Source organism: Pseudopodoces humilis, chromosome 22, assembly GCF_049639895.1.
Source record: "Pseudopodoces humilis isolate 2021_Gansu_Grassland_sample_001 chromosome 22, ASM4963989v1, whole genome shotgun sequence".
Taxonomy (NCBI): domain Eukaryota; kingdom Metazoa; phylum Chordata; class Aves; order Passeriformes; family Paridae; genus Pseudopodoces; species Pseudopodoces humilis.
Window position 1 is genome coordinate 5,153,601 of NC_142221.1, and position 67,306 is coordinate 5,220,906.

Sequence of the window (67,306 nt, forward strand, 5' to 3'; positions counted from 1 at the left end):
ATGGACCAGCAGGGATATTTGGCCATGGAACAGTGACAGGAAACTCTTGTAGAATCCTGGAACAGCTCAATGAAACTTCAGCTCCTTCCCTTGCAAGTTACTTCCAGGATAATAATATTGTCACTGAGTAGCACACCCAGACCCCCTCAGGTGAAATGGGGTTAATGAAAGATGAAGGGAGGTCTGTGAGCAGCGACAGAGTGAAGGGGCAGGTGCCCTCTGAATGGGCACAGGATGGTTCAGTGGCTCTGGCTCCTCTTGCTGCTGCCCAGAAGGATCTGTCCCCACACAGCCTCTAATCAGCAGGAAGTTTGGATTTAATTTTATATTTATTTTTTTTTATCTTTTCTTCCTTCCCCACCCTGTGCCCTGGAGCTGTCAGCCCCTCTCACCAGGCAAGACAGGCCTTGTTGAATGCACATGTATTTATTGTACCACTTTCAGCACAAGGTCTAACACTGAAGCACAGGAGTGTCATTACAGTCTGTACAGCACCCTCTGGAACACAGACAACATGGACATGCAGCCCTGCAGGCTCTGCAGCAGATCCCTGCAGGGCTGCTGCAGTGGGGAATAAAGACAGCTTGGAACAATGAGGATCTCAACAGTGGCTCATTCTCTGACCTCCCCTAGGCTCTGGCTGGGTCTAAACAAGCATCCCATGAACAGGATTGTAAAATTAACATGCTGAATCAATTACAAACAATTTTTAAAGAAGTTGCTTTATGCAACAAACATTTGATTAAAAAAAAAAAAAATAACATGAAGGCCACATTTTCTTCTCAAATTCTCCTGTCCTACCCCCTTGTAAGTCAAGGAGCAGCCTTTCCCTCCCTCCCTTCTTCGTGAGGAGCTCAGGAGGTCCGAGCTCCATGCAGAGTCTGGCACCACTAAGGCCAGACCTGGTGCTGTAGCATCACCCACACCATGAGCACAGTTTGGCTCCTCAGGCCCTGGGAGGCAGCTCTGCCTGCTCTGCCTCCATTAAGCTGCACTCAAAGGCTTGCAAAGATTAAACTCTTGCCTTGCTGCAAGAACAAAAAACATGTTAGAAAAGCCCTGCTGAAAAAAGTGGGTTTTGGCCTTTTTTTCCCTCATTCCTGTCTCTGGTGCATTGGTGACAGTAGATCTGGGAGCAAATTCACTAAGTGAGCCACTACTGTACACACAAAGGACATCTGCAATGACCTCAGCACACAGGTGGGGGCTTGTTTGCAGAAAGAGCTCATTCCTAAAAAGCTGCTTCACCATCCTGGGCCCTGCTCAGCCAGGCTCTCCCCAGCCCCAGGTGACCCCTCTGAAGGGGCTCTGGGGCCCTCAGTGTGAACAAAGGACTCCTCCTCAACTTCACCCCCCTCAGCTCCTCACCAGCTGAAGGGAGAGAGACACAGGCTTGTGGCAGGGTAAGTCTGAGGAAGGCTTTGGGAAGGAGGACTTGCCTTCCAGCTTTGTTATCCAAAAATGTGCTGAACATAGGAGCTCAAACACAAGGAGAAAATAAAATTCTGCAGGACCATGAAGGTGTGGCTTTGGGAGTGAAAGGAGAAGGGAATAGCTTCTTTCCAAATTTCTTAGTTCTTAGTTGATTGCAACTGAATTTGCAAGAATTTGACAAAGAGCAAAACTAGGAATTTGTGACAACACCACCAGCAAAAAACCACAGGGAGACCTCGTGGCTTTACTCAGACTCAAAAACAGGTTTTTCTGGTTGCAACACTGCCCGCTGGAAACATAAATAATGTCTCTTTACACATTTGAATTAAAAAGAGAAGTGCCAAAAGCAAAACCTGCAAAGGAGCAGAGCTCAGTGCACTGGGGACAAGCTGGGAGTGCCGGTTTGGTGTAAGGAAAGGGAGGGGGCTTAGGTCAGGACAACCCTGTGACTGTGGCTGCAGCGTCGGACCACGGCTTCAGCCAGAGGTGAGGTGCAGAGCTTTGTCCCAGTCTCTCCCAGCACCAGCCCGTGCTCAGAGCCAAGTGAAAGGAGGAGGAGGAAGCCTGCCTGCCCCGGGACTGGTGGGGGAGCTGCACACACCTTGAGTCCCAGACAACAGAGGATGTTTGACCCCCCAGGATTCCCAGCCTCCCGTCCCCCACAGAGGTACCTGTGCCGTCCCTGCCCTGCCCCGTCAGCACAGATCACACTGCTCGTGTCTCTGCTTCAATCTTCTGCTCCCCATGGAGGTTCTCCAGTTCCTGCACCTGGGCCACGTTCTGTCTGATGGCAATCTCAGGGCCCCCTCCGTACAGGGTGCTTAAATAAACCCACGTCTCCTCGGAGATCTGCCCGTAGTCAGCACCTGGAAGGAACAACAGCACTGACTGCATGCAGCAGCAGGGGAAGGTCAGGGCACCACAACGCCAGGATTTCACCCCCAAACAGCTCCCCCAACAGGCCCATGCCAGAGGAGGAGACACCCATGGTCCCTCCACAAAGTCCCTGCAGTGCCACCTCCTGCTGGAAGCACCAGTGTGTTCTCCATTAATCCGTGGTCACGAGCACCACATCTACACATCTTTTAAATCCCTCCAGGGGTGGCGACTCCACCACTGCCCTGGGCAGCCTGTTCCAAACCCTGACAGCCCTTTCCATATAAAAATTTTTCATAATAGCCAATCTAAACCTTGCCAGGCACAACCTGAGGCTGTTTTAACTTTGGGAGCTGGACCACAACAGATGCTGAGTGAAGACCACATCAAAAGCAACACAAAGTCAAAGCTCCAGCATAAACAGGAATGGTGGAAGGGGCCTGGGAAGCAGCAAGGCAGGAGCTGGGGATCTGCAGAACCAGTCACAGCAGCCATCTGGTCATGCAGGAGCTGCCACTGGAGAACTGGCTCACTCAGGGCAGGGGCTGGGCAGAGAACCGTCATCCTCTGCAACCCATCTCGCTCTGTGACTTCATTACGCACAGCCAAATCCAGTGGAACAGTCTCCTTTACCTTTTTGGAGCACCATAGGCAGCAAGCACCAGCCTTACCCTGCTTGACTTGCACGTGGCCACCTGGTTTTGTGAGGGCAATCTTGGTGTTGTCAATTGGTCCAGGGGGCTCTGCAGGAGAACAAACATGTCAAAAAACATCTGATTTCCTTGCTGCCTTGAGATTCAGATGCTTTCCTAACTTCTGTCATTTTTGTCCTGCCCTGGAGACCTGCAGGAAGGTGGTGCCTGAACCCTGCCCAGCCTTGTCAACCCAGCCAGAGGCAGTGCTCAGCAAATGGATTCATTTCCATTCCCCATTTCCCCCAACAGCCCCCCAGTGTCTGATCCTTACCGTTATCCTTGCCCTTGACAAAGGCCTCCCACTCCCGGAACCACTGCATGCTGATACAGTAGATGACACTTGGAGACTCCTCTGCCTGGAAAGCCTTGTTCAGCTGGGAGGGCAGCAACAGAGATACAGGAAGGACTTAGTCACTCCTGAGATCTTGGGGGGCCCCTTCCATTAACTGTAAGGCAGCCTTGCCATTCTCCAGAGGAACCCCGTGTCATTTCTTCCTCACAGCCTGTTGCTGCTCACCAGGGCAGGCACAAGCTAAGGATGGTTTCACACTTTGTCTGCACAGCATTCTCATGCCCCAGCTGCCTCTCTGCACTGGGGAACCCCCAGGCCAATCTCCTGGCCATGCTGTAGATCACGTTGTGGATAACAGGCAGGAGTTTTCAGGTCTCCATTTCCCAGCCCTGCCCTTTGCCTTGCTCCCAGATGCTTCCCATGCCAACCTTGATGAAGGTGTCGATTTCGATCCTCCTGCGCTTGGCGAGGGCTTCGATCTCCACTTGGCAAATGGAGCACACGTACAGATGGTTCACTGCAGGGCCACCCCCAAACCTGGGCACAGGGAGAGGAAGGGAATGGAGAACTGCAGCAGAATGGAAACTCTTTCCAGCCCTGCATCCTACAGACAGGGATTTTTACACTACTCCAGACACTGGTGAGGGAGGTGCATCTGCAGCTGAGGGCAGAGTTGCCTTTACTCAGCCACACTTGTTCTTCTGGCTTATCTCTTGCTGTCCTCTTGGGACAGGCACTGATACAGCTCATCCTGGCTTAGATCAGGACACTTTACAAATACTGGGAGAAAGAATGGGATGGCCATATTCACCTGTTGTAGAGATATTCCCACACGTTTTGGGGCAGAATCACAACTAGGTCATCAATGTAATGGTATTTATTAGGTGGGATCCCTGTGGAGGAAAGGCAAGTGGAAGAGTTAATCAGGGATCTCATTATTACTGTGTACAACAGACACAAATAAAAAGGCAGATTTTCCTTTCTGAGAACTCTGATTCCAGAATCTGCATCCTTTGCTAATGGAAGACAGTCATAAGTTCATTAACTGTGGAGGTTTCTCAATCCACAGCCCCAAATTCTAATCAAGTGCTTCATTTCCAATTTGGAAGAGAGATTTACAAACATTCAGTGCTCCCCAGCTTGGCTGAAGAAACAGCAGCAGAGTCAGATGTGCTATCAGCTCCCTTCTCCAAACAAACCCTGAGGGCCACCCCTGCTGACAGGGTAACACAGATAAACCCTGCCCTATCTGCTTTCTACAGGTTTGTTTTTAAAAACAGAGAACTGAAAACTGTTGTTTGCCAGCACTAAACATCCCCCCCAGGCCTCCAACCAGCAGCACAATGGGTAATTGTCTCATCCCTCCCTGAGCAGGCTGGAGTTTCTGCCAAAGAGGATCCCACTGCAGCTTCCCTGTATCAGGATGGCAGCTGGAGCTTTTTCCTGCATTAATGCACCAGGAAGCATCAAAGGTGCTGCTCCAAGGTCCAGCAGCCTTACCTCCATGGGAGCACAGAAAGGTGTGGTTGGTGATGGGCCCAGGCTCAGCAAAGGTGTTGAATTTATTGAGCCACTCTCGAGAGATGTAGAACTGGAGCAAACTGTGCTCCTTCATGCTGGCCAGGGACACGACCTTCTGACGCTCTCGCACAGCCTCCTCACTGCTTTTCCTGGAGCAGGGAAAGGAGAACTGCATTTGGAAATGCATTTCCAGGTGTTCTGTACCCAGAAAGGGGCTGAGGGCACAGCTCACCTGTAGAACAGCACATAGGCTTCTGCATTCTGCACCACAGTCTCGTGGACCTCGGTGACATACTGGTCATCAAACTCGTACCACTGGCCATTGATCACATTCTGGCAGTAGGCAATGTAGTGGCCACCTGGAACAGAAAGCACAGCACTGCTGGGATCTGCAGTGCAGACAGAAGGCAGGCCTGGGATAATGTCAGCAGCACAAACAGGATTAGCTACTGGCACAGAACAGAGAGAGATAAAAAAAAAGGATAATTCCTGTTCAGGCAAGCTTTGCTGGAGCAGCAGAGCCTGGCACCGTCACCCTGATTTGCCTTCCTTGGAAGAGCCTCTCAGCAAGACTAAACAGTGGGAAAGAGTTTGAGCCAAGCCTGTGGGGAGGCTGAAAGAGCTGCAGGGGATCTGTCAGAAGCTGCTCAGTTCACTTTCCAAAGGGCAGAGGCTGCTCAGGCTGAGAATGGAGGGGGTCTTATGCCACCCTTTGGCCTAGCAGAGCTGTTAGCTATCCTGAGCACAATCCTCCCCTCCTGTTCCTCTCCCACAGAAGGACTTACTGCCAGCCGTGCCGTGGTGACAGATGACTGACAGGAGGTCGTAGGTGGTGATCTGGGACACGCACTCCTTGGCAAGGAAAGGTCGCAGATCCAGCCCTTCCAAGGGGAAGGAGACGTGGCTGTTGATCTTGAAGGAATACATCACCTCGTGCCGGAACCGTTTCAAGTGGATGCAAAGGATCTAAAAGACCAAGGACAGAGGACACCAAAGGGCAGTTTTGCCATGGGAGCTCTTGGAGCACAGCACATCTCTGAGTCTGATCTTTGCAGGAGTTCTTTGCCTGTTTCTCATGAATCCTGCTGACTCATCAGCTTAGACCGAGAAAATTTCTTCTGATCTAAATACAGGACTTTGCCACCAAAAAAACAGCTGGTTCTAGTCTACTTCTGGCCTCCTGACCTCCTCAGTGGCTGCTAGAAGAGAATTAGGGAACAAGGTGCTTTTACCCACCTCTGGGAGCCGGAGGACTTTGCAGTACTTTACTCCATTCCGCAGCCTGAGGGAGGAAAAGAAACGAGCTCTGAGGACTCTCTACAGCAAAGGCATAGCTGGGTCTTGCTCACGTTGGAATCCAAGACAAATCCTGAATTCCAGCAGAATTGTCCAGGCAGAGAACACAGGAAAATATCTGACAGCAGTACACAGAAGTAAAATTCCAGAAATAAAACTGCAGACATGCAACATAATACAGATAAAGCAAACTTACTTCTTACACCGTTCACAGCTGTACATGTTGTCCCCTGTAGAGAGAGAAGAGAGCCATTATGCAGCTGCTCAGAGCATACAAGGCTACATTTCCAGACAGTGCATAGAAAGCAGATTAAGAGCCTTTTGGGCAGGCCAGGATGAGAAGAAATCAAAACAATTCCTCTCAATAAGTGTAGGCAAGAAAGGGATGCAGTGAATTAGCAGGAAGGATGAGAAAGTGAAGAAACTGAGGAGCCACAGCACTCAACCAACCAACAGCTCTGCCTGCTCCTCACTGAGGACACTCTCACCCAGATTTCCCATCCCTGAGCAGGTAGAAAAGTTCCCTCCTGCTCAGAGATGCTGAGCTGCCAACTTTTGGCACTGCCAGTCTCTACTGACACACCAAGGCAGGATTTCTAGGAGATTTAATCTGCCTTCAGAATGCATATGGAATGCTCCTCCATGCTGTCAGATCCCGCTGAGAAAACTCACCCTTCAACTCATCTGCTGCAAAAAAGGCAGCAAGACAATCCTCCAGTGTCACCACAGGACCCCAAAACCAGCTAGGGATACAGGACACCACAAATCTGCAGAGGAAGAGGGGTTAAAAGTTATAAATAAAATAGCTGAATCCTTTGGCACACAAAACCCCAAGTGGATGATAAATTTCCTTCTAGCTGTAGGTCCTAAGCTCATCCCACATCCCAGGGGAGCAGGGAAAGCACAACTGCTTTCAGCTGATGTTCCTACTCAAACTGGAAATGATTTGGAAAACTACACCAGGAATTATTTGCTCTGGAGTGCAATTCTGAGGCAGCAGCGAGGGATGATTGGCTGCACAAGAGCTCTCAAGGTGTGTGAGAGATTTAGAGGAGCAATAACAACTGGTCCACACAAAAAGGCTCCAAGCCCTGTGAGGTACCACATACTGTCCTCCAAGGAATGGCTCCAATTGACATCCCAGTGTTAACACCACTGGTTAGGGGCAGCACTTCCAGCACTGCAGGGCAAATCCTAGAAAACAGGGGTCCTGCAGAGGGAACACACCTCCGGATGTACTCCATGATGAAAGCAATCCAGCCTTGTGAGGCATAGTTGTCCCCACATGCCCCTGTCTTGGCTGGCACGTTTTGGTAGATGGCAGAGTGCAGCTTGGCCAAGTCCTCTTTCCCTGGGATTGGGAGTGACAGGTCCTGGAACGTCTCCACTGTTGTAGAAACCTGGAAATATGCAAGAGGAAGAGGTCTGGGTTTCCTGTGTGTGTAATGGAGCTGGCACCTGACCTTCATCACCTTTTATCACTGCTTGCATTTAAGCTAGAAACATTAGGCTAGAAACCTGAGCCGGCAGCAGGAGCAACTCCCTGTGGCTAATTATTCTTCCCTGCTGTCAGCACTGACTTCTGTCATGACTTTTGTAGCACTGGACTCAGTTTTCTAATGTGAATGTGATACTGCTGGGTCAGCTCAGTAACACGGATCAGCAAACACAGAAACACATCTCCTTGGCATGGCAGATTCTCACGCCTCCCCTGCCATCACCTATCACCATGTTAGCAGGCACTGCATCCCACAGGGTTTGGACAGAGCAGCACCATTCCCTGGGAAGAGATCTACAAGCACAAAGCCTGTGCTGGGTGACTGGGAGGGCCCAGGACACTCACTCTGTCGCAGGTGAGGCACTGCACCAGGCTGAGGATGGAGCCATCAAAGATGTCAGAAATCACACTGCGGTAACGGAGCTCTTTCTTCTTTTTCCCAGAAGCCTGCATCTGGGCTGGAAAACAAGGAATGGCCCTCTCAGTCTCACATGTCCACAGAGTCACACAAACACGTAAGAATGTGGGACAAGCATTGTCCTGATGTTCAGACCCCATTCCAGGGACATGGTGAGGCAAGTTGTGAAGAGACATGGAGGACTCTGCTGCTGTGCGTGGTACAAGGGAGAGGCAGCCAACTGAACCAACACTAGTGGCTCCCAGGAGGCAGAAATTGTTCTACTGGAACTCCTGTTCCCAGCCTTTTACCTGTTTAGAAGCCCAGCCCTGCCACAGACAGTCCCTGGTTTTCTGAAGTCTTGTGACATTTTGCTCCAGGCTTTGCATTTCACTTCCTCTCCCCCCCAACCTGCCTCTGTACTTTGTCCTTTTTTTTCCCCTCTGACATTTACCACGTGTTTCCCAAGTGTCTTGCACTAGAGAGGACTCTCCACAGCAGGGACTGGCCAAATGCAAGGTTTTGTTTAACAACAAACCCTGTCCCCACACACACGTGCAGGCAAACAGAGTGGTTTTCATGCAGCCAGAACATCTGCGGCTGTGCTGACCTCAGCCAAGGGGCTGAAGAAAGAATGTCCTCATGGAGCAGCTGGAGGGACAGTGGTACAAGCACAAGCCATTGTGTTTGCAGACTATGCAGCATTGAGGGATTTTGATTTGCAATTTGCTCTGGGATGAAGGGACCAGTTTGATAACAACATAAGCCAGGCTCCATTCAGCAGCCTGACAGTGCTTCCAGCACTGCAGGGACATCTGCAGCCCTAATTCCTGTGGGCCCAAGATGTCCAAGGAAGCTCTGTCAGGAACAGCATCTTACAGTTCTCTGGCCCACATGCCATGAAATTCAAGTCTGGCAGACAAATGTTTATCTCCACACTCCCCTAAATGGGACAGAGCCTGTGCCTGGGACTTCAGAGCCATTCAATTAATGACAAACACAGCACACAGACACAAACATGGATCATTTCAGGCTCCAGTAGCAGAATGTCCCCTGATGTCCAGGAGAACCAGCACTTCTTACATCTGTTAATCAAGAATCATGACGGATTCATTCTCTCCCGTCCTCTACATACTTCCCCCTTTGCCTCCCAGCAATCCCTTTTTGCAATACCTTTCTTGAGTATGTAGGAAGGTCCAAGCCTGGCAGGACTGGAGCGGGGAGGACTGCTGGAGAGCTTGGAGTGCATTTCATGATGGACTGGACTGCAAGGGCGCGAGGAGCAGCGCACATAGGCATCATTGTCAGGTTCTGTTTGGGAAAATGGGGAGGGAAAAGGGCACTGGTGAAAAACCCAGTTATGAAAGGCAACTCCACTGTAATCTGTGTCAGCCTAGCTCAGTGTTCCAGCACAGAATCTTTCCCAAAGGCACAGTTCAGTGTCCATTAACTGTTCTGCTTGCACAGGCTGACAGACACAGCTCCCTCAGTTGCGGGTGAGAATGCATACGGAGCTGTACCTAACAGCTAATAATTACATACTAAAAAACCCCCCAAAAAACCTGCCATTTTTTCACACTTATGACTAATTAGTTTTTGCAGCTTGCTCCTGTAGCCCTAATCCACACAGACAGCATTGCTGCCTTCAGTGCCAGCTGGCAGAGTAAGACTCTTACATAAAGAAGCGTTGAAAGATCGGGTATGTTCAGCTTGAGGTGACTCCACACTGCTGCTCTTTTTTCTGAGACACAGAAATGCTCAAACTGTGCCTCTCCCTTTTCTCTCCCTAAAGTTCACAGTCCAACATTAGCAAATACCTTCTGCCATGACTTCTCCACAGTTAATATTTCCCCAGGCCAGTGTATCAAATAGAGACATACACATACCAAACCTTTTCTTAAAAAGCATCAATACAGTGTTTGCAGGCTTGGCAGAGGCAGCTGTCACTGCTGTGCCTTTACTCAGCTCACAGCCTGGCTAAGCACCTCTCTGGCTCACCAAGTACACTTCCTTACAGAAGCAACTGTGCACAAAGGCAGGGACTGAGGAAAACCTTGGATGCAAAATCTTTTGAAACACAGAGAAGGAACAGGCACATTATGTGTTTGCCACTGCACTACACCACAGCGCCTGTGGAGGATGGTAACGTATCTTCCTGGAAATATCCCCACTGGAAGAGGGGTATACCTGGTGTCCTACATGGGCTGGCAGGACAGGGAGCTGGCAGCATCTCAGGTGAGGCTCTGCCATCGACTGACATCATTGTAGTATCAACATCTGCATCCTCATCCACCTGCTCTGAGTTGCTGCGCCGATGGCCGCAGGAGAACTTTCTGTCCTTCATCCTCTCTTTCTCTGAGATCCCTCTCCCTGCTTCATCCTGGATCAGCAGCTCTGTCTCTGCCAGGGAGCTGCTGCCCACGCTCCCTGAGGTCCGACTCTGGCCCTCTCCTTCACCCCTGTCACTGCTGGAGTCACAGGAGAGGAACTCATCCTCTGAAGGGCTTCTGTCACCCTCCCGCTTGTCCTCCTGGTCACTGGTGTCCAAATCCCTCGTTTCTGCAACAATGGGTTCCTTCAATTCTTCATGGAGCTGATCCATCAGGCATCGCAGGAACTCCTGGGTGTCCTGAAAAACAAGATTCCATGTCAGTATCCAGCCAGGAATAGGGCATATGAGAGGGACAAAAGAGGAGATTGCTCCATTCACAGCTGATTCCAAGAGTGCCCACAAAGGTGAGCCTGCTCTGTGGCACACACAGACCCAGCTAAAGCAGGGCCATCAAAGGGCCTGTTACAGAAATGCTTTAACCCCTACATAATTAAAGGCCTAATTTTTTTTTATCAGAATATCTTCAGCTGAAAGACTTTGAAAAGCCAGAGAACAGCTGTAGAAGGCAAACCATGAGTGCATTTATCAGGGGTTTGCCACAGATAACAGGGAAAAAGCAAGGAGAAACCAGATGAAAACAGCAGGCCCTGGAGAACAGACTCCTACCCACAAACATCTTAGGAACACTGACTTCTGCTCATGGCAAGCCACCTCTTAGAGAGGGCAGATTAAAATTTTTAATAAACAGGGAGAGGAAACAGAAACCCAAAGCTATACAGTCTAGGTGCAAGCTCCTACATTCATAATACATGGTAAAGGAGCTGATACATTGGCTTCAAAGGAGCTGATGGAAAGCAACCTGGTATTTTGACAACTGCAGGAAGTTAATTACTACGTTTCAGTTGTTTTATGAAGTTTGGCTTTCAGCCTGTCCTGCCCACCTTTCAAATTTATCTCCTCAGATCGGAGTTTTCCAATCCAACGTATTTCACATCAAAGACAAATATAGGAGTTCTTTCATTAATCATTATTTTTATTCTTTGTTTTGATTTCTTGTCACTATCACAGTTTTGATGCATTGTCACTTCTCTAGTAAATTTTCCAACCATAGTTCACTGTTTACATTTTGTTATAAAGAACAAAGAGAAGAGCCATGCTGATAAAGACTTCAAAGGAAAAGGATACTTCCTTTAAGACTTAGTTTTGCTGTAATTCCCCAAAAAAAGAATATAGAACATTCATATCTTTGACTTTTTAGTGCAGATTTATCCAGGTTCCTCAGCTCTGACATGAATAAATAATACCAAACTCCTATAGAGCAGATATCAATAGATCTCAAAGCTGTTTATAAAGGATTTGACCACCATAATTTCAGAAGTGAGCAAGCTGACATGAGAAAATGAACCGATTTGGTACCAATAAGACAGAAACAAGCCTGGAAAAGTCTCCAGATCTCCCAAATCCCCCTCAAATGCTCTGTCAGATCACTGACATTGACACAGAAAGGCCATGACCCCCGAGATCAAGCTCTTTTTTCTGAACACAAGCACCACCACTGCAAGAATTAAATTCCCACCACCTTTGGAATAATGGCATGGGGTTTTCAGGCCTCACCTGCTGTGCATAGCCTCGGAACATGGGATTGACAAGCTTGATTCCATGGGATAGACTGCTTGGAACAACATAACTCGGGCTGTTTAGACATGGAAAGAAGAAAAAGTCAGTTTGCTTATCAGGCCTGGAGCCAGTTTGTCTAACAGGCCATAACAGAGGGTGTGATGTGCAGTTAAAGAGGACAAAAGATTATGCACCTGCAAAGCCTGGGCAGAGATTTCTGCATGAGCTGGGTGACAAACACACCAAGAGACAGTGTGGAAAGCGGAAAATTCTTTCCAGAGCAGAGTTTAGCAATTAGTTACTTTGTTTAATTTTCCAGCACCTTGTCTGTCTCAAAATCTGGCCAGGCTGACCACCCAGTAAATGAGGTAAATCTAATCAATGTTAAAATGACATGATATTTCTTCAAAGCCAGCCTCCTCCTCCACAAAGACACAGTTCACCTTGCTCCATATCTTACTTATTCCTTGTTAATAGTGAACTTGAGGCAAACATACAATGCCATTTAAATTCCTGTTTTGATGAGGTTTAATTTATTGCACAGAGAAGACATCTTTAGATTTACACAGAGCTACATAATTTTGCACTGTCTTTTGAACTGGTCTAGAATTTGGACCGATAGCAAACATTTTCCAAAATGTCACCTGCATTTTCCACTCCATTCGGTAAAAACCTCTGAATCACTTTTTCTATCCAAATCATCAATTGCCCTGCTAATCAAGAGCAGTGCAATTTAAGTGCTGGTCACTGAAGTCCATGTAAAATACTTGGAGAGAGCCCCAGGTATTCCCTTACTCCATCATTTTTTCTTCACTGCCAACAGGGGAACTCTATTTTTAAAAAACTCTTCCTTTTAAAAACTGTAAATTAGAAATAATTTCTTTTCACAGACATCAATGTGCCCATTTCATCACCAGCAGGACATGGGACTTCCTGGGTCTCAGGGAATCCTCACATCCCCATCCACACAGAGGGGGAAATCACAGCCTCAGACAATGCACTTGTCCCTGAGGATCAGATTTCCTCTCTGCTGGTGCCAGACCTCAGAACTAACACACCTCTGAAAACTGGCCAGGTTAGATCAGGGGTCACCACGCACCGTTTCTTGTGCCAAACCTCAGACACCAATTTCTGGTAACTTTTGCACAGAGCAGGTTTCTTATCCGTACGGACCAGTCCACCACATTCCAGGAAAAACTGTGTGAGAGGTGGGCTACAACAGAAGGAAGAAGAGAAGAATTCAGCCCACAGAAATTTCTCCTCTGTTTCTATTTATTTATCAAAACTTCATGCAGGCCTTATCAAAAGCATGCTTGAGGTACTGATTTTAAACCAAAGGAAGAAGTGATTCTAGATACAGATGTGACTCCTCACTTGGACCAAATGAAAAAGGCTGATCTGAACCTGTTCTCAGTACAGAAAAGATCCTGGAATTAATTTTCAGCAGGATGGCTAGAGAATATTTTAGGATATAGGTTATTAGAATGATATCAGTGAGGAGAATAAAGAGACATGATGTGGCATTACTGGGATAAATATCTGTTACATCAGAAATTACGAAGTTTTGCTTCAAACATTCATCTAAACATGAGTCTTGTACATAGCTACGAGCTGGATTGTCCCTCAATTTCCTACTGTAACACCTCTGTTGCCCTAAAAAAACACTATTTTTTTCTGTTCCCAGCCTGGCTAATCTCTTTGCAAGACTCATGAAGGTTTCCGATCAGAGATGACATTTTTGGTATTTAGTGAAGCCAGTTAAGACAACACTGAAAGCCCTAATGCCTACCAGTTTGACAGAGCCTGAAGTGCTGCATTCATGTAGCAGGAGTTCCCAAGATTTTTCATTCCCGTAAGGCCTAAAGCACAAACAAGAGAGGGATGAATCATTTTACAGATGTGATGCTTCCTATATTCCTCCCTAGGGAGAGGGAATTCAGCCCTTTCTAGGCAGTCTCCACATTCTGCTGCCAGGAACCCTCTCAGTGCAAGTCCTACAGACTGCAGAATTGCCCTGCCAGTGCTTTCATCAACTCAGTGCAAAGTTACCTCTTGGTTTCAAATCATCATCCTCTGATTCAGATTCACCTTCATCAGCCACTGCAATTGGAACAGCTTTCAGAGGATGAGCAGGCAAAGGAGAATCCTAGATTAAAGACAGAGAAATAAGTACCAGTCACAGGCCTGCTTTGAAAGATATTATCTTACATAAATCAAGCCAGCCTTCAAGAAAAGTAGAAGGAGAAGGAAGAACAGGTTGTACTGTCCATCCTTCTCACTGAGGCAGCAGCGAGTGGAAATAGTGCCATTACTGCCTCCAGCACACATGATAAGAGACATCATGAGTGAGCAGCAGTGTCAAAAGTACATGGTGTTTCTGGTCTGACAGCTGAAATTTCCATGGGCCATGCATTGGAAATGAAAATGTGACAGACAGGTACTTCTCACATGCAGATAACCCACTGGAAAGGTTAAAAATAAAGTCAGAATGGATATTCAAGTCACAGAATCATAGCATCATAGAATGGTTTGGGTTGGAAGAAACCGCAAAGATCATCTAGTTCCCACCCCTAAGTCATTCATCTTTTTGCTGGGAGACTCTAAGTCAGGGCTATTGGTCCTCTGGCTACAGGCAGCCACTCTCAGTGAAGGTATCCCCATCACAGCAAATGCTGTACCACGGCAGAAATCACTTGGCTAATTTTACACCAGGTGAACAAAGCCTTGCCAAGCACTGAGGCCTGCCCTGTGCGACACAGACCCACCGGCTCAGGGAACTTGATGGGGGGTGAGGGCGGCTGAGCTGCCAGGCGCTGCTCCAGGAACACCTCCTTCTCACAGGCATAGCACCACACACGGAACGTGGTCAGGTTCACTGTCAGGTTGTGCTTCTTGGCCTGGAAATTAAAAATGAAACAACAAATCTCCTCTGGCAGCTGGCTTGAGCTGCAGCACAGGACTACCAGAATATGGGAAAATCCAATTCTGTCTGTTTAAATGTAGGGAACAGAGAAAAACTCACCTGTGCATGAAGTGTGCTGTGGTCAGCAAAGGACTCCCCACAACCAACATAAGGACAACCAATCTAGAGAGGGGAAAGAGCCAAAGCACAATGGGCTTAAACATCTAGTTAGACTCTTTAGAGAACAGTGACAACAGCAGCAGCAACTTTAGGATTTTCTTGCCAGTTTTCTAACCTGTTTTTTATTCAGGGCCCAGAACAAGATGGAAATTTAGAATTGATGGAAATTTAGAAGTGATTTAAGAAAGAAAACCTGGAACCAAGTTTGTACCACGGAAAAGTCTCTGTTCCAAGGCCATTGCTCCAACAGGGATTTCACCTGAGCAGCCTCAAGCCTGGGCATTCCAGTGTAAAAATAAACAGTCCCTGCCTGCCTGCATGTCCCATGGCATTCCCTCCCTCTTAACTTCCAAGGTGTCACCCTGCAGCTCCTCCACAGGAGGCCACAGGTGCCAGCAGAGGCAACACCCAGCCAACAACCAACACTAGGCAATTTATTCATTCCTACCGGGAATAGCAAGGACAATCCCCTACAAGGAGTGAACTGTTACATCTTGTCAGATTGTGACAGTGTTACCCTTTCACCTAGAGAGTCTCCTCCTTGGAATCCATCAAAAAACATAGTGTAGTTCTACTGTGAACCCCTTTGTTCCCCACCCTTTTTTCAGTATAAATGCTACTCGAGTGAAACCACCACATCATGCACACAAACAAGCCATTTTTACCTGAAGACAAGCCCAGAGGTTTGGTCCCACAGCTCCACAAGACTGGCAAGTCCCCTGCATATTCATGAGAAAAGAAGGTTTGTTTGCTTGGTTGGTTTTAAAGTAACCAAATCCTTGAAGAGTGAGAAATTTCTTTATGAAACATCCCAAAATTCAGCTCATAGTATTTCATTTCTAAACACCACAATTCCAATCAAATACACAACTGAACTGCTTTAGCTAAGTGACACATTCAAGCAGGACAAAATGACTATGATAAATTTGTGGGGTCACAAAGGGTGATTTTATGTGGGTACATCAGTGGGGGAAGGAGAGTTTCTTTCTGGAGATAGGCAGTGTTTTCTTCAAAAGCAAACATGCAAAATCATGCACAACAGCTAAAAGGGAAAGGACTGTGAGCCACAACCCTGTACCTTGGATTTGAGCAGCAGATCGTCCCTGGTCACCTCTCCTATGGAATCCAGGTGAGGACACATGTCCCTTGTATCCCCCATTTTCACCAGCACTCATGTGAGGAGGGTTTCCTAGGACAAAAAAGGATGGCTCCTTTCAGTACATGTCAGATTTGCTCCCATGACTGTAAAAAGATATCTTGAAATATTAGAGTTCCGTATCTTTAAGGTTCAAAGACTGAAACAAATATAAACCCTGAGCCCCAAAAGCTGGCACAGTCTGTCCCCACTGCTGAGTGGCTGTATTGTGGTACTACAGGGAAGGCACAAAGCCATGGGGAGGAGACTGAAACAAATAAAGCTAATGGTCCATATCATGGAATGTGCCTTCAGAAATGCTGGGAGGCACTGGCACACAGGCACAGCTTCAGCTGCAAAGATACAAATCTAATTAGCTCATTTGCATGACACTCTGATGAAAAGTGAAAGGTGGTGCAGCCTATGACACTGGTACTTAGCCTGTGGTATCTGTGAGCTCCATGCACCCCACTGTGCTGATCTGAACCTAACATTTCGTTGTTACACCACTTCATCAGACATTAAAATTATGATTGGTTCTAAATGAAGCTGGGCAAGAGGGAAATAGACTTAAGTGAACTGTAACACTGATAAGCAGGCTTCAGTCTCTGAGGAATTTACCATTTCATGGGTAGATTTTTAACAGTATGAGCCACATAACTTGAAGTCTCTACAAAGCATAACAACACACTGTTCCACCCAGCTCATACATCCAAGCACCACAAGAACAGATGATTTCATAGCTTATGAACACAATAAACACTTTCATGGTGGTCCATGGCTATGTAAAAGACTTTAAACATGTCTCAGTAACATGCAGCCAGTAAGAAAAAATGAAAAGAGTTTGTGCTTCTTAAGCATGGTTTAAATAACCTTTCTCATGGCTGTTAAAAAAATAGAAGAGAAGATAAGTGATATTAATAGCACAGACAAGGATCCAAAATATTACAGTTGGCTGGAAATGAAGCAGATGTGAAGAGCTCACATCATTGCAACAAAGAAGTGGAAAAATCTGATGAACTTGATGTTAAGGACCCCAGCAGCAGCATGGTTGCTACTCTGGGTTTTTTTCACATTTTGAGGACATTTGAAACATTCTCAGTGTTACATGGTCTGAATCACTGACAGAAGGGAGAAAAGAAAAAAATAATTATAAACAAGTAGGCCATATCAGTAACACTTATCTTGGGAGTGGAAAAGCTTGCCTAACACCTTGTCTTGGCAGAAGATAAACCTCAAAGATAATTTTACATTTTCCCAGCACTCTTTAGAACTGAATAAACTGATGGGAGGAGCAAAGGGAGAAGAAATCATATGTGCATGGTAGAAGACACCGCAGGGGTTCTGACCTGGATCTCATAACCCGTGAAGAGAAGCTTAACAAACAACAGAGCAATTTCATACAGCTTCACAGAGAAGTAACACAGCACCATGTAACACATGTTGATTTAAAAGACAAATGACAAGAGCACAGTAGCTTTGACTAACACATAAAACTGGGACATTTCAGGCTCTGAGTTCCTCCACCAAAACAGACCCCTTTCTCCAAATGTATCAGCTGGTCCAATTAAAAAAAAATAAATATCAATGCTACATTTGCTATGTCACCATCCTTGATTTCTTATCTCTCTCCCAGATGTTCCCCAGAAAATCTAATTAACAAAATACTATTTTAAATTTTATTTCAGACCCTGTATCTTCACCAGTTTAAGCTAACTGGGAACTGTTTTTGAAGCACTCTTTGTTAAGAAGACTTCTGGAGGTGGATGATTTTAGTGCATTTTATGGGACCACCCCTCTCCTCAAAATTAAAACCATGCCTTTAGACTTTCCAGTTCTGGGGTGCTGATCTTCCTACACAAGGCTTCCCTTTCTAAACAATGCAGGGAAAACCTAATTTTTGCCTCTCAGCCCTGACCACACACACCTGAAAAAGGTTCACGACTGTTCAGAAGGAAATATTCAACTTCTGCCTTCCCACAACTCTGCCCTAAGAGCTTCAGCTGGCACACACAGCTCTAATTCTGCCCAGGAAACCAGAAATTTCATAAAAGCAGTGCCAGAGAGCTGAACTGTGCTTGTCAAAATGTACCATGTATGATGGGAAAAGAAGTTACCCTAAAACAAGTCCTGCATCCTGTCTTTCTCAAGCACCACTGAGGGAGAACAGTACACGAACATGTCAGAACAATTCCTCTGTAACTGCAACCTACTTTCAGTCGCTTCAACTGCTGCCAAACCCAACCTCTCTGCCTTCTACAGGAACACATTTCTAGCTCTTCGTTGGTTGTTTTTCTTCCTTAAAACAACTGTGTGTTTTGGTACAAAAGCTAGAGCCAGCTGTCAAGAGTTTCAGATCCATGCAGGCTGACATTCTTCAGAGCAACTGCATAAATAAAAGAAATCTTTGCTCCGTTCATCTGCAAAACAACTACCAGGTTTGGTCTTGCATAACCTACCAAGAACAAGAAGTATCTGCAGTTGTGCGCAGAGACATTTTATACTTGAGGTACTGAAGAAATAAATATTAAGCAAAGTGCCCTAATGACAAGGCAGAAGCAGAGAGCAGGTGCTCCTGGCTCACAGCTGCACCACGTATGGGAAAAGCAGGTTCATGTGCAACACGCAAAGGAGAGCAGGTCTGAACACTGATTTATTATGGAAGGTCACAACACAACGACTCACCTAGAGATTTAGCTTTCAGGCAAAAAAACCCTTTGCTCGCTATGTCACTCAAGTGCAGCAGACCCCCAAAATTCAAGTCCACTCCCGACAGACGCTACAGCTGCCGGACACGAGGGGGGATGAACAGAAACGACCTAAAGCCACACGGTCCCGCTCCCGGTATGGGCACCAGGCCCTGGGGGTGCAGGGCCGCCCCAGCGCCGGGGCACGGCAGGATCCGGGCCGGAGCGCCCGCGGCCGCCGCTGCTGCATCATCCCCGGCACGGCCCGGCCGCCCTCCCTCCGCACAGCCCCGCGGCCACGGCCCCGCCGCCCCGGCCCACGGCCCTCGCTCACCTGCGGGATGCCCGGGGCGTCGCCGCCCCCGCCCCAGGCCGGGCCGCCGGGAAGGGCCGCGGGCCCCGAGCAGAGCGGGGAAGCGGCGGAGGAGCGGCGGGTGCCGCGCAGGCCGGGGGAGGAGCGGGGGCCGGGCCCGGCGGGGCGGGGCGGGGCGGGGAGGGAGCGAGCGGAGGAGGCGGTGGTGGCACTGACCCCGCGGGGGCCCGAGGGCTCCCCGAGCAGTCGGGGCTCTGCTCCCAGGGCGGGTGCTGGAGGGGCGAACCCCGGCTCGTTCGGCCGGGGACCCAGCAGTGCGGCTCGGTTCCTCGGTCAGCGGGGAGCAGCTGAGTGAAGGAGCCACGTCCCGCTCTAAGGGCTGGGCTGTAAACCCGGGTGTGGGACCGATGCTCCCTACGGCGCCTTCTCTCCACGGCGTCCCTTACAGGCACCGGCCAGCGGCGGAGGCTGCGCTGCCGGGACTGCGAAAAATGGAACTGCCCTCGTGACATACACGAGATCTTCTCAGAAAAGACAGTGCGTGGCCCGGCGGGGCGGGGGGGGGCTCGAGGGCTCCCAGCCCCGTCAGGGAGGGCACGGAGCGCTCCCGGCCCCGCTCTCCGGGACGGCGGCTCTCGCCTGGCCGAGGTGCGGGCAGAGGGGCGGTGCCGCCCGGCTTCGTCGCGCGGTTGTGGCGTCATCGCCGCGCGCCGCAGCAGCGGGAGGGAAGCGGCGCTGTGGTGGCCGCGGCTCCGCAGCCGGAGCGATGCCGGGCCAGAAGTCCTTCCGCCGGCGCAGGGAGGACGAGGAGGAGGAGGAGGAGGACGAGCAGCTCGCCGAGGAGGTCAGGTGGGTCGGGCGCCGGGGGGAAGCCCGGTCGGGCCCAGCGGGAAGCCGAACCGCGGCCGGTTCCTGCGGCGGTCGGGGGTGGGGACGGGACGGGAGCCCGGGTCTGGTTTAGTCCAGCAGTGCAGTGTCCGGGTGTCACGACATCGTGCCACGTCATATCGTCACCTACTGCTGTGCTGTGAGCCGTGACGTCACGTGTTGAACCACCGTGTTGTAGCGTGACGTCACAGCGGCACATGATCCCAGAAGTTACGGATTCCTCGCAGTTTGGAGAGAAGCACTTGAAATATCAATTCACCATCAACTTTCTTCAGACTCACTCACGCCTGGATGTATTTTGGCTCGTCCTTCCCAAATTGGCTTCTTTTTCATGCCTTTCAGTGTTTTGTGCTGCCTTCCTCAGCTGAGGGAAAGCATCAGAAAGGAACAAATCCAGCAGGTGTCTTGCTTTTAGTTTCTTTCTGATTGCTCTAATGCATGGAATTGCTTAAATAAATAGAAAATACCAATTTAACTTGAAACTTGAAAAGTGGATGATGATATGCAGAGGTTTAGGGCAAAGTTGAATAGAAAATTCTATGTTAACTGCAGAAAATAAAATGAGTTAATTAAAACCAAAGCATCAAGTACTAAGTCAAATGTATTTTTTTCTTTAGGTTAAAACTTGAGGAAGCCAAAGAAGTTCAGAGCCTCAGAAAGCGGCCCAATGGGGTGAGGTAAGGGATGTGGCGCTGGGAGGGGAAATTGTGTTTTGCCCAGGGGTGTGATGTGACAGTCAATTTCTCTCTTGTCATCTGTCTCCTTCCTGTACAAACCGTTATGTTAGACACTGCCAAAATGATAATCCTGACAGAAGAGTTTCTACTTTAAAGCCTGAGGATGGAAAAGACAGGGAGTCTTGGAGAAGATAAAGCAATGCAGTATTGTTGGTACAGTGTTTCCTTCTGCTGAATTTTATCTTCTTTCTTTATTTGCCTGACCAGTGCTGTAGCTCTGCTGGTGGGAGAGAAGTTGCAAGAAGAAGCCACACTTGTGGTAAGTGCTGGATAATTCCATCACCTCAGGGCTCAGATGTGATGGTGTGAGAACACTGTGTGAGTCCAGCCTGGGGCAGGACTGGTGTCACAGCTCAATTCCTAAATGTTTCCTGTGGTTTTATCCAGATTTTAAAGACTAGCATTAAACTACAGGGAAGCTTCAGGATTTGTTTTATTTCTTGTTTTACAGGATGACCCATTTAAGATAAAATCTGGGGGAATGGTGGACATGAAGAAGCTGAAAGAAAGAGGCAAGGACAGGTAAGTGCATGTGAGCTCTGAAAATCTCTCCCTAGACTAGAATTTAATGACAACTGGTAATTAATTAACCAGAGGTTGTGTCACTTACAAGACAGTGACACATTTAAAGATGTTTCATATAATGCAGTTTGGCCACTTTTCTTTAACTTGTTAGATTACTTTTTAAAAACCCACCACACACACCTCTTCTAAAAAACCCAAACAAAAACCCCCACCAAAACCTGTAAACATTGTGATTTCCACTTAGGATTAATGAAGAAGAAGATCTGAACTTGGGAACTTCCTTCTCAGCAGAAACCAACAGGCGGGATGAGGATGCTGACATGTGAGTTGTGCTGTGTTGTGTGTCTGGTATTGAATCAGACTGGGTGGCCCCTCACCATTTATTTTTTTATGTCATGGATTCTGAATAGTCTCAGGACATCTTCCCAGTTCTCCCTGAAAGTTTCTCTTGCCCTTTCACTTCCCACCTGCCAGACTTGAGAAGGCTTTTTCATGGATAAAGCTAGAAGGTGGCAACCAGACAGCTTGGCACTAAATCCCAGTGGGAGCCTTCCTTGCTGGCTGTTTAAGACTTTGGAGGATCTGACTGTTTTTTGGACAATTAATTCTTGTTACTAATATTAGCTTAGTGCTTTTGGAGAGATGATTCTTTCCTCTCTCCTAGCTGTCGGGACAGGAATGCAGCTGTGTTCCAGCAGTGCTGGAACGGAGTACAGGAACAGAATTAAATACCCTGTCCCTTGTGTGCTGCTGTTTAGGATGAAGTACATTGAGACTGAGCTGAAGAAGAGAAAGGGAATTGTGGAGAATGAGGAGCAGAAGGTGAAGCTTAAGAATGCTGAGGACTCCCTGTATGAGCTTCCAGAGAACATCCGTGTCTCCTCTGCCAAGAAGACTGAGGAGATGTTGTCCAACCAGATGCTGAGCGGCATTCCTGAAGTGGACCTGGGAATCGAGTATGTGTTTCACAGATCTGTGTGTGCCAGCCAGGAGTGACAGGATGAGCAGCTGTTGGCTGGCAGAGCAGCACAATGCCTGGATTACACAACCCCAGCTGGGGATGGGGTGGGATTCAGCCTTCTTCTGGACTGGGGTGGTAATTAGCACAGCACATCCTGCACAGCCCAGGGGCTCGGTGAAGCTCCATCCTGTGACTTCTGGGAAAAGGCACTTCTGTGACCTGACCCCAGCAGCTTCCTGCAGGGCCCCTTTGTGTCCTGCACTGAAGTGATGCACCAAGATAGGAGCTTCCATTTTGCCTTTGAAACAAAATGTCTCTTTCCATAGCACTGCTTCCTCTCTCAAACACTTAATCAGATGCCACAGCAGTGCTACTGCTGTCCTCCAAATCCATGCACTTAGCACTTCAGTGCCTGCTGCCCTTTGTATTTATTTTTTTTTGTTCTTGTTGTTTTCTAGTGCAAAAATAAAAAACATCATCTCAACTGAAGAGGCCAAGGCCAAGCTCCTGGCAGAGCAGCAGAACAAAAAGAAAGACAGTGAAACTTCCTTTGTTCCCACCAACATGGCTGTTAATTATGTCCAGCACAACAGATGTAAGTCTTGAATGTCTCTTCTGACCCAGTTGGGACCAAGAAATTAGTCCATGTATCAGCATGTCCAATTGCTTTTACTGGGATGCTCAGATAAACCCTGTCTGGCCTTGTCTTTTTCTTCTGCCCATCAGCAAGGAGAGAGACGTATTTCTCATGGCTGGGCTTTCTGAGCTCCTAGCTGACACTGCCTCGTAAATTTCAAGATGTTTTAAGTGGTGTCTTATGTGTTGGAAATGATGGTGTATGATGGAGGGCCTCTAGTTTGTAGGCTGCCAGGGCAGACAGGTGGCCAAGCAAACGCAGACCTTATGGGACAGGAGATGGGAATTCATTTCTGTGTGATCCTCTGATGCTGCAGACATCTAAAGAAAAGGCAGCTTTCTGCTGTGTCCTTCCATGCTTACAGGGCTGCTTACAGGTTGGTGTGTTCTGATGGAAGTTAAGAGTGTTTGGGCCACTTGAAATAGTGCTGTTGAAATTTGCTCTGCCCATCTTGCCTAATAAGCCATAGAAACCAATTCCAAGCAGGGTGGTTCTGAGTTTCTTGTTTCTGGTAAAGATCACTTATAACAAAGGTCATAGAAATTTATCCATGTGGATAAGAGAGCTCTAGATAATATTCCTTACCTGATGTTTTCTTTCTTGCAGTTTATCATGAGGAGCTAAATGCACCAGTGCGAAGGAACAAGGAGGAGCCAAAACCCCGTCCACTGAGAGTGGGGGACACAGAGAGGCCAGAACCTGAGCGTAAGTTCCAAATCTGAATGGTTGTAAGGGGGAAATGAAACTCTTCAGGGGTCTTGTACAGAGGAAAGATCTGTCTCTGCTTTCCTCCTCCTCCCTGAGTGCCCTGAGGTAATGGGAGTAGAGCAATCCAAGTCCAAGAGAGCTGGCTGTTGCACTACTAGATCACACCTGAAACTCTGGATGGAGGATGTCTGTGGAGATGCTCAGGGTGGAATGATGAAGGTCACAACTAAAGTGTTGCCAAAGCTATCTTACAAGGGTTTGGTGGAATAGCAAAGGGTGTAAGGCAATAACCTCACATGGTGAGGGGCTGTCTGAGGGAGGTGGCAGAATTTCAGGAAATGTCTCCTTTGAAAGGACAGGGATATAAAATTTCCTTCTCTTTCTTTTGAAGGGTCTCCTCCAAATCGCAAACGTCCCCTCAATGAAAAAGCCACAGATGATTATCACTATGAGAAGTTCAAGAAGATGAACAGGCGATACTGATGAATGTGGACTGAAGCCTTTGGAGTTGTTCCTGTTTTCCACCAATAAAGAATTTTGTGTCAGTGACCTGCGATGGATGTTGGGAAGACTCGGTACCTTCAGATGCTGATGTTACCTACAAAGCTTTTCCTGTGTGATCTTGTAGTGAATCAGTTTGCAGGTGATTGTGAACTCTTTGGTTGGTGTAACTTTGTATATAAATATGTTCTTATAAATGAAATTTTATAATGGAAAATGGGCTTTCTTGGTTGGCAGTTTTTAGTGAGAAAACAAATTGGCTTTTATAGATTTTTCTTTTCACCATCTTATTACTAAAAGAATGAGATCCTTTAAAAGCAGCAATGCTGTTTGCTTTGTAAATGTAAAGGAAAGCTTGGGAGCTTGTCTTCTTGTCCACATGTCTTCTCCAGAAGTGCAGTGTGGGTACTTGTAGTGAAGATTTGTAGCTTGAAAATAGTAAAAGTGTTTTTTAAGTGATCATAGCATTTTTTTCTTCTGAATTCATGCCAATGGGTTTTTCTTGGTTTGTGGGTTTTGGTAGTGCTGATGGCCGGGTTGTCCCATTGCTCAGAAGTGACAGCACCAGGGTGGGGAGGGACAACCTCAGATTTCACTTTTTCTCAGAAAAGTGGAAGAATTTTCTGAAGGGGTGAGTTTGCCCCTGAGCTTGTGTGCTATGCAGGTCAGCAGATCCCTTTAACAGGCAGCCTTAAGCTGAGACAGGAGATTAAATTAGATATTAGAAACAAAATTTTTCACTGTTCGTTAGGCTTTGGAATAGGCTACCCAGGGAGGTGGTGGAGCCCATTCCTGGAGGAATTTTTTTACACCTTTAAATTTTAACACCTTTAAAAGAGGCGTCGGGCTGTGGCACTGTGTGTTGTGGGTTTTAGTGGCTTAGGGGTTACAGTGGTAGTGCTGGATGGACGGTTGGACATCATGATGACGTTAAAGGTCTATTCTAAGCATGGTGATTCTTTGATTTCGCTATTTTAACACACGGCGACACGGCCACAGAATGTAGTATACAACAACTCCACTGCGCAAGCCCGCCTTCCTCTCCCAACAGCGGCGGGTGCCAGCCCAAACATGGCGGCGGCACCTCAGCCCCTCAGCGCTGGCCCCGCCCGTTCCCGCCCAAACATGGCGGCAGCCCCTCAGCGCCGGCTCCGCCTCTCCCAGCACCCGCGATGGCGGCGGCGGAAGCGGCGCCGAGGGGCGGAAGCGGCGGCCGGGTGGCTGGGCCGGGCGGGCGATGAAGCTGCGGCGGGGCGCGCTGCGGGCGGCCCTGGCGTTGGTGCTGCTGCCGCTCCTCACGCCGGCCGTAGCCGTGGAGCCCATCAGCCTGGGAATCGCCATCGCGGGCGCCGCTGCCTCGGCCCTCACCGGCTTCATCTCCTACCCGCGGCTCTACTGCTACTTCAGGGAGTGCTGCTTGCACCGGCACGACCAGCGCGCCGCCGCCGGTGCGGGACTGGGATGGGCTGAGGGGAGGTGGCGGGAAGGCGCCGGGGCAGCGGCGGCGCCGGGGGCCGGGCAGAGCCCGCGGGGGCTTCCCGAGGGCCGCCGCTCCAGCCCGGCCCTTTGGCCCCTGCCCGGGGCCGGCGGCCGCCACCGCGAGCGGGGTGACCCCGCGCCCGGCCCGCTCCCCGCCCCTGACAGTCTGGTCTCTCCATGCAGCTCTACAGGAGACTTTGGACAAGAAGCTGTTCGGGCAGCACCTGGTGAGCAAGGTGGTTGTAAAAGCCGTGAGGGGCTTCTTGAACAACACCAACGCCAAAAAGCCTCTCGCTCTTTCCTTGCACGGGTGGACTGGAACAGGCAAAAACTTTGTCAGTAAGATCGTCGCTGAAAGCATTTATAAAAGAGGTCTGCAGAGTAAATATGTCCATCAGTTCGTGGCAACCTTACACTTTCCTCATGCTCACAGCATCAATCTCTACAAGGTAAGAATGGGCTGTGCTGCAACAAGTTATAAATGTCACGGCATGATCAGTACTACAGACCAAGATGTTATTTTATGCAGTAACATGTATGCTATGCCAATTTTGCAATCTTCTGCAAATCCTAACATTCATCAGGATTGATTTTCCAGTGAATGTGAAGCTTTTGGCGTGTGTTTCATACCTCTCTTTAGGGAAGAGTGATATGGTTTAATTTTCGTTCTGCACTTTGCTTAGAGATGGGGCTGACTTAAGGATAAACACGATTCCTGGTTAGGTGATGTGTTGGAGGGTACTGCAGAAAAGCAAATAGTTCATGGCTCTGGGAATCAACCCAGTGACCCCCAGGTTTGTCAGCACCATGGCAAGCTTGCACTGCCTCTCTGAGGCATCGTTGTCTATTCTACTGCACACTGAGTAGTTATTTAGTTTTCTATGGATCCATTTCCAAGCTGTAAAGCAAAATCACAAAATACTCTGCTGTCAGAAAAGTACAGGTAAATGTATTTGGAATCGTGTCAGTTCTGTAGGCAGGGAGATACCATAGAGGAGTAGCTTAGATGTGCTTTATGGTTTTTTTTTTTGTTCTAACTTAGTTCACTGCACAGTTTGAATGAGTACTGCTGTCCTGTAGTGCTCCATGTTGATATTCAGTTTGTATGTGTTAAAAATGGGAACAGGATGGTCTACAAAGCTGATTTCTAAATTGAGGAAATAGACAATTCCTCTTTTACAGCTTATTTCCCCCCCCTTTTAACTGAGCAATTTTGAAATAAAACTATGCTTTTCTACGTTTATTTTGAAGTGAATACAGTAGAGAAATTTGCTGCCCAAGGCAGTAGGAGGAAGTATTGCTGCTTATCCCCAATACACCTGCAGTTCAGGGACTGAGTACAATAAAGATGAATCACTGAAAATAGTCAGAACAATTGTTTCTCATTCATCTTCCAGCACATCAACCCTTTTTCCTCCAATTAATGCGTTATTGATTATTGAATGTAATACTCAAGATGAAAATGCAATGCTTAAGTGAGAGACTCTTTCAATGCAATAAAGCATTAGTCTTTCTGGACAACAGTGTTTTAAGAAGGACTTGTAATTCTTTTCATTTAACTTCTGATTGATTAAAACACAGAGAGTTAAATTTTCTTTCTGCTTCTGCTGATGATTTCAGGTGCAATTTCTCACTACTACTGCCAGGTAGCAAATTTAATATTGCTCTTATTAAGGTTTTTTAGACCAAAGTGCTGCCAAAAGTCATCATCTGGCTTGTCAGAGCTTGGCTTTGTGTGGCTGTTCCTTAGTGGGACCCATTTTTTGTCCTACTGTGCACATCCACTTTTGCTTTTTATAGGAATATTTAGGAGAATTTCTGCTTCTCCCATCCTGTTTCTTGGTGTCTTAAAATTTTTCAGAACCAGCATGGGATTTTGTTGAGGTTTCATTTACAGCTTATAACCATGTTTTAGTCAAGAAGCCAAAGCCATTAAAATTACACCACTGAAACAATTCTTCAGGACAAGGCTCCTTAAACAGAAAGTGCTATTTTTTTCTGTCTTTTCAACACAAACTCTTTCAGCATCTTTCACTTTTATGGCACTCAGGACCAGTTGCAGTCGTGGATTCGGGGAAATGTGAGCATCTGTCCCCGGTCACTCTTTATATTTGATGAAATGGATAAAATGCACGCAGGACTCATTGACTCAATCAAGCCCTTCCTGGACTACTATGAGCTGCTGGATGGGGTGTCCTACAGAAAAGCCATCTTCATCTTCCTCAGGTAAACAGCTTCTCAGTGTTGCTGTCCTGTACACTCCATGCTTTTACTTCATAATTTCAACTTTTAAAACTACCCCCATCTACAATCTCTGTTTTCTCTTTACTTAGCAATGCAGGAGCTGAAAAGATAACAGAGGTAGCACTAGATTTCTGGAGAAATGGGAGGACAAGGGAAGATATCCAGCTCACAGATATCCAAAATGCACTCTCTGTGTCTGTCTTCAACAACAAAAATAGTGAGTAAAACTGGGATTGCTTTTGAGGTGGTAAAAGTAACACCAAAGGTATGGGCTGCATTTAGCTGCATTTTTAAAAGCTATTGTTTCTTCTTGATGTGGCCTCCAGATTTTGGCTTGTGAGGAACAAAAATGCAGTTTTGGGGCCTGCAGTTGGCTCCCAGGATGAGTGAAGATTAAGGAGCTCAGTGTACACCTTGGCCACCAGCCTGTTTGCTGCCTGTTGGACTGCATGTTTTGGGGGAAGTGTTTCATAGTCTTCCTCGCACAGGACTTCTGGTGAAAAGGGGTTCTGACATAATAATGCTCTAAATTTAGCATTGGAAGCAAACTCACTGTACTTCTTTAAAAGTTCAGATACAAGTTCCAAAAAAAGGAATAAGAAAACTGGTCTGGGAGAGTTGATAGGTGAGAGGAAATTTGTCCCTCTCTAGGTGAGAGAGAGAAAGGTGAGACCAGCACCTGGAGAGCAAGGCTCAAGCACAGTCAAAATTCATTCATTCAGCCTAAAGGACCACATTTACGTGTCTGTCCAAAATTTTATGCACAAAGTAACATGAGAAGGGGCTTGTATTGACTTGTGCATTACAGAGCTCTAAAATCCCAGGTGAATTCTTAGCTGTGATCTGCCCCTCTCTCCTGTTCAACCCATGGTAGTGTTTAACTAGAGAAATACTAATAAACCTCTTTCCCTTCGCAGGTGGATTTTGGCACAGCACCTTGATTGACAGAAACCTCATTGACTACTTTATTCCTTTCCTGCCTCTGGAATACAAACATGTGAAAATGTGTGTCAGGGTTGAGATTGAGTTGCGTGGCTACACTGTGGATGAAGACATTGTGAGCAGGATAGCTGATGAAATGACTTACTTTCCCAGAGAGGAGAGAATCTATTCAGATAAAGGATGTAAAACTGTGGATGCAAAGCTGGATTATTATTATGACTTCTAATGCTTTATTGCTACAACCTGCAAAGAAGCAAATTTAACTTAATCAGAAAGTGTGGGACCTGAGACATTTCATTTTTAAGTACTTTCTAAAGAAAGGAACACTTTTTTTTTTTTTTTTTTTTAACTGGTATGTAAATAAGCAGCAGTGCCTCTGCATTTTTGTCACCAGTCACGGCTCCTGAGTGCTTCAGCCTTGTGCTGTGAAGGTAAGAAGGAACTGCTTTGGGAATTTCTGGATCTGGCAGGGCTCAAGACTCCTTGAATCATGTGTCCATTATCGGAACCCTTTGGCAGACTCTCGACAGGTATAGAAGGACTGAGACTATGACCTAATTTTAATTTGATTTTGCTCTGATGTGGATGATTTCTAGACAATATTGAGAATTTGAATCAAAGTTCCTGTGTCTCTGAAAGCCTTCATTGATCCTGTGGGGGAATATGCATTAAAAACAGAACATGTCTTTTTGCCTTCAACACCTTGGGCCCAGTAAATATAAGAGGGGGATTCTGGAATTAAAAAATCTGGGCTGTTCTTTCCAACATCATACAGTGCCATTGTCTTTTTCAAAACCGAGGTATAATTTAGTCTCCTATGTGTCAAACAAAGAATATAAAAGTCTTTGTTGTGAGTAGTGTTCAGAGAGCAGAATTAATATTACAAGGAAGTGAGTTAAAATCCTTAAATGCCACACTGGTGTACTTAGTTCCTATTTTATATTAGTTTTTATGTTTGAAGTTGCCCACAGTGGGCTCTCAGGAGTGATCTCAGGAGGGAGAACTGTGCTCTGGGAGTGGTGAGTCAGCTTCATGGAAAAGCTGCAATGTCATGGGAAATGTGTACAGATTAAATTTTACACCATGGAAATTGAAAAGAGGTTTCTCTTCTTCACTTACATGTTGAATTCAGGGGTCAGCTTGCAGGGGTTTTCCTTTTTCTTCTTCTCACCATACTGTGTGCCGTTGAGGCAGGTGATAGAGGCAGATCTAAAGGCATTTGGAAAAAACCCATAAAATATGTCCACTGAAGTTACTGTCAAAGGTGTCAGACATGTTTCTGAATGTGAGCACTGCAGAGGCTTTTTTCATTCCAGTTGCTGTTCAAAATAAACTTTTCCCATCAGAAATGTATTTCTTAGCTACCTTCTGGCATTCTTTGCATTCAGTGATTTGATACTAATTTTGCACAAATTTACTTCATCTTGAGGAAGAGCACACTGCATTCCTGGCTGTTCATGCTGTGCTTGAGTGCAGGTATCTCCCTTCTGCAGTTCAAAGGGCAGAGATAGGAGGAGATGTGACTCTTTGCTGTCTGGTGAAACAAATCAAGCTTGGAGTGGACAGTGCACTTCTGGACCGTTTATACTAATTACAGTTGTGTGGTTTTTGTAGAGGCAGACTTCCTAGATACATGTGTGCTCAATAAGGATGAACTCGTAGTTATAACCAGTTAAACCCCTGTTGCTCATCTCCTCCCACTGTGGTACCACTGCCTGAACACTGTAGGCTCTGTTTTGAAGCCACCCACGTTTTCAGTGGCAGCATCTTGGAGTTTTCTCTGCAAGGGGGGGAAAAAAAGGCCAGTGAGGCTCCAACTGTCCACTTGCTCTGCAGATGTGTGATATACAAATTATCAATCATACTATTTGTTAGCAAATGAGTGCTTTGAACTCAGGTATTTATCTGTTTCTTTGACTTCTGACTATAGCAACTAGCTGGCTAATGGGAGAAAGCAGATGTTGTGATGATAAACTTGTACTATGGTCTGGTACCAAGAGAACCAAGCTGTCTTGTGGCTCTTTCAGAACTTAGTTCTGTTTTGTGTGCCAGTGCAGCATCAATACATTTGATGTACTTTGATTTGATATACATTGGTAGCCAGTATTTCATTGTATCACAGCCCTGAATAGCCCAGGGTAGATGGAAAACTTCCTCTGGAGAGCAGGAATGATGTGGAAAAGGTGGAGACTGCCTCTGTTTCATCTTTTCTGTTCTGCAGACCTGGCCAGGAGCAGCTCCATCTGGGTAAAAGATACAGCTGTGCCTGAAATCACTCCCAGACTTGATCCTTCTGATCCTGTTATTCCTCCCCTGTATGGTCTCAGGGCTAAGGACCTCACTCTTTCTTGCTATGACTGGGTAACTTTGGCCATTATTCTATTTAATAGGCTATTTTAGACTGGATCAGACAACTTAAAGGAAAATGTCACGGGGGAAAGGTCTGCTGCCCTGTGAGAAGCAGTCCATTGGCCATGTGAGAGGAGTTGAGCAGTCCCAAGAGTGAATTCTGTTCTTACCAGTGTCCAGGACAAGAAGCTGCTGCTTTAGTTCAGCTTTCTGCAGTGAGTGTTCTGAGGTCTCACACTGTGCTCATAAATTCAGAGGCCATGGTTTAAATTCACTGAAACAGGAAGTGCTGCTGTGCTGCCAGCAAGAGGCAGCCTGGCCCCAGAGCCTTATGTGCCCAGGGAGGGACAAGCAGCTGAGCTGTCCCATGAGTGGTGAAGTCAAAGTGAACAGCAGAGCCTGTGCTTCCCAGGCAGCTCCCTGACATTTCCTGGTGCATCCTTAGAGCACAGCACGTGGTTCACAACTGACCCTTCAGTGAGGTGTGAGCTGCTGCCAACAGCTGCCTCACACTTTTAAAGGAAGTATAACAGAAATGTGCAGTGCAGCTGGCTGCAGACTGCATAAACTAGTATTTTTCTATTATCTGAAAATGATTAAACAAGAGAGAAGAAGTAATGTAGGATTTATTCCAACTGCACTACGGTAGTATTTAGTGTTTTGAAATAGAACAGGTATTTTCTTCTTGGAGTAAGTGAAACTGGATGCAGCATATACAACTATAAATAAATAAGTTAGTAGGCAAAACATCACACTGAAAAGTGACAGTCCAATGTCCCAAGGTTAATGGCTTGCTAGTGTTTGGCTCTGGAGATTGCATCAGTGTGAACAGTTTGCCAACGTTTGACAAACTCTGGTGGGGCTGTAAAAGGCAATCAACACTTTTAATTTAGAGCTTAACATGAGCGCTAAACTCCGTTGTAATTTGAATTAACATAATTGTAATGAAACCTATAATTTAGCATCACCTCTTAAAGAAAGTTTAAGAACAAGTGAGGAAATAGATGATGCAGCACAAAACCGGCCCTATGCCTTGTACCAATTTAAAACCACAGTACAATCAACAAAGTGAAAGGCACTTCTGTCTTGCATTACATTTGATACACAAGTGATGGGAGACTAAGAGTTAAAGTTTACAACAGCCTTTAAAACTCAGCCTCCCCACTGGGTGAAGGTTAAATTGATCTTTCCGAGCTTCTTAACTCATCACTCACCCTTTCACATAAGCATTATTTAACGTAAAAAGCTACTATAAAATGTACTTAACTAGTGAGGTATAGGATTGTTGCCGTTGCTTACACTTCAGCATAAAAATATACTATTAAAAACAATTTCTTCCATTCAAGTGTCTTCCAAGCAAGGTGAGAGTAGCATTATCCACACCTTGACTATTAGGAGCAGTGGGGCAGCACTACTAAACACCTTACAGTCTTCAGGCCCAGGAGCCCACACACAGGCAAGCTCTTACTTCCTCTTCCCCTGCCCTCTCTCCATTATTTAGTAACAGAGTCCTAGGAACTCATAATGACTTCCCATATTACTGTACTAGGAAATGTAGGATGATCCCCAGCTGAGCACAGGAAGATTCCTACCATATCATCTTCATACTGCAGTGCCCCAAGGAGTTCACCCTTACAGACCTGATCATAGTTCAGAATACAGCACACATCCCTCCACTTCATACGAATGTGAACAGGACTGTGCACATGGGAGTACGACTATCTGGAAAAATTCCTCTGTTTTCCTTTCTTCCAATCTGGTTTATGTGGAAAGAGGAATTAAATACTTAATAATCCCAGCACTTGGAAGAATAAAGCAGGAGAGTCTGTATCCAGTGCTGTGTGTCACACTAGAAATTCTCTACAGATTAAAAGAAAACTAAAGGGGGCAAAACTGGGATACCAGCCAGTTCAGAGATGAACAGCACTTAAAAGCCAGGCTGGATGGGACTATGAGTGACCTGATTCAGTGGGAAGTGTCCCTGCCCATGGCAGAGGATGGCATTAGATGATCTCTAAGTCCCAATTCAATTTAAGTTAAAATAAAAACAAACAACCAACAAAACCAAACACACAAGCTATGAAGCCCATACAGCTCACTCTGGTATTTTCACCATACTCCCTGTCAACAGTAAAAAAGTGTGAGTGCAAATACATATCCAAAAGCTTTGAAAGTGCTTTGGAGACTCAAAAGTGGAAATCAACCCCTGGCTTTCATATCTCTCATCACAAGGTCTTCATGAATATCCAACTTGGCCTGTACAGTCTTGCAGCCTTTATCAGAGTAGATCTTCTGCTCCTTGGGGAAGTAGGTCATCTCATCAGCCACTGCCTGAACAATCTTCTCATCCACATCATAGCCACGGGCTTTCATTTCAGCCCTGACACACATCTTCACATGCCTTTGCTCCAGGGGCAGGAAAGGGACAAAGTAGTCAATAAGGTTCCTGTCAATGATGCTGCTGTGCCACAGCCCACCTGGGTAAATTGAGGGGGGAAAAAAATCATAAGAAGGAATTTCTCTAAACTTGATCCTGCATATGACAGGATCCACAGACCAGACTGAATTCACAGTTTGTCTCAGGCACTGAGGAATGAGTTTCCCATTTTGGGGGCAAAGTGACTTACTATTCTTGTTGTTGAAGACTCCTACAGAGAGCAAGGTCTCCAGGTCTTTCAGCTGAATATCTTCCCTGCGCTTCCCACTTGTCCAGAAGTCAAGAGCTGCTTTGTTAATTAAATCACCACCCGCATTGCTGATCATAAAAGAAAAATGTACAGTGGTGAAACACAGACACAACTGAACCAGAATTTCTTTTGCAGACAGTTACACATATTGATAATCTCCACAATACTGAACAAAAGCCAAAATTTACGGAAAGCCTCAAATTCTTTAAGTAGCCATCAGTGTGTGCTGGGTTGCCCTCAGCAGCAGCCAAGCACCTACACAGCCACTTGCTTACTCCCTCCTGCCTCAGTGGGATGGAAGGAGAAAATAGGAAGAACAAAAGTGTGAAGATTTGTGGGTCAGGATAGTTTAACAGGATGAGAAAAAAAGAGAAAAAAAACCCAAGGTGGACTAAGGAAATCACTCACCACCCCCACAGTCAGACCAATGCCCAGGCAAATGCTGAAGAACCATCACCTTAAAGCTGAAACCCCACTTTTTCCTCCACCCCAGTTTTTATTGCTGAGCATGGCATGCCACAGTATTAAATATCCTCCTAGGCAGTTCAGGTCAGCTGTCCCATCTGTGTCCCCTCCCATCCTCCTGCACACCTCCACACATCCACACCCTACTGTGGGAAAAGCCTTGAAGCTTTGCAAATATCATCCAGAAAGGGGAAAAACATTGGGGTGTTATCAACACTCTCATAGCTACAAATCCAAAACAGCACCAAACTAGCTGCTCTGAAGATATTTAACTCCATGCCAGCAAGGTCCAGTACTTAGTGCACCCATCCCAAAATGTGAACTCTCTTATGTCCTGTGCTCAGGGCCAGCTTCATGAGCTCAGCACGCTGCAGTGGCCATGCACAGCATAGACCTGCTCCACTACAGCCACAGGCACAAGCTCAGAGTGCTCCCCACTGTCTTTGCACAGAGAATCTTCACTCCAGAGCATTTTTTTTGCCGTTCTTTAAATGAGGTCCCCAAGAAACATCATTATCATAAATAAACATTCAGTATCTCAAAATGACAGAAATTGGTGCCACGGACCTGAGGAAGATGAAGATGGCTTTCCTGTAGGACACCCCATCAACCTCCTCGTAATAATCTAAGAAGGGCTTGATGGCATCAATGACACCCGGATGCATTTTGTCCATCTCATCAAAAATGAAGACAGAGGAGGGGCAGGCACTGACATTGCCTCGAATCCAGTTCTGCAGCTGTTCCTGGAACAAGAGGTTGAAAGCCACTGAAAAACAAGACCTTTACTGGTGGTACTGAAAGATTCTTCTATGTGACAGATTCTGGGGACACTCTCAAATCTCAGTATCCCACACTCACTGGCTGGTGAATGAAAGAGGAAAAAACAAGAAAATGGAATCACCCAACACATGCACACCAACATCCAGCCAGAGCTAGAACAACAAACATCTTGGAAACCAACGCCCCCCCAATTTTTTCCCTCTTCAACCCCCATTTCTATGGCTGAGCACGACAGCATGTGGTGTGAAATATCCTTCTGGCCAACGAGGGTCAGCTGTCCAGGCTGTGACCCCTCCCCATCTCTTGCCCACCCCACTGCACAATATGAGTAGCAAAAACTAGCAAGCTTTGAAGGTGTGCAACAGCCAAAACACCACTGTGTTCTCAACATTATCAACACTGTTTTAGTCATAAATACAAAACACGGCCCCGCAGGGGCTGTGGAGAAGGTTCCTTCCATCCCGGAGAGCCAGGATAACGCAGCTGGAATGACAAATTCTCCTTGCAGCGAGCACGGGAATCAGCAGATGGCATCAGTGAGAGGGCAGCGCTAGGAAATGGAAACTATCTCGGCGTTTTGGTGCCTTTTACTTTATGCATGAGCTTCCCCTTCCATCTCTCCTAAGCATCAAGTTTGGAATATACAGTTGCACACCTCCAGCTGTCAGGAACATGAATCAGAATATTCTGAGTTGGAAGGCACCCCCAACTTAGAAGTGAATGGCCCATACAGGGATCGAACTCACAACCTTGGCATTATCAGCATCATGTTTCGATCAGCTGAGCTCATCTCTGTGGGAACCTGCGGGAGATGTGCAGGACAGGCCCCAGCAGGGGGTTTAGGAACAGACTGGGGAAAACCGGGCCACGTCCTATGCCTCCTCACCTTGTAGAGCTTGACCTGGTCCTGGTGGGGGAAGTGTAGGGTGGCCAGGAAGAGATGGACGAACTTGCTGCGCAGACCGGCGGGGTGGACCTGCTCCGCCAGGATCTGGCTGAGGAAGTTCTTGCCGGTGCCGGCCCAGCCGTGCAGCGACAGCATCAGCGGCTTCTTGGGGCTGGGGTTGTTGCTGAAGCCCAGCACCGCCTTCAGCACCACGTCCTTGGCCAGGTGCTGCCCGAAGAGCCGGTTGTCCAGCTGCGCCTTCAGCGCTGCGGGGAGAGGGACAGCTCAGCACCGCCGGTCACCGTGCACGCCCCGGGCCGCGCTGCCCAGTGACCGGCCGAGCTCGGGGGCAGCCCCGCCGCCCCCCGCCCCCGCCGTACCGGTGGCGTTGAGGCGCTGCCCGGCGCGGGGGCAGCACTCCACGTAGCTGCAGTAGAACCTGGGGTGGGACAGGTAGCCGGTGAGCGCCGAGGCCACGCCGATGGCCAGGCCCACGCTGAGCGGCTCCAGCGCCGCCAGCCCCGGCAGCAGCGCCCACAGCAGCGGCACCGAGCGCGCCATGGCGGCCCCGAGCGCGCGCGCCGCGCCCAGCGCGCCTGCGCCTTCCCGCCCCATGAGGGGCCACCGCCGCCGCCATCTTTGTGCCGGGCCAAGGGACTGGCAGGGCGGAGATCCCGAATCCCGGGATAGGGAGAATGGAAGGGGCCGCAGCGCGTCACCGGCTTACCAAATCCGGCGGGGAAATTCTACCCTCCAATACCGGCTTTTTAGTGTTAGCGAGGAAGGCGTTACTTTATTCTGGCCAGGCCGACCAAATTGCAGCCTCCACACAGACGTAAAGTTTTTTCATTTATTTGTACCTTTTTACTAAGCAAAGAAAGTACTGCTCATCGGTCCTAAATGACATGATTTTCTTTCATTAGTTACTATTCTACTCTCCTGATTATCGATTTCTCGCTTCTTATGCTAATTACTCTATAAGTTTAGTCTTTTTAGTATCTTTTTCCTCTGGTAGGGATTTTTCAATGCAGGAGGAACTGAGACTTTGCTAACCTCTGACAAAATGGTTTCCACAAAATGTCCTTGTGGTCTATAATTTCTATATTCCAGGTGTTCAACCTCAACAATACATATTTCTCTCTGAGGTTTTGTTCATTGAGGCATATCAGAGATACAGTTTATCAAAATGTAAAGTTGCAGTTATTTTCCCAAGCTGTGTTCCCTGCCTGTTGATCCATGTCCTTGGCGCCACCGGGAAGAGCCTAATCCACCTTCTTGGCACCCCTGCTTTAGTTATTTATACACATTGATGAGGTCTATCAATGGCATTTGCCATCCTGATGGTGCCACAAACCAGCACACCCCATTTCTGCCAATATAAACCAAGAAATCAGCAAGGAAAATTGCTCGGGGAGACAGTGTATACAACTTGTGGGATAAGGAGTATTAGGTTAGTGCAGCCTTGTAGAGCCGCTGCGGATGGTAACCCTTAACACAGCCCCAGCAAAGGAAGCTCTCACCACCGTGCAAAGGAACATCAGCTTGGCCCCAGGGTCCTTGCCACTGCCTTACCTCTGAAGTTCACAGTGCTATTCTTTTTGCAGCACTCCTGGAAGCGGCACTTGAGCCAGGAGTCGGAGGAGAAGAGATGCCAAGCCATTACCGCGCTTCCCGCAACGATTGAAACGCTAAGAGGGTCAAAAGCCGGCGTCAGAGTGGGCACAAGAACAAAGATTACAGTTGCCTTCAGGAGCTTCATGATGGGAGCTGACCGCCAGCCTGGCTCAGCCGGAAAAGAAACCAAATCAGAAACTGCAGAAAAACTTCCTGGAGCGTGGAGCCTGGGGCTGCTGAAGGGGCTGGAAGCCAAGTCTCCTGTAAGCTGGAGGTGTTAATGAGTTAACAGACTTATCACGCTGCTCCAGGAGAACCAAAAGCGTTGTGAACAGAGCGTTGCATAGGCAGAGTGAGAGTTTCACTAGAACAATCCCAGCTCTGATGGGAGGAGGACTGGAATCTCTCAGCATCTTAACCAAGGTGCTAATTGGGCTGGTGATTAACGGAGAACACAGAGATGCTTGTTTTTGGCTTAATTGTGAGTGGTTGTGCACACAACATTACACAGCCCGAGGATTTCGGTAGCAGTGCTTGGGGCTCTGCAATTCGCAGCACTGAACGTGTCAGAAAGCTGCTGTATCAAAATCAAGTCCTCAAAGCAATTTTTTTTTTTTGTTTTGACAACTTCACTATCTCCCCACCACAAAAAAAAAAAAAATGTATTTGCAAAGAAGGACAGGCAGCGGAAAAGGGTTTGTTATCTCAGCTGACACTTTTTTATGAAAAAAAAATTGTGAAACGCACTTTTCAGTAATTCCCATTTTATTTTTAAAATCTCACTGGAAAAACACTGAGCAGCGTTATTGAGTATTCAAAATACCTGCTCAAGGTTTGATGACTGTCTTGACAAGAGTGCCCAGTGCTGCCGACTGCCGAGCAGCCGGGAAGTGCCGCTGTTTCCTGTCAAAAGAAAATCAATCCAGGCTGGCAGCTGCCATCGAGCCTTGAGGTGGGCACCGCTTAGACTCTTGGCTCCTCATTCCAAGGCTGAAATGGGTTTCATTCCTGGGTTTGCCCAGGTGTCTGCCAAGCACCGAAGGAGCTGGGTTTCCAGGGCTTTCCAGCTATCTCCACTTGGACATCCAGAGATTGCAGAGAGTCCAGAGGAAGGACCTGGCAGTGGGATATGTAGGATTCCATGTCGCCTGGGCTCTCTCCGAGCTCTCTTGGAGATAAATAAGTTTTATAAAGGTGATTTAATACCGCTGAAAATGCTGGGTCAAATGCTCCAGTCACCTCTTTCCTCTTCACAGATGCCCTCTGCATCTGTACGTGATGAACACTAGATGGGGCGTCAGACACAGGATTTGGTCCAGGATTTACATGGGAGAACAGCTTTTGCAGGGAACTGAGTCATGTTTGAGAAAAACAGAGAAGTGTGGAGTCCCATCTGCAGAGCTGGCAGCTTGCGTTGTGAGACATGATTTCTTGGGATGCACAATAACCCGGCCCGCAGCTGCTGAGGGATCACAGAGAGATAGAGCTGAGGGCCATTTCAGCAAAACAGCCAAAGTCATCCTACAAAGGAAGGTGGAGAGTTTGGATAAAGAAATCAGGCTATTCAGCTGGGATCTGCAGATTCTCATCTGTCCATCTGAATTAAAGTGTGAGCAGGTTGCCTTGCTCACCTCTCAGGCATCAGCAGGTATTTCATTGTTCCCCTGTAGAATCAGTGTGGTCCAACAAACACAGATGTGAACTGTCACCCCTGAATCTGTCTGGGATAAAGGGTAATGCCATGCTGTGTCTTGCAAAGGGTGAATCAGTTTAATGGCAGAGTCTTTTCTGACTGGTGTGTGAAGGGGGTGAGATGTCCTGAGCAAATTTTTCATTGTGCTCTTGTATGTTTTCACAAGGTCTCAATAGCTTGGAAGGGACTGCATCTCCTAAAACACAGATGGGAAATGCGAAGTGATATGCTAGAAATAGCACTGAGAAGGAGAATTACCTCATCTGTGCAAAAAGAAGGGGTAGCATGAGATACATCTATAGATCTTCTCCCTTCCATGTGGGAGGGAGGTGGCATATATTTCCTATACAACAATAGGATATATGCTGCATAACAGGTACCAGATGGGTGTTTAAATAATCTTCAGCTGCTGCATGTCATGCTGTTATCTCATTATCTGTTACAAGTTAAATGGGTTCAAGCTGGGCCTGGACATGGATGAGATGTCTAATAGTGGTGGTGAGGCTGACATTGATGGCAATTTCCTTGAACAGCAGTCTGGAAGCTCCAAGTGGAGCACAGACCCTGCAACACACAGTCCACAGTGCAATAATGTTTTGTGGCTGTTGTGTTGAACATGTTGTTCTTTCATCTCAACCACCCTCCCGTGCCCTAGGCACAGAACTGGCATCCTGTCATGCCTTGATGTTGCCCTTCTGACCAGCATGGGAAGGGGCAGGGGGGGTTAGCCAGCAGTGGGTCATCTTGAACCAGCTGCCACAAGCTGAAAGTACTGAAAATCTGCAGCAGAGAAGAACTTTGTGTAGGTGTTCAGTGTGCAATAGGCTTGGCGTGTCTGTGATTTGGGGTGTTGATCAGCAGTGAAAGGGGTGTGGTGAATAGGAGAGGGTGTGAGAAAGGAAAGGACATTGCAGAGTACAGGAAGAAGAACGGTAGGAATTTGGGGATCCATGGTACGAGCTGGAGGATATAGGGTGTTTGCAGTGGGTACTTTGGGGTGCTAAAGCTGTTGTGGTAGAGGAGGCAATGGAGATGGGACATCTCTGTTGTAAGCGAGAGATATGGGATGCAGAGATGGAGTACTCAAAGCCAAGGGTGAGGCAAGAGAAAAGTCTCAGATGAGATTTTTGCCTGGCCTGACCCTGCTTCCGGTGTGCTGGAATTTCCTGCCACCTGCAGTTTGATTGGTTTAAAAGTCAGCATTTTCAGGACTTTGGGCTGGCTCGTTTTGAGCTCTGTGGCAGAGAGCTCAGAGAATCTGGGATCTGGCTGGTTAGCAGAGTTCTCAAGGCAGCATCGCAAGGCAGCAGACCTCCCAGCTGGCTGGTGAGCCAAGGAAAACGTCTCCAGCCAGGGGGCAGGGTGCTAGCAATCAGGGCTGCAGCCCCATCTTCAGTTCATGGAGTGCAAGAGTCTTCCAGGTAAGAATTGCAGGATCAATGAATCAATACTTTTCCCAGAAAAAAATGGTATTTTTGTTGGAGGATGTGTAAGGCCTTCAATATTTCCAAGTGGTTTAAGAAAGAGGTTTGGAAATGTTCTGTTTTGCATGAGGTGCTGGGCTGGCAAGAGGTTCTTGGTGAAGGTTTCTAACTGGAAAAGAGCTGAGAGGCTCATTTTTCCCTACGTTCATTTCTACATGATCTCTCCCTGCCTTCTGACTCTGGCTAAGATGCTTTCTAATGGCCTAAGTATTTCTGAGAGGATTTTCCTTTATTTTTACCGTTTTTCTATTCCACCCCTCCCCCCCCCAAAATATGTGTGGTTTTGCTTTGTTTTCTTTCCCTGCTTTAATTTCAGCATCATCTTCCAAGTGCTGCTTATTCTAAGCGCAGCGATGAGGCAGTGACAGGAAAGGGCTGCCACTCTGACGTACATTGGGATCTTCAAAGAGTGGGATTGTGGTGGGCTTTATCCAAATACAGAGCCTGGCTAAGCTCTGAGGACTACACTAATGCTGTGGAAAGGCTCTGAGTCATGGAATGTGTTCCTTGACCTTTCTGTAATGTGACAGGAGCAGTAACACAAAATACCAAAATCTACATTAATGTTGAGCAGACATTGTCTAATCCTAGAAACACCCAGAGAGTCAAGAGCCTGTCATCAGTCTCTTGCAAGTAGGAAAATTGAGGTTTGAGGATGATGAAAGTTGTTGTTGTTGTTTCTTTTAACACGGTAGTTCATAGCAAAGGGTTTAATAATTCTGTTTTGTCACTGAAATATTTACTCAAGAGCTTGAGCCATGATTCACCTTGGACAGGCTTCAAAATCCTTATCTGGAGTACAAAATCACAGAGTCCCTTGGGTCAGTGTGTGGTGCTGTGCTGTGTGAAGAGGGACAGTCCAACAGGGAAAGATATGGATGAGCTTGGGATCTGAGTGAAATACAACATTATATACTTGTCCAGTAAATCTGCCCTTGGGAAGTAATTCTTTTGATCACTTCTGAACCCTTGTGAAATTCTGAGGTACCAAGAGGGTTGGATTTTGTTCTGGTTGCTGCCTCTGAAAAATTCCACTGAGAGGTTCTTCCCTACAACAATGAAAAAGTGTTTCCTGTCCAGATGCCCAGTGTCAAAGGCCTTTTCCCTGAGCCTAGGCTGCAGTCAGAGAGCAGAGTCTCACCGTGCTATCCCAGCAGGGTGAACAGACAGCCTTGAGGACCCACCAGAGCTTGGATGCTGAGGTACTTCAGGCCAGAGCTGTCCCTGGTCTGCACCAGCACAGCTCCTCCCCAGAGCACCTGGGACTGGGCAGGGGTTGTCAGTGCTGCTTTGGCCATGGTGAACACTGACAGCTCTGCAGAGGGAGAAAAATGGGATTTTTAATCTGATCCCGAGTGGTTTGCAGCAGGTGGAGCTACACAGGTTGTGTTACCTGGTAGGGATGGGAGTGAGAGGCAGGGGAGGGAACGTGTTTAAGCCAATCTCGACATGGGTGAGGGAAGCTGACATCTCATGTTTCTTGCCTACAGTGGGAACTTGCTGGAAATTGAATGTTTTATAGATAAGCACAAGGTGACAGTGCTGGCAGGACAGTTCTCTGCTCTTTATGGAGTGAGTCCTGGTGCTGAACCTGCTTGATCTTTCACACATATCAACTCCATCAAGCAATGGATATAGATGGTCTTTCTCAGAACAAGCACAAGGAATTATTTAAGTGCCTGGCAGCCAAAATAGCTCTGTTGCCTCACAGGCCACTGTGTGTTTCAGACGCAGAAGGGATGGAGGGAGGCAGCCCTTTGACTTTGGATAGAATCAGAGTTTTATGTTTGAATGAACAGGAGTTGCCAGGACTGCTACATACTTTGAAGAGAAGAGTTTTTAAATCTGGGTGATCTTAACAGGTGCCCATTTCTCAAACAGACTTTTACATCCTGGACAGGCTCCAGTCTCATATTTTGGTACCAGGAATAAAGAAATTAAGGAACAGTTTGGAGAAAATTGCAGTTAAGAGATTAACTACCAGTTAAGTTCTATTAACTACCAGAACTGTGAGACACTGGGGCTCAGATGGGTATTTTATGGCCTGCTTTGGGTGTCTGCTGTTGCAAACCAAGAGGACACAGCAGCTCAGGGTCTGGTTCACCCTCTCTGGAATTGTTCGAAAGTCATGTGGATGTAGCACGTGGGGAAGTGGTTTGTTGGTGAACACGGGCAGTTAAGGGCTGGATTTGATGATCCTAGAGGTTTTTCCAACCGGAATGGTTCTATGATTCCATGATAATGGCACCACCCAAAGCCAGGTGCAGATAAGCAGCAGCCTCCACTGGACCATGCAAATTCACCTGGGCTGGCAGCTGAGAGAGGCACCCTCAGGGCAGGAACTCAGGAAAGCAAAGCAGGGTGTGGACGGTGCCTTTTCACCCCTTCTACCAAACTGGCTCTACTCCGACCTCCAGGCTCTGATTTCAAGGCTTGTGTGCAAGATCGAGATGAATAATGTATGAAATGGTAGCGATAGACACAGTGGATGTGCTATCGATGCTGGCAGTTAGGCTCTGTTTTGACTTGTAAACTAAACATTCCTGGCTTCTACATCCTCTGTGGTTTAGTGATTAGATCTGGGAACTGCATTTGGGGTCAAGTCAAGGTGCTCTCACCCAGCTCCAGCAACACTGGCATAGTCATATGATCTGTTCCTCATCCTCTGCTTGTCTCTCCAAGACATGAACAAGAGGGGGAGGAGATCCCATAAAAAGATGATGGTAATGATCATAATCATCATTGTTATCATCACCATCATCATTATCTCAATCCAGATTTTGTTTCATTTTGGAACTTATTGTCCAGGGATGTAGTTTAGTTTGAATGGTGTGGACAGTGAACTTGGCATGTAGATATCAAACATTCCCATCAATTATGACGGCACATCCACAAGGAGAATTAAACCTTGTAGGTGTTCATTGGTGCTGTAGGTGCACACTGGTGTGATGGGAGCTGAGGTCATCTCACTGGTAAGATGGGACACTGAGAGTTAAGCTTCACCTGTCTTGATCCTGCCTTTGGTTTTTACCCCTGTTTTTAAAATTGAGCCCAGAATTTGAAATTGGAGAGTGTTCCTGTTTGGCTTGTCTCCAGGAATTTCTGGTTTTGTTCTCCAGGCTGGCTTGGAGCAGAGTAGGTCTCGTGTGAGCCTGTTTGCCTGTGTAGCAATAGTTCTCACTGAAAGAACAAGAAATAATAGGGAAACTTTAGCCCATATTCTTAACTAGAATTCCATTGTAAATAATAATTTAGGCATAAAAACTTGTGTGAAAGAGATGAAACTTCAGCTGGATTAAATAAGAAAACACTGTGTTCACATGGTGTGGGAGGATCCTATAGGAAGAGTAGGGCATGAGTAATGCTGTGCCCTCACTCCAGTCGTGGGCTCTGATGTGGTGAGTGGCTTGTATCTCGTCCAAAGCACAAAGGTGGTGGTGTTACTAAGCAGGCAGCACCATCCAATGGTTTTGGACCCTTAGGTGAAAGAGGTTTTAAAAGGTTTTGGGTTGGACCCGATTCCTGGTTGCACCAGAATAAGAGGCTGGGGTTTGGCTTGGGGTTTAGCAAAGCTAACACCCTGCTCTTACACCCATCTTCTGTGGAAAAGCCATAAACACAGGTCACTAAAATTAGTCTTGCAAGGCAACTATTCTGACTGGTGCCTGTGCTTTCCCTACTCTGTCTTCAGTCCAAGTAAAGACCTCTGCCTGGTTTTAATCAGCTGTAGTACTTGACACTGAGGACTAAATATGTTAATCAGGAGAAAGTGACTGTTTGTTGCTGTAATAGCTTCCCCATTTGTTCAGAGAGGCTGGGTCAGAATCCCTTGAAGTGCTGGGGGGGTTATGGAGCAAGGCTGGTGCATCCCAGCTGGTTTCAGGGCCAAGGAAGAGCTGCAGGCAGTGTGCTGGCCATGGCCAAAGGGCAGCACAGGCTGGATCCTCAGAGAGGATCAGTAACCAGAGAACTGCAGGCACTAGCTCTGGCACCATGCTGTTGTCTTTCTCCTGAGCAAGAAGAAATTTGGTGATTTCTATGCAGACCAGTGAGGCTTCCTGGAAATTCCACCAGGTCTGTCCTTCTCTATGGTTTGAACATCAGAATGTTATTGCAAGGAAGCCTGAGGACTTGTTAATTTATGCCTCAAATCTTACTCTGAATGACCTGTAAAGTATCATCTCTATACATATTCCTCAATGGTAAACAAAGGATCAAGGATCTGGAAGATCTAAAACTGTTAGGTTCTTTTTCTAGGAGATATTTTATCTCGCAGGAAGAAAAATGTGCTCTGCTAAAACAAAAGGCTCCCTGCAGAAGTCCAGTTTCCAGCTATTGTTAAAATGTGTGGTTGAGGGCTGGGAACCTTGTGGCCAACAGGGAGCTGGAATGAGTTGAAAAGAGGAGAATGGATGTTCTCTGCACAGAACAATGTCAGGTCCACATAACAGCACAGAAAAAGAGGAGATTGGCTGGAGCATACAGAGAGGCCCCAAGGAACAGGGATGAGCAGCTAGATCTAATGCTTGATAGCTGTGAAGTGTCCCAGGGCTGTCTTCTATATAACATTGCTGGAATTCCTACAGTTTGGGAGCAGCCCCTCTAGAGTACTAAATAACTTAGTGTGGAGTCATCCTAGACCCCTTAGTGAGGACTTGTGGCATTTGAAAGAAAAATGAGCTTTTAGGAGGTGGAAGGACCTTTGAAGTGGAAGGGGTGAAAGAGTTGGCAGTCATGTGCCCATCATCTGCTTGCCTCAGCATAGAGGGAAATATGAAAGTATGACTAGGATAATCAAAAGCATGGAGAAATCTCCTTTGAAGAGAGATGAAAGCGAATGGAACTGTAGTAAAGCTGAGTAAGAGGTGCTTTCACAGACATGTTTCAAAGGAGGAGAATGCTAGGCAAAGCTGAGCAGGAACTGCTGTTCTTCTTAATTCCCCTGTGTGTCTGTCTGTGACATGAACAAGAGGGGAAGGAGATCCCATAAAAATACTATTATTATTTTTATCATCATCATCTTAATTTAAATTGTGTTTCATTGTAGAACTTATTGGTTAAATTGTGTTTCATTGTGGGACTTAATTGTCTTGAGAAGTAATTTAATTTTAACCGTTAGGACGGTGACTTGACACATGTAATTATCAAACATTACCTTCATGTATGACAACAAATTTACAAGAAAGAGAGTTAAACCTTATGATTCAGAGCTTAAGGTAATCTCTGACTTCTGAAGATTGGATGAATCAGGGTGAAGGGGACCAGAGAGCCTCAATCCATTGCTCTCTCCCACAGGGGCACGTCCTCCCTTGAATCCACAGCATGTCCCACGGCTGATACAACCCTGCAAGGGCCTCACTCATGGTGAAGAGCAGCAGCTCCTTCCACCACTGAACATTACACCAACTTCCCCTGCTGCAATAATGGTGCAGCACAGCTCCTTGCCCCTTCCTGATGTCCACCTCTCTTTGTGGGACAGCTCTAGCCCCACTCATGTAGCATCCCATGGACTCCTGTCCCTACAGCCTTTCTACAGCTGGGATCCAACTTCTGTCCTGCTAATGGGGGAACTTCTTGTTCATTCTTGCCTGAGTCAGTGGCACTATTAACAAAAATGTGCTGTGCTAGAGAGATGCATTCTGCTGCTTTGTAAAAAATTGCAAAAAGCACATATTCCGCCATGGAGGGCTTCAGGGTTGCGTAAACACAGGGTGGAGCAGATTTCTGGGAACATCGTGGACATGTGGATGTAAATCAGGAGAGTAATCAACGCATGGGACCTGGGCAGGTTCCCAGAGTCCTGCCAATGGATCATTCAGGCAAAGAAAACTTAGGATGGTTAGCCCAAGCATCACTGCCTTCAGAGTGGAGAGGTTTTCCTACTTCTTTGCATCATTCAACCCAAATTCTGCTCTGGATAAAGTCAGGGTGATGCAGCCTGAGTCGTGTTGTGTCAGTGCTCCCACTGCTGTGAGCAAGAGGCTAGCTGAGACAACAGCACAATAAAAAGCTTCCAGGCAAGGGGCTGTAAATAACACAGCTAAATTGCTCCTTTCTTTCCAGACTGCTTGTGGAGAGGGTGTTTTTAGCATTGCTAGTGAGGGGTGTTTATTAAGAACATCAGAATTGAGACCCAGACCACCTTTTGGCCTAAAAGCAAATCTAAAAGATACGTTGTTCATGACTCAGTGCAGGAAAAAGGGAAAGTTTTAGGATGTGTCAAGACCAATGACACAATTACTTGACTCACAAAACCTCAAATTACCGAGCAGCTCTGACTTCTGCCTGAGTCAGGTCTTGTGGGAAGGAGGCCCTGATCTGCTCTAGGAAGCTCAGTTGCACTCCAAGACATTGCAAAGTGATAGCACTTACGAGACCAGCATGTGTGCTAGAGATCTAGGCAACATGACCTATACAGGAGGGTGGGAGGATATGCTGCTGTTTAATTTTGGGGTGATGGAGGGGACCAGAGAACTCGGGGGTTTAAAAATAAGCTCTGTATTTTGGAAAGCTTTGTGGTGGGTGAAGCTCTGTCCCAAAGCCGCGACTGAAGGCTCTGCTTGAAGTTGGTTTTACCAGGATGGTGTAGCCACTCGCAGTTTGGGTCAGAGTCAGGCAATAATGTGCTGACCTTTCCATTCCCTCTTGTCCTATGAGAACCTGAAAATGCCTTTCTGGTGAAAAGAGGGCTTAAAAGACTTTAAAACTGACAGGCTCTGCAACCTGTTCTTCCTGAGTTGCAAGGCAGGGTTAACAGCTCAGGAAATAAGGTTTGTTTTCTACTGTTCACCTTGAAGCTGCTCATTGCTGTTGAATGTCAGATCTCCATAAGGCTGGAGTCAGGGACCACAGCTGCTTCCTCTCCCAGCCCTGTTAGTGTGGCAGGACTCTTAATGCTGTGATTCCCATGCTCTAATTCCCATCTCTCCATAACACATGTGGTGGATGGACTGTGCAGCATCCTTTACCTTTGCTCTTGTTTAAGAGCACCCCACCAGGGAATCTGCATCTACATTGTAGTTTTGCAAATGCTTGAAGTCTAGGATATGATCCCAAATTCTGAAATTTTTGGCAGAAAATTGTTTTTCTATTCTCCCAGTCTGGCAGGGAAACTCCCTCTTTCTGGGCAGTAACACAAGTGTTGTTTACAGCTGATGGGATCTGGTTCTTGGGAAGCAAAACACATCACGAGATGCTGAGGTGTGGCTGAGTGGAAGAGGGACATGGCTTCACCACACCCCAAGCCCTGACCCCCATCTCTCACCTTTCCCTGGTGTCAGCAGTGGCAGGTGCAGCTCTGCCTAAAGTCAGCACTTAAACCAGCTGGGACAAAGGGCAGGAGAGAGGAGAAATAACTTCCCTCAGTCCCTCTCCCAGCAGGGTTTCATCCCTGAAGGCACAGAGCATAGCCAAGGAATTCTTTCCTCTAAGAGAAAGCCCAGGCATGAATCCATGTGAGGCTCAGAATAAGAGAAAATAATCTACTTCCCACACACCTACAGCCTGATGGCCTCTCTTCTAGCATCTCCACAGTGTCACAGCAGCAGAGGACACAGTGACTCCTCTGTAGCTGGGGGGTATGACAGTTTGGGGCGGGAGAGCACCCAGGAGCCAGGCAGCAGCCCAGGAGCAGGCAGGAAAGGATGGAGCTGGAGGAAAAAGGCAGGAGGACGTGTCACTGCCTCTCACTTGGCCCTGGGCCTGATCCTGGGACTGGCTGAGGAACAGCAGCTTCCTCTGCTCTGCCTGAGACTCAGAGCCACCACTCAGAGCCCCTTCCCTGGGCCTCTCCTGATGGCTTTCTCCTGCTGCAGGCATCTGCTGTTCTGAGTGTGAAGGACAATTTGGGAGAGTCTGATCTTACATTCCTCATGCCTGAGGCCTCTCAGATAGCTGCAGCCAGTACTGTCACTTTAAAATGCAAACCAGACAAAATCTGCCTGAGTTTGCTAAAGGCTGAAGCATCTCAGTTGTTTCCTGAAATGCTGTGTTGGTTTTCCTCTGCCTGGTTTTTGGTAGCAGGGGGGTCACAGAGATGGCTTCTGTGAGAAGGTGCTAGAAGCTTCCCCTTATGGCTCTGACCCACTCCCTAATGGCTCTGAAGATGAACATGCTGCTAGCCAAGGCTGGGCCAATAGAGCTGTTGGTAACATCTCTGTGATAACATATTTAAGAAGATCAGAGCAAAGTGAGGGACACAGCTTTTTCCTAGCCAGAGAAGGAGGTGCAAACGTGAAGGAAACAACATAGACCAAGGTCAGTGGAGAAGGAGGGGGAGGAGGTGCTCCAGGTGCTGGAGCCAAGATTCCTCTGCAGGCCAAGGATGATGACCATGGTGAAGCAGCTGTGCCCCTGCAGCCTGTGGGGATCCACAGGGGTGTAAAGATCCGCCCACAGCCCATGTGAGAGATGCTCACGCCAGAGCAGGTGGATGCCTGGAGGAGGCTGTGAGCTCTTGGGAGACCTGGTGGAGAGAGGGGGTCTTTGGAGGGCTGCAGCCCATGGAAGAGTGACTCACACTGCAGCAGTTTGGGGAGGACTGCTGCTCACGAGAGTGGGCCCATGTGGGAGAAGTTCAAGGAGAACTGCCTCCCCTGGGAGGGACTCCATGGTCTCACAGAGGAACAACTTCTCTCCCTGAGCAGCAGAAGAAAATTTTGAGTGACAAACTGACCAAAACTCCCATGCCCTGTTTCCCTGCACTGTCGGTGGGAAGGGTTGGTGGAAGAAAAGGTGTTTTTAAGGACCTATTTTACTTCTCATTATTCTCCTCTGATTTTGTTAGGAATAAATTCACTTCATACCTCTAAGCCAAGCCTACTTTGCCCTTGGAGTGTTTTCTCAGAGTCTTTATCTCAACTCAAGAAGCCTTTGTTAATTTTCTCTCTCCTTTGCCCAGCTGTGGCAGGAGAGGGTGAGTGAGCTACTTTTCTGGGTGCCTGGCATTTGGCCAGCATCAAACCACAACAGATGCTAATGCTGGAGGCCAGAGATGCTGGTGGTTCCACTGCTTACTGACTTTGCAGTATTTTCTGTGTCCTGCTCACCGAAACAAGCACGAGGAGCCCAGGAGTCTGGGGATAGGGAGCTGCAGGTGAAGCAAGAGGATTTCACAGATCCATGGAAAGTGCGTCATGGTGGTGGTAGCTTTCGTGCAGACTGAGGAGGGAACACAGGTGGAGCACCCTTCTCGCTAATAAACAGCTAAAATGCTCATGCCTTTACTTGAAAAGTCATCATGTTTGATGAGCCAGCACAGCACAGCCTCCCTTGGCAGCTGGGTTTCCCAGGATGGGTGCAGGTGATCACTGGACTGTGCAGGCTCCAAGATTTTGTGCTGGGAGCAGCAGGAAGAAATGACAGGGAAGGAGGCACCAGTGTCCATTGCAGCATTGGAACAAGCTGGGAATGTAGCTCAGCTCCTGGGCTGAGCTGTGGGCCCAGGGCAAGCAAAATCCCAGCTGGGCTCTGCACCTTCTCCACCAGCATGTGGAAGCATGCTGGAACAGTGCCACCCACCTGCCCATCTTCTCCAGCCTGGAGCAGTCCCCTCAGGCTCTTTGCTTAGCCCCACCTGTGGGATGTAATTGCTCCTTAGGGAAAATTTTGGGGAATCTGAGCTGTAATTGCTCAAAGTATCAGCTTCCCTTTGGGTCAGGGTGGAGCCCAGGCTGTGCCACCCCAGCGGACGTGCCAGTGCACCATTGAACCAACCCTCTCCTTTTGCTGCCACCAGGAAATTCCCCAGAGTAGCAAGAGTGGAAAAATGTAGTCATAGTAGTGTAATTCAGTTGGTCAAATAAATAACCTGTGTGGGAATCTAGGGTGATTTTTTACTCTGTAATATTGCCAAAGAAGAATTGTTGTTACAAGATTTTATTTTTAAGTACTTTTCTTGAGCACCTCCCATGAATTTTTCACTCCTTCTGAAGTTCAGTTCCTCCTCCAGTAAAATGCTCCATTTTTTCCCCTACAGCTCCTGTACTGTACTGTATTCCTGATTGACAGGGGTCAGTCTAACCTGATGACCTAATCTTTCAAAGCCTCTCACATGTTTTTATTAATAATTTCTCAGAAAAAAAAACCAAAAACAATGTTTTTGGCTAGTGGTGTTTGGTTTAGGTAGATCTTGTCCTGGGCTGAGGCCTCTCGTGCTCCAGGTTTTAAGGCACGACTTGTAGTTTAAAGACATACTGCCCCTAGGATTTGACCTTCTTCAGGCAAGGGCTCTGTCCTGGCAGGATGTGATCTGTGGAGGAGGATCACACCATTAATATTAACAGCCTGCTTCCGCATGGATTAGTGGGATGGTTGAACACGCTTCCGGTAGCTGCATTGCCTTGGGTCTCAGAACCCAGGAAGGTGCAAGTGTGGATGTGTTCTACCCAGCATGAGACCCCTGAACCTGGTAAACTGCAAAGGAGCTGGGATCCCACGAGTGTTACACCTGCCTTTGCAGTCATCTTCTGCTCCTCATCCCCATCCCTAACCCTCCCCTCTGGGGCTCCACTCTGTGTAACAATGAAAGGGGTTTGAAATGCATAAACACACAGAAAAATAAACTTTTTCAAAATTAACACATCCACACCTGAGTTTGCCCTGAGGGCTTATCCCGAAACAAGGTGTACTTCTTGATCTCTCCATTCAATGTAAATCTGTGCCAGTTGCTGGTGCAAATTGTCCAGGGCTCCTTGCCAGCATTTGAACTGATGCCAAGGAGCAGTCCGGATGGCTGGCAGGAGGAGTCCCGGCTTGTCTGCAGGTGCATATTCCTGCTGCTCAGCAAGGTGTTGGCTGCCTTGGGAGGGGAAGAAGGTGCATGAAGGAAAAAGGTCCCACTGCTGAAGACCTCGTGGACTGGATCATTATCTGGTAAAAACTGGAGCTGCTGGATGGAGGGTGTGATGTGTTGGTGAAGGGTCTGGCTGCCTGCCCTCCCCCAGGCTCCTGGGAGAAGGGGTTGCTGAAGAACATCTCATCCATGCTGTGGGGCTGGTCTGGCCCTGCATAACCCCAGTCCTTGGGCACTGAGGTCTTCTCTGCTATGGGTTGATCCCTATCAGCTGTGGAGAAGAGGGATGGGAGGGAGCAGTGTTTGGGATGTGGCTTTGCCACTATCTACTTATACTCGGCATTATGGTGTTTATAATACCCTGCCGAGCTCCAGGGATACGTGGGTGGGTTTGGATGTAGTTTGCTGGTGAACACACCAGCTCTTACCACAGAGTCTGAATCCACATGGCTGCTGCATGGGTGTCCCCACTCCCACCCCCAGGGAAGCAGTCTGCCACAGGCCAGAGCTCCACACTGGGCTGTGCCAGGACTTGTTCTGCAGCCTCACCGACGCCAGGGTGGTGGTGACCAACTGCAAGTACCTCCCCCTTAAAACCAAGTGCTTGGGGTTTTCAAAGGCTCTCTGCACTGTTGAAAGAATTTAACTATAAGGCCTCATGCCAGGTGCATGAATAGTCTGTGAACTATAGGTCTGGAGACATTCAAAAGATCCAGCTGGGTTCAGGAATAGCACAATTTATTGAATGTAACATATATGGTTCTTTTGGATTGCCCATGATAAATGCCTGATCTGCAGAGTGGTTTTATAGAGCACTAACAATGCAATGGCAATCACAGTTTTAATTTCCCAGGTTAAGGCTCAGCATATCTGAGGACACAAGTCTTACCAAAAGATGACCCTTGTGGGGCAGGAGAGGAGGACAAATCTGTCAATCTGTTCCTGGAATTTCAAGTAAAATTCTTGTCTGCCAGTTAGATATGGAACTGGGGGGCTTTTACACCTTATTAACCACTATAGTGCAAAGTGCTGCCAACTGTGATCAAATCTTCCGTTATTTGTGGGTGTGTTGTACAGAATATTTCTTGGTAGGAGGTTTTGGTTTGCCAGAACTTTTCTGGGTATGAGGTAGAAAAACTAGACCACATGGCATCAACTCCACATTCACCCCCATGCCATGGCAACACAAACCACAGGAGCTACATCCGGTTTCTATGCTTGCACTGTGAGTCCCATTCCATGTCCAGCTTTGCATTTTCTTCACTGCTTTTTGCTTCCACCTGCACACAGGATGTCATGGGGCTGAGCCAGAGCATTGCACAGCGCAGTGGAGTGTCTTTGGGTTTGCAGCACCAGGGCAGAATGGCCATGAGGAAGAATCAGAGGCAAAGAATTTCCTCTTTTCCTGAAATCAATATTTAAACTTTTTTCTTTCTTTTTTTTATTTTTCTTCTTTTTTTTTTTTTCTCCTGTGTTAAGGAAATGAACACCAAATCCAGCCCTTCCACTCTAAATTTGGAGAGCTCCTGTCAGCTCCCACATCTCTGGCTCCTGAGGTTTGGTGATGCTGGCAGTGGGGGAGAAGGAGTTAAGTTTGCATTAAATAGCAGCCCAGCTGCCTGCAGGGGCTCCGATCCCACTCTTTATTCCACAACGTTTGACGGCTGAGGAAAAGCCAGCTCCAAATTCACATGGCACTTTCTAAACCAAGAACAAAATTCCATCTGTCTGCCTTGGTTCGTTCTCTCAGAGAAAACCAGGACAAGCTGATTTTGGGGTGGACAGACAGCTCTTCACTTGGTGCAGTTTTGGGGCTTTGCGGTCCAGGACGTGCCTGGTTGGGTTCCAGGTTGGTCATTCCCGGGGCTCCCCTCCCAGCCGGGGGTGCGGGGCAGCCCAGGCTCCCGGGGGGTGGGCGCTGGTGGGCCAAGGGCCAGCTCTGTCCGCTGTCCATCCCTCGGCAGGTGGATCTGTAGGAAGGGTTAGCTCTCTCTGCCACGGGAGTGAGTTCTCAGCCAGCACTGGGCGGGACGGGAAGCGCGGCCACGGAGCAGTGGGCTCCAGTACAGGGCTGGAAACAGCTGAGACAGGCGCTTACCTTCTTCTAAATCCTCCTTGGACGGCTGAAGAGCTCCGGTCTGCGGGTGAGCGGTGCCCGGCTGGGCGAGGGATGCTCTGTGCGGCTCCGTCCCTGGGGGCACACGCCCGGAGGAGGGACGGGGAATCGCGGTGGGCTCGTTTCAAGGGGTCGGAGGTCAGGTTGTGTGCCAGGCGCTGTCTCCTGGCTCGGGGCAGCTCATCATCAGGGAGCTGCTGGTGGCAGGGTGTGAGGAGCAGAGGAAGCCTGTTCCATGTGCTGGCTGGGGTTTCCTTAGTGTTCCGGCAGCCTGGCGGCGGGTACAGGGGCTGGGGACTTTCACTGGAACATTTGAGGATTTGTGTTGTGTTTAAACGCAGCTGTTCCTGCCTCTCTCCTGCGGGATTCTCTCGCAGCCCAAGATCTCCCCTGGCTTTGGGTGCTGAAGCGACCGAGCAGCACGCTCTCCCAAAATGATGGAAAATAAAGTGTTCCTGTCTTTCACGTTCTACAGCACAATTTTGATTTTAAAAATGTATGTCGTTGCCATCATAACGGGGCAAGTGAGACTCAGAAAGAAGGTAAGATCCAGTTTCGTTTTCCTTATCCTCCCTTTCTGGCTCTTTGCTTGGGTTTCTGTGGTTTTTCTTTCTTCTTTTATTCCTCTGAAGTTCAACAAAATTTTCCTGAAGCAAGCTGAGTTTTCTTTGACTAGAGTTGAAAGCAAAACTTGTTTCATAGCTGCAGCAGATAAATATCTCACTTCTCTTTGACCCTTTTTGTTTGTTTCTACCATCTGTAGCTTGATGTTTATAATTTTGGAAACCTAATCTAAATAATAATCAGATCTAAAATACCAAGCAGGTGAGATACTTCTAGAAAGAGTCTGTTTACAGTTAATTTGCAGGGTCTGGAAAAAAAGGAAAAGGAAAAAAAAATGTTTAAGAAGAAATCATTGCAATGGTCTTTTTCTTGTGATGTAGCAGAAAGCTTTTGAGCTTTTGGAGACTGACTGGCTATGGGAATGCTCCAGGAGAGCAGGAAGTTGTAGGGAATAAAACAATAGCTGGAGGAAAAAGTTCTTGGTAAGGGGGGAAAATACAGGGAGGACAAGCTGCCATCAGGAGTTGGGACCAACTGGATTTTTATTACCCCCACCCCAACTCCTGATAATACCCAGCTTCCTGTAAAATCTGTTTTAAAGTACTTGAGGAGTTTCTGACTGCGACAGTGAAGCAGGAGGGAGACATTTCTGCTCTCAGATAGAATACAAATGCCCTGTGCTGTGGCATTATTGTAACTGATGAATTGTCTTCTGCCCTTGTGATTCTAAATGATGATTCTCCAGCTCTGGGACAGTTTTGGCTTGTAATATAATTAGAGAAAGCACCAGGGCCCTTTCCAGTCTGCAAAATGAAGCTGTCAGATGTAACCAGGTCTCTGAGGAACAGCTTCTGAGCATAGGTGGGGAGCTCACACAAATAATTTTCATTTTTATTAGTGTAGGATCCCATTTCCCCATGGGAAAGCCAAACGGTGCCCCTGCCAAACAGTCAGCCAGGGAATATTCTCTCATCTGTCAGTCCTGGTTATCTTTTGGAGGCCACATTGTGTCTGCAAACTCTCTGCCAACAGCGATCTTGCTGGCTGACAGTCTCCTCTTAATGGGTTTCATGGGAAGAAGTGGATTGGGGTGAGGTGGGAGCTTCCTTGAAACCCTCAATTTGGGACCTGCTGAGCAGGCAGCATTGAGTTTTTTGGAGGACAAGGAAAACTCCTGGGGAGGTGCAGGGTTTAACCCCCAGGATGGTGTGCATGGAAGTGCAGTGACCCTCATCTTTATCGAGTGGTAACGAATTGGGGCAGGTAAAAATCCCCACAGGACTTCAAGATTAGGGGCAAAGCTTCTACCTGTGAGGTTCCTGAAGACTCTAAGCAGGTGGGGATTCTCTCCTACAGGCATTTGCAAACCCAGAGGATGCCCTGCGCAATGGGGGGTTGCAGTTCTGCCGCGAAGACCCTGATGTGGAGCGGTGCCGCAGGTGAGCAGTGCCAGCATTCCCCTGGTGCCAGCATTCCTGGTGCCACCGTTCCCTCTGAACCAGCTGCTGGCGAAGAAGAATTGGGAAGCTAAAGGGCTTGCTAACCAAGTAATATTCTAGATGGTCAGGCTGCCTCGAGCTCTGCTGTGGGACCCTGCGCACTAGGGCAGTTTAATCTTTAACAGGAGCATGGTGTGCACTGGAGCAAGGGCAAGAGAAGGATCCGGGTTTGTATTCAACATCCAAGTCTGGCTAACTCTTTTCTAGGTGCTCAAAGTCCCACAGGCTCCCAATGTCTCATGCCATATCCACAGTCATAGACTCCTTGTGTCCTGCTCTGACAGGACCCCAGATCCCTGCACAGCTTGGACAGGCAGCAGAGTGACTGGTCCTAGTGCTGTGGGCAGCTGCCCTTCTTGGGGATTTGGGAAGAGGCCAAACAGGAGTGCAATGACTTTTGCCTCTCTGATTCGGCAAACTCTGAATGTTACCCCTCTTCTGTGAGAATCACAGCTTCTCAGAGATAAAACATGGGGTTATTCAGCCCTGGGCTTGATTTGCTGTCCCCTTGTCTGAAGGAGGTGCCCCAAGTGCTCAGCTGAATTGCTGATGTTGTACAGGAAAGGGATTGGAGCTATGCCCTGCTATCCGTGAGCCCTGGGCTGCATGTGGGGACCTCATTGCTCATGTTTCTAAGCATTTGCTTTAGAAAACCTCCAGTGCCACCTAATTGCTGGGCTGCCAGGGGGAAGAGGATGGAAAATGAGCCGTTTCCTTCCTAGCAAAAAGAAAATAATAGCAGAAATAATAATAATAATCTTCTTTTGATTATTCAGAATAAACAAACTTCCATAAAAATAAATAACTGGAGCTGCAGCAAAAACCTGGGGCAGCCTGGGATCTGACTTGGGCAGTTAAAGCTCTCAGAGTCCATCCTTGCTGATCAGGGCTTGCAGCCCTGGAGAAGATACATTCAATCCAAGGTGTTTCCCCAGAGCAAGGGCGACGTCAACTTTTCATCTCAGACTGTATCTGGAGGGGAGCAGAGCCAGGGGTCTGTGCAGGGCAGGGACAGAGCAGGGCAGCACATTTACCCCCTGCCTCTTAAAGAGGCCCCTGGCTGCCTTTCAGCGCTCTCCTTTTTCCTTCTTCTTCTTCCATTTGTCCTTCCAGCCCTGCTGAACCCCCAAGTCCTTGGGGTTTGTTCAGAGGATGGTGTCTTGGTGGGAAGGGACACAACACTCACAGCATGAGCAGATCCTGCTTTGGTGGTGCTGTGGGTGGTGGCAGTGGTGCTGTGACACTCAGGCAGGTTCAGCTGGAGCACAGGGTTTAGCCCTATCAGTGCTGATGTGTCACCACATGGCCACGGTGTCCCCTCCAGCCATACTGTGGCACCAGTACCCAGGTGCTGCTGGCACAGTGTGAGGGTTGTTGGGCCACTCCTCCCCAATGCCCTTTGGATGCATTTATGGAGAAAGGTGAAACCACAAACCCTCTCATCCTGTGAGTATCTCCACTGGAGAAACTGTGGTCTGGAGCTGCCTTTTGTTGTGTGGCATGGCCACATCTGGGGCCATGCCGTGCTGGCACCACACCAGTTTTGAGTTTTTTGCAGCTTCACAGGGTCTGTGTTTTGCTCTGTTTATTTGAAAGCTTCAACCCTTGAGCTGTCATCTGCTGTGGTAAAGTCATCTTAGTCATGGAGAGAAAGTTTCAGGAGCTCAGTGTCCCAAGGGAGAGACACAGGGTGTGAAATTCTCCTGCCTCTGTGTGTAAGGGAGAGCTGACACTTTTGGGGGCTGTGTCTGCCCCATCCAATGGGGGAGAGACCCAGCAGCACCTAGGGATGGCTACTCTGACTAGAAGGAATGAGAGAAAATAGGGAGTTCCAGTGGGAAGGAACAACCTTATCTTGCTTTTCAGGGCCCACCGTAATGACATGGAGAACATTTTTCCCTTTCTCTTCCTTGGAGCCATCTACTCCCTGCTGGATCCCAGTCCCACAGTGGCCAGGATCCATTTCCTCATCTTCTGTGTGGGACGGATCATCCACACCATTGCCTACCTCCTGCAGCTGAGGGCACCCACACGCTCTGTGGCCTACAGTGTGGCCCAGCTGCCCTGCTTCTCCATGGCCCTGCAGATCCTCCTGGCCACCACCCCATACTGGTAACAACCAGAGACCAACCACCCAAACCCCCTCATCCTGACTCTGCTGGACCCCCTGTGAGTGGGAGAGTGAGGGGGTGTGTGTGTGTGTGTGTGTGTGAGAGAGAGAGAGAGAGAGAGAGATGTCACCAGGGAGGTCACCTGGACCCTGAGGATGTTCAGTGCGGCCTTGATGAAATTCCACTGTCATCGGAATTTTGTCAGAGAAATCACCAGAGAGGAGGGACATGCAGGAAGGGGATGTGGAGCAGGTTTCTCTCCCACCTGCTGAAGATGAGAGGTGGGAAGCACGTGGACTACGCCTCAAGGAAGGGGTCATTGAAGGAAAGGTTTTCTGTGTTTGGAACTGTGATGGGGAAGATGTGCCTTTTCCTCCTGGTCATGAGTATCCTATGAATCAGGCAGGGAAAATAATGAGGGTTCCACAAAGTCTCTTAGCAGATGTGGTTGGTAGCAGAGGTTACAAAGCACCCACCCTTCTCCTGCCCAACCATGTGCATCTGTGGGAATGTGAGTCCTTTAGGACTTAGGCCTGTGCCTCCAGACAGCATAACAGGGAAGTCAAAATCTCAGATGTTGCAAAGCATTCAGTGTTCCCAGTGCCACCTCATCTCCTGCCACAGGACACAGCTCCGTGCCAGGAGCCTCACTGCAACCCTGCTAGCTGCTGGCAACTCCCAGCCAGCACCAGCTGTCCTTTTCCACCACAGCACAATGCAGAGCGACATGCCTGGAAAAGCCAGCAGGAATCCTTTACCCTGGACACAGAGCCTGAACACATTTGCAGGATACAAAGTTCTGGGGCATCTGGAAAGTCTAAAATGCTGGCACAAAACAGAGGGTTTGCAGACAGAATTTTCTCCTAAAGGGCAGTCTAGTCCATGTGCCACTAATACCTGAAAATGCCCCCAGAGCATCAGACTGAGTTTCTCCCCCTCTGTTTTTAGCCTTTCTCTGGCCACAGAATGGCTGTTGCTATTTGGGAAATGTGCTGTGATCGCCGTAGAGGTGTTTTCTTTCAGCTGTTTCCTGCTGTCCACTGCTGCCACACCATTCACAACCTGGACCAGCTGGTGTTTGCAGAAAGCTCTGGAAATGAGCAGAGGGGCTTTGAAGGGAGTATTGCTGCTCTGCAGTGCCACCCAAACGTGTCATGTTGGAGAGGAGAGGCCGGGACCAGGGTATTGCATGGTGACAAAGGCCCATGAGCTCCTCTGCCACGCAGCTGTCCCCAGGTGCCAGGGGCTGCTCCTGGCAGCAGCAACAATTGAGCATCCCTCTGGAGAAGAAGGCAGGAAGAAACCTCTGCTCTTCAGTGTATCCTCCCTCCTCTGAGGGCACAGAATTTGAATGACATCACAGGGGCAAGCCAGAATGAGTAGGAAATAAATTTCCCTTCCACCTGTCCTGTGCACTAAGGCTGTTCCCTTGACTCTACTCTCCTCAGAGATGCTCTTGCTGAGACCTCACTGAGCACTGGGGTGAACACCTGCTCAGAAATGATGCTCAGCCTTTGTTCAGCTTGGGTAGAAGTTTCTCGATCCCATTGCAGTTGTGGCCTGAGGCTGAGCTGTGTGGCGAAGTTTGGAGTGGAATTCTTTGCTCTCCCACTGCAAGGAAGGTGAGCAGGATTGCAGGTTCAGCAGTTCACTCTTGGCCACTTCTCCTTCACACAGATGTCTGGGTAGCACAGACCCCTCTTAACAAGTCTTTTCTGCCTCACATGGTGCACAAGGTCTTGAACTCCTCTATGTTTCTCTGCTGCTACACACGCATCCTGGTGGCAGGAAGTAAATATTCCCAATAAAAACAAATCATTGTGCTCTGATACATCCTTCCTTCGGGAGTAGCAGATGCAGCTGGGCAGCAGCTGGGTCCAGCCCCAGCAGAATGTTAAACCCCACTGTAGAGCCTGGAGTGCCCTGTGACTTCCAAAGAGACATCCTTTTCCTCTGCACTCACCTGCCCTGCACAGGAACCTCCTTTCTAGGTGTGCATTATTTGTGCTGACCTTTAAATTCAGCAGAGCTGGGAATTACAAGCAGTCCTGCTCAGTTTTCCTCCCCTGAGTAGCAAGTTGTTACAAAGCTTGGTGTTCACCCAAAAATCCTGGAGGGCTGGAGAAGCTCAGGTAAGATGTGGCTGATCTTCTTTGTGTTGTTAGGACTCGTAAAGGAGCTGCTTGTATTTTCCAAGATAAGTAGCTCCCTTTTTTTTGCACTAGGTTGCTGGGAAACAAATGCTTCATTTCTCTGGTTTTCCCTATTTTCTTAAGTTGTTGGTGGTTGGGAGTTGCTGCCCTGTCAGTGTCTGAGTTAGTTTCGTAAAATGGTTCCACTTGCTTGTTTTCTTTCCCTGTTTGTTTTCAAATGAGAAAGGCAGTGGTTTTATAAAATGTACTCTCTCCAGTACATGTTGCTGTGGTTGGAGATGTGGCTGGGATGGAGATTTTGGCATGGGAAGGAAGAAGGGAAGCTACAGAACCCCCTGCCAGCCCTCAAATCTGCTTCAGCCTCTTCTCGGCTGCCTGTCCAGTGCCTGAGGCTCATGCCCTGCTCAAGGAAGCTGAGGTTACATGCAAAGCTCTGCTTTCTCCTTTTTTATTAAAAAAAAAAAATAAAAATAAATAAACTCTACTTACTGGCTGCAGGGAAAAGCTTGGGAATGTGAACTGTCCTGGCTCAAAAAAAAAACAAACACAAAAAGCCTAACAGGCAAACTTGAGAGAGGCCCAAGCATTGCACTTATTTTGAAGTGTTGTGGAAGTTTGGGGGAAGCAGGACCAGTCCCATTACGGCTCTCCTGGGATGAGGTGATCAGAGCCCGTGGCTCTCCCCTGGACACTCACAGTGGTTGCTGCATATGGGGGGGGGCTTTTCCCAATTAATATCTAAAGCCCAGAGCTCCTGAATTCCTGCTCTGGCATCAATGTAGGCAAAGGATGTGCCCAGTGTCTCCTGCTGCTCCAGGAGAGCAAGGACAGTGGTTGCACCCACCAGTCTCTGGGGTTTGGTGTGTGCTTTGTGTGTACAACCACTTGTTTTTCACACCTGGCTCAAACGGGAAACGGCAACGATGTGAAACCCACCTGGGATTGCAGAACAACAATTTGATGCTTAAATGGGTTCAAATTGAAAGAGGATAAATTTAGGTTAGACATTAGGAAGAATTTTTTTACTGTGAGGGTGGTGAGACCCTGGTACAGGCTGCCCATGGAGGCTGTGGATGCCCCAGCCCTGGCAGAGTTCAAAGCCAGGTTCGATGAGACCTTGAGCAACTTTGGTTTAATTCAGGCTGTCCCTGCCTACGTCAGGAGTAAATGATCTTTAAGGTCCATTCCACCCCCTTCTGTGGTTAAATGTGTGAATGTGATTCACACAACCAGTACGTGTCTTCCCTCGAGGTGTCTGGAGCTGTGAGAAAAGCAAGTGGAGACCCAGCACAAGCCGCTTTCCCTCCCACACTCCTGCAGGTAGTTCAAGCCCCAGGATCCCTCCTACCCCTGAGCACCGGACACACCTCTTCCTTACCTGTCTGCACCACTCCCTGGTCTCTCTTCATCCAGACCTTCCCTTGGTGGGATCTGGACCAAGATTCCTCCTTGGGCAGCTCTCCTTAAACACAGATCACTCTTCCACCCTCTCAAAATCTCCCATTCTCTGCAGCAGATGGGATTTTGTTACACAAATCCCCTTATTCCTCTTGAGGAATTGAGATTCCTGTGACTTGTAAAGAGAATGAGAGGATCCAGCTCTACAAGTGAGTCCCCTGGAGAAGACAGCGGTGCTTCCCTACTGCTCTCTGGTGCGTGAGGATGAAGTTGGCACCGGGAAAGCTTTTTCCAGCGGGCGTTTTCTAACCCGGCTGTGGGGCTGAGCTGGGACACGTCCCCTGCCTGAGCCGTGGGGGCGAGCCCCGGCCGGGTGCGGAGCAGAGCAGCGCGATGGGGGCTGCTCTGCGCGGGGCTGCAGCACCCTCGTGTGGCTGCGGGACCCTGCGGGGGGACACGGGCACCCTGCCCGGGGACCCGCACCCACGGATTCTGCTGGCCAGAGAGCTGGGGGTGCGCATGGAGGTGTTTGGGATAGAGGGTGGGTGCCATTTCTTGGGGAACGAGTCGAGGGGAGGAGGCTGGTATCTGCTCCAGCGCTCATCAGCCTCTCCAAAGCAGGCAGGAGACCCTCCCATCACCTCAGGCTTGCTCCTTGGGAATTACCTAGTTGAAAACAGACTGGTTTCAAGAAGGAAGCAGTTTGCAAACGTCCTTGCAATCTTCCCCTGCTTCTGAAGTTGTGCTGGATGGATATAACGCTGTGCATCTCCATGCAATAGTTCTTCTCTATACCTGATAACTCTTCCCGGGCTTTGTGACACCAGCTACAAAAGGAACCTTTGCTTCTTCCCTTTTCCCCAAGTAATTCTAAAGCATTACAACCCCTGTGCATAGCTACCATCCAGATTCTCTGCTGCCTTAGGTTCCATCCCTGTGGGGTTGGAAAGAAGCAGCAGTGAACAAAATACCTGCTGCAGGGAGGAGATGCTCCTTCCATATGGAATGTAGAGTTTGGGGTGAGCATGGCAACCCCCAGGACAGGAGCATCGCTCCGAAGGGCAGGAGGGGCTTGGCTGCTCGGAGGTGACACGTTGCTCTCATAGGAACATGTGTTTCTGCAGTTTGTAGATGGTGCCAGCAGGACTCTGAGGGTCTTCAGACTTTCCCGTTGCCACCAGAGGGAGAAGGGCTCAGCAGCACAAGCATAGTGGGAAAGGAGGATACTGTAACCACGATATGTCTGTAAATCATTCTGGATGGGATAACCAGGCGGGTGCCCTGTGAGCTGGAAAATGTGAGCTCTGTTTTGTCTTGCTGCTGTAGCAGCCGATGCTGATGACAACACAAAATTGTTCTTATTAAAATATTCTAGGGGCAAACTTCAACTTTTCATCAGTCAGCAATTCATGCACAAGTGTCAGGCTGTGGGGTCAGAAACAAGGAAAGGGGGTCCAGAAAGGTCCTCCCATCACCTGAGACCCGCCCTTTTGGAATCACCTAGTTGAAAACTAACTGCTTTGAGGAAGGAAACATTTTGCAAATGTCTTTGCAACCTTCCCCCCCTCCCAAAGTTGTAGTGCATGGATGGAGACCAGCTCTCCTGCCGAAATAAGTACTGGTGATGGATGTGCCCTTCCTGGGACGAAAAATGCCCCCGTCTTGGAAGAACAGAGGTTGCACAATGCCTTTGAGCTCCTCTTTATCGACAGCCTTACCCATGTATCTCCCTCCCCTGTGGAGTGCAGACCCTGCCAGGTGAGCTACAGCTCTCCACACTTGTCTGTCCCCTGGTTTGAGACCCCTCGGATGCCCATCAGCTCCTGGGAGCTGACTGACCATGGGTTGAGACCTTCTGCTCTACTGGAAGATGAACTGAAGTTGGGATGGTTCAGGCAGGAAATAAGTGACATATTTCCAGCACTCAACAGTTATGAGTCACTAGAGGAATCTGCCCTGGCATCTGTAAGTTCATCACTTCCAAGGGTCTTTTGACTTGGGGCTGGATGATCTCCAAAGGGATGCTCTGCACTGGCCACATGCTGAGGACATGAGGATGCTGCTTGGGTGATGTTCTTTATTCACGAGGTTGGACAATTTGCCTTAATGATCTACAAGCCACTTACTGAATTAATAAATAAGTGGTTACAAAGCAGCAGCAGAGCAGTTTGGCAGGGATGGTCAGGTGTGTGGGACCATGGTGGTCCTGGGGTGATGTCCAATATGGAGACTGGGTGCTGCAGGGATGATGTGGGGTGAGCTTTGTTCCCCTCTAGGGAAATCTGGAATGCATTGTTTAGGGGTCCTTCCTTCCTCAGTCTTGCCATCCACAGGATCCACATGTCCCAACAGCCACCAGTGATGGGAGGGACAAAGGTTGCTGCTGGGACGGAGCTGATCCTGTGGTCCTGGTGGAGCTGAGCCTCTCTGGGTGCATGGGATAGCATTGTGGTTCCCCTGGCTGTGTGGGGGGATTGGGGATGGCCTGGGGAGGAGGAGGTGACAGAGACATCCTGTAAGTGACACGATGTGAGCTGGCCTGACTGAAGGCTGCTGCAATTCAGGATGTGAAGGCAAGTAAAAGAAACAAGGGAAACCCATGTGTCCCAGCTCTCCCAGCTCCTGGAAGTCAGTCAGCAGAGCAGCAGTTTTCTTCTCAGGCAGTTGAATCCTTGCCATGTTGCACCAACACACACCCACCCACCATTAACTTTCTCACCCTCTCTGAACACACAATAACTTTGATCTCCACAATACCTTGGGGCGATGGACTTCAGGCTTTTTTCGTGCTGTGAGGACACTTTCTGCCTTGCTCTCTAATAATTTCCTAGCAATTCCTGCCACTTGACTCGCTGCCTTTCAGTCTGAGCATGTGCTGGGCAGTTTCCCCGGGGCACATCTTCACACTTCTCCACATTGCATTAAATCTGATGCTTGATAGCACTGTGAGCTCCTGGAGCCCTGCTTACCTTTGGCTGCCTCAACTATTTGGTATCACCTTTTCCTGACCACTGAATCCTCCTGTTTTGGGTGCTTAGTGCCTGCTCTGGACCTGTGGGCCTTTGCTCCCCGGAAAGCACTCTACAATCTGATGGTTTATTTCTACCCTTTGGTTTCTTTCAGCTCAATTTTTGTGCAGAATTTGACCCTTCTTGCTGCCTCTTAATTCAATTTCTGCCCAGGCTGCTGGTCCAGGGAAGGTGGGGAAACCACAGTGGCAGGTGATGGAAGACTCAGGTCCCTATCACATGCACTGACACATCTCTACTCAGTAAAATATTTATTCCTCCATTATTTCACAAGAGTTGTTTTTACAAAAACCTTACAAAAATTTCCAAAACACAGACATGCAGAAGAAAAAAACAAATCCACCATGGATCTTGTTACAAGTAATTGAAATGTACAAATAGAAAGGGTGAGAGAGAGCTTAGATTACAATAATCCCTCGGTCCTGCTACCCCCTCCATGGGTGCAATTTGTATCTCTTCTTGGTGAGTTCAGTATTGAGTGACAAGCTGTGATAAGCTGCCAAAAGCACAGCAAAGGAGGGGCCCTAAGATTAGGAGCAAATGTTTTCAAATATATATATATACATATAGATATTTAGTGAAGAAATATTTATTCCCTGCTTTTTTTAGGTTTACAGAAACAGCATCTGCAAACTATTAAATGGGTTTATTTTCATTAATGTTCTCAAAGAGGCAGCGACATTTATATCCCTGTGGTTTCATCTTGTATAACCGAAAAAAGAGCCCTGTGCTTTCCATGGGAATAGGACCCCCCCGGCCCCCTCCTCCTGCCCCAAGCAGTGTTTCTCAGGGTGGATGATTTGATCCACAGTGGATCCCTATTCCCCCTGACTTGGCAGGTCTCTGTGCAGAGCTGTGGGGAGTTGTGTGCTCTTCTTCTGGCATGACAAATGGGAGGGATACCAGCCCTAGAAATACAGAGTGGGTGTTTCAGGTGACACTGCTCCCTGGATGAGGTGGACAGTGTCAGTCAGGCTGTGCCTGCTCTCTGCCTGCCAAGCTTGAGGAGAAAGTTGCTGTTCCCAACTGGGGGCTGCACTGTAGAGCAGAGAAGGCAGGGGCTGGAGGCAGGATGGAGGGGCTGGTTCACACCCAGAGAGAGAGAGAGAGGAGATGGTTCTCCCATCAGGTCTCCATCTCTGGGTGCTGGGTGAGTCCCCCTCATGCTGGCATTGCCTGGGGTGCAGCTGAAGGCCCTGGTGTCACAGCCACTGGGTGCCACATGCAGCTGCAGTGAAAGCCCCAGTGGAAACGAGAGAGGATGCTCCTGGGAGCTGTGGGGACTCAGGTGGGCACTTTGTAACTGTGCCGCTTTCAGCCTCAGTGTCACCAACCAGAGGATGTTTGGCTGGAGGAGGCATCTCAGCAATTGCTCTATTTGTCCTCAGATCTATTGCTGCAGCCCCCAAACCAACCCATTCTAGGGAAGTAGGGCTGTCTTCTCTGTCCAGGCCACTCCTCTGAGCTGGTGGTGTCCCCATGCTTGGCTGGTGGCTCTTTCCAGTGGGTGAGGAAAGGGTGATCTGGTTTCCAGTGGGTTTTGTCCACAGGGACACCACACCTCCACCACTCTGGCCATGGAACTGGCAGGGGAATGTGGAGGCTGCGTCTCTCCGCAGTTCAGTCCCAGGGATTAGGGCCAGGCTGCCCACCCCGTGTCCATCCCCCTGCACATCCCACCTTGGAACCTCATTAGGCTGCACAGCAGGGTGGGATGACGGGGAAACCATTTCCTTTCTGCAAAACCAAAAAAGCCTACCCCCATGGAGCTGCCGGCCCCAGACCCCCAAGCACATCTGCGAGCTGCCGACGGGGAGGCTGTGCCTCCGGAAGGCGAAGCCTTCGTTGGCACGAAGCGCTGGGAGCCGCCTACTCAGCTGAAACCCAACAGCTTTTTCCAATTTTCTCATTCCCTGGGATGGTTCAATGACCTGGGGATCTGCAGAATCGCTGGCAAATCCACCGAGGCAGGGCAGCAGTGCCTGCCTGGGGATTGGCGATGCATCCCCAGCTCATGGGAGAGCTCACAGGCTCCAGGCGGCTCTGTTGAGATGCTCTGCTCGCCCCTCTGGGAAGGGACAAAGCCCGATGCCATCAGCATAGGTAGCTCCTAAATGCAGGCAGCACAGTACAGAGGGCTGGCCGAGACTGGCCATGGCATGGGTGAGCCATCAGCTTCCCAAAGGCCCAAACTTTGGGAAGTCCCAAACCCCACACTGTGGCTGGGGTTGCACAAAGAAACGAACACATGGATCAGCTTTGGCACACACAGTTGAGTGCTGCAAGTCACAGCCTGGTGGAAAGGGGGGCTCGTGATCCTCCCACACTGTTCCTGCGGGAGAAGACCCAATAACTCTTTGGCTCTCTGGGCAAGATACCCAAATTGGTCAAATCCAATAGTCCAAGATCCTTCCATGTTTGGAAGCAAATTCTTGTTCCCTTGGCAAATCTGTTTGTCCTCAAAGAGCGTGTGGGGGGTATGTGTGTATATATAGCCATTATTATGAGGGTGTGCGGAAAAGCAAGCTTCTAACCAAGTTCGCTCCATATGTGGCTATAATTATGTGCCACTTCAGCCTGGGACTGACTCTACCTTCAGAAGGGAAGGGAAGAGGAGAGAAGATGCTGAGACATTGGATGAGTGGCATGTGTGCTGGGCAGGTGGCAGATTTGTCCTGGACCGGCACAGGAGCTCCACGCTGTATCCTGGAGGAGGCCATGGGATGGGGTTTGCCCTGCTCAGTTCACGGTCGGCACCTGGTTCTGATGGAGGCTGAACTCTTTGGCTTTGAGGCGCAGGCTGGCGATGCTGTTGGCCATGTTCACCCCTTGGGTGGGAGTTGGGGTCCCGCTGGAGCTGTAGGAGGGCACAGTGCTGCAGGGAGGGAG

At 48.1% G+C, this 67,306-nt stretch overlaps 6 protein-coding genes across 13 annotated transcripts in view; 3 read left to right on the forward strand and 3 right to left on the reverse strand.

Moving 5' to 3' along the window:
* Positions 1-407: 407 nt before the first annotated feature.
* Positions 408-19,327, reverse strand: USP20 (ubiquitin specific peptidase 20). 2 transcript variants are annotated; one of them, XM_005527271.3, is made up of 24 exons: positions 19,197-19,327; positions 16,119-16,229; positions 15,706-15,759; positions 14,981-15,043; positions 14,724-14,855; positions 14,008-14,104; positions 13,748-13,817; positions 13,058-13,171; positions 11,956-12,034; positions 10,197-10,638; positions 9,183-9,320; positions 7,958-8,070; positions 7,342-7,514; positions 6,787-6,881; positions 6,311-6,344; positions 6,055-6,100; positions 5,604-5,784; positions 5,051-5,177; positions 4,798-4,967; positions 4,109-4,190; positions 3,726-3,834; positions 3,277-3,379; positions 2,982-3,053; positions 408-2,300 (listed from the first exon to the last, which is right to left on the reverse strand). In XM_005527271.3, the coding sequence occupies exons 2-24, from the start codon at positions 16,197-16,199 to the stop codon at positions 2,140-2,142; spliced, it is 2,736 nt and encodes a 911-aa protein (XP_005527328.1). In that variant the 5' UTR covers positions 16,200-16,229; positions 19,197-19,327; the 3' UTR covers positions 408-2,139. The 2 variants fall into 2 exon arrangements, with proteins under 2 accessions (XP_005527328.1, XP_014111795.1); XM_014256320.2 differs by lacking the exon at positions 19,197-19,327 and adding an exon at positions 18,861-18,969.
* A 135-nt stretch (positions 19,328-19,462) lies between these two features.
* C22H9orf78 (chromosome 22 C9orf78 homolog) lies at positions 19,463-24,592 on the forward strand. Its single transcript, XM_005527270.3, has 9 exons — positions 19,463-20,024; positions 20,681-20,740; positions 21,008-21,059; positions 21,252-21,322; positions 21,570-21,647; positions 22,084-22,281; positions 22,745-22,881; positions 23,530-23,628; positions 24,023-24,592. Exons 1-9 carry the CDS (start codon positions 19,942-19,944, stop codon positions 24,112-24,114), a joined length of 870 nt encoding a protein of 289 aa, XP_005527327.1. The 5' UTR covers positions 19,463-19,941; the 3' UTR covers positions 24,115-24,592.
* Positions 24,593-25,344: 752 nt separating this feature from the next.
* On the forward strand, positions 25,345-30,146 carry LOC102113199 (torsin-1A). Its single transcript, XM_005527269.3, has 5 exons — positions 25,345-25,580; positions 25,795-26,060; positions 27,662-27,837; positions 27,945-28,072; positions 28,773-30,146. Exons 1-5 carry the CDS (start codon positions 25,370-25,372, stop codon positions 29,021-29,023), a joined length of 1,032 nt encoding a protein of 343 aa, XP_005527326.2. The 5' UTR covers positions 25,345-25,369; the 3' UTR covers positions 29,024-30,146.
* A 1,608-nt stretch (positions 30,147-31,754) lies between these two features.
* LOC102112880 (torsin-1B) lies at positions 31,755-38,324 on the reverse strand. Of its 2 annotated transcripts, none has more exons than XM_088065898.1 (5): positions 37,537-38,324; positions 35,965-36,230; positions 34,866-35,041; positions 33,774-33,901; positions 31,755-33,623 (listed from the first exon to the last, which is right to left on the reverse strand). In XM_088065898.1, exons 1-5 carry the CDS (start codon positions 37,721-37,723, stop codon positions 33,346-33,348), a joined length of 1,035 nt encoding a protein of 344 aa, XP_087922024.1. In that variant the 5' UTR covers positions 37,724-38,324; the 3' UTR covers positions 31,755-33,345. The 2 variants fall into 2 exon arrangements, with proteins under 2 accessions (XP_087922024.1, XP_005527325.1); XM_005527268.3 differs by lacking the exon at positions 37,537-38,324 and adding an exon at positions 36,345-36,528.
* Positions 38,325-40,205: 1,881 nt separating this feature from the next.
* Positions 40,206-60,450, forward strand: PTGES (prostaglandin E synthase). 5 transcript variants are annotated; one of them, XM_088065831.1, is made up of 4 exons: positions 40,206-40,224; positions 54,005-54,205; positions 55,584-55,666; positions 57,593-60,450. In XM_088065831.1, exons 2-4 carry the CDS (start codon positions 54,098-54,100, stop codon positions 57,840-57,842), a joined length of 441 nt encoding a protein of 146 aa, XP_087921957.1. In that variant the 5' UTR covers positions 40,206-40,224; positions 54,005-54,097; the 3' UTR covers positions 57,843-60,450. The 5 variants fall into 5 exon arrangements, with proteins under 5 accessions (XP_087921957.1, XP_014111817.1, XP_087921956.1 ...); XM_014256342.2 differs by lacking the exon at positions 40,206-40,224 and adding an exon at positions 40,254-40,692; XM_088065830.1 differs by lacking the exon at positions 40,206-40,224 and adding an exon at positions 51,582-51,627.
* Positions 60,451-64,665: 4,215 nt separating this feature from the next.
* Positions 64,666-67,306, reverse strand: part of PRRX2 (paired related homeobox 2) — a 4,012-nt gene continuing 1,371 nt past the window's right edge. Inside the window, exon 3 of one of the 2 annotated variants that reach the window (XM_014256341.2) lies at positions 64,666-67,274. In XM_014256341.2, the coding sequence (XP_014111816.2) occupies positions 67,157-67,274 (118 nt within the window). In that variant the 3' untranslated portion in view covers positions 64,666-67,156. Of the gene's footprint in view, positions 67,293-67,306 lie in introns of both variants that reach the window. The other variant, XM_014256340.2, reaches the window with a different exon arrangement.

Excerpts from the sequence above, each read along its gene's own strand:
- PTGES (XM_088065831.1), top strand. The coding sequence starts at position 54,098 with ATGATGGAAAATAAAGTGTTCCTGTCTTTCACGTTCTACAGCACAATT. Across the intron at positions 54,206-55,583 it reads AAGTGAGACTCAGAAAGAAG|GCATTTGCAAACCCAGAGGA; the intron begins GTAAGATCCAGT and ends TCTCTCCTACAG. Across the intron at positions 55,667-57,592 it reads GATGTGGAGCGGTGCCGCAG|GGCCCACCGTAATGACATGG; the intron begins GTGAGCAGTGCC and ends CTTGCTTTTCAG.
- LOC102113199 (XM_005527269.3), top strand. The coding sequence starts at position 25,370 with ATGAAGCTGCGGCGGGGCGCGCTGCGGGCGGCCCTGGCGTTGGTGCTG. Across the intron at positions 25,581-25,794 it reads CGACCAGCGCGCCGCCGCCG|CTCTACAGGAGACTTTGGAC; the intron begins GTGCGGGACTGG and ends CTCTCCATGCAG. Across the intron at positions 27,838-27,944 it reads GCCATCTTCATCTTCCTCAG|CAATGCAGGAGCTGAAAAGA; the intron begins GTAAACAGCTTC and ends CTCTTTACTTAG.
- LOC102112880 (XM_088065898.1), bottom strand. The coding sequence starts at position 37,723 with ATGAAGCTCCTGAAGGCAACTGTAATCTTTGTTCTTGTGCCCACTCTG. Across the intron at positions 36,231-37,536 it reads TAGCACTGTGAACTTCAGAG|CGCTGAAGGCGCAGCTGGAC; the intron begins GTAAGGCAGTGG and ends CTCTCCCCGCAG. Across the intron at positions 33,902-34,865 it reads GCCATCTTCATCTTCCTCAG|CAATGCGGGTGGTGATTTAA; the intron begins GTCCGTGGCACC and ends TTTTATGATCAG.
- C22H9orf78 (XM_005527270.3), top strand. The coding sequence starts at position 19,942 with ATGCCGGGCCAGAAGTCCTTCCGCCGGCGCAGGGAGGACGAGGAGGAG. Across the intron at positions 21,323-21,569 it reads AAAGAAAGAGGCAAGGACAG|GATTAATGAAGAAGAAGATC; the intron begins GTAAGTGCATGT and ends ATTTCCACTTAG. Across the intron at positions 23,629-24,022 it reads AGAGAGGCCAGAACCTGAGC|GGTCTCCTCCAAATCGCAAA; the intron begins GTAAGTTCCAAA and ends TTTCTTTTGAAG.
- USP20 (XM_005527271.3), bottom strand. The coding sequence starts at position 16,199 with ATGGGGGATACAAGGGACATGTGTCCTCACCTGGATTCCATAGGAGAG. Across the intron at positions 8,071-9,182 it reads TTCCTACATACTCAAGAAAG|CCCAGATGCAGGCTTCTGGG; the intron begins GTATTGCAAAAA and ends CTTGTTTTCCAG. Across the intron at positions 6,101-6,310 it reads AGCTGTGAACGGTGTAAGAA|GCTGCGGAATGGAGTAAAGT; the intron begins GTAAGTTTGCTT and ends TTCCTCCCTCAG.